Source organism: the organism of the source record quoted next, unplaced genomic scaffold, assembly GCF_019419815.1.
Source record: "Pyrus x bretschneideri cultivar Hongxiangsu unplaced genomic scaffold, Pyrus_bretschneideri_v1 Contig32, whole genome shotgun sequence".
NCBI classification, from domain to species: domain Eukaryota; kingdom Viridiplantae; phylum Streptophyta; class Magnoliopsida; order Rosales; family Rosaceae; genus Pyrus; species Pyrus x bretschneideri.
In genome coordinates, this window is record NW_025999635.1 from 421,806 (window position 1) to 493,470 (window position 71,665).

General features: G+C 35.9%; 6 protein-coding genes and 2 pseudogenes across 8 annotated transcripts; 4 read left to right on the plus strand and 4 right to left on the minus strand.

Moving 5' to 3' along the window:
- The first annotated feature begins 18,125 nt into the window (after positions 1-18,125).
- Positions 18,126-22,386, plus strand: LOC103936652 (synaptotagmin-3). The gene is given in 14 exon segments (XM_009346500.3): positions 18,126-18,452; positions 19,185-19,283; positions 19,396-19,446; positions 19,538-19,661; positions 20,133-20,251; positions 20,360-20,461; positions 20,565-20,639; positions 20,746-20,822; positions 20,901-21,150; positions 21,273-21,653; positions 21,734-21,797; positions 21,800-21,861; positions 21,981-22,029; positions 22,032-22,386. Coding segments are annotated over 14 exon segments (1,641 nt in total). The 5' UTR covers positions 18,126-18,341; the 3' UTR covers positions 22,109-22,386.
- Positions 22,387-26,868: 4,482 nt separating this feature from the next.
- On the plus strand, positions 26,869-31,537 carry LOC103936654 (synaptotagmin-3). 3 transcript variants are annotated; one of them, XM_048590432.1, is made up of 13 exons: positions 26,869-26,962; positions 27,109-27,244; positions 27,774-27,872; positions 27,977-28,027; positions 28,096-28,219; positions 28,569-28,687; positions 28,798-28,899; positions 29,023-29,097; positions 29,233-29,309; positions 29,463-29,709; positions 30,239-30,607; positions 30,846-30,971; positions 31,070-31,537. In XM_048590432.1, exons 2-13 carry the CDS (start codon positions 27,134-27,136, stop codon positions 31,196-31,198), a joined length of 1,629 nt encoding a protein of 542 aa, XP_048446389.1. In that variant the 5' UTR covers positions 26,869-26,962; positions 27,109-27,133; the 3' UTR covers positions 31,199-31,537. The 3 variants fall into 3 exon arrangements, with proteins under 3 accessions (XP_048446389.1, XP_009344777.2, XP_048446390.1); XM_009346502.3 differs by having other exon boundaries at positions 26,921-27,023; XM_048590433.1 differs by lacking the exon at positions 26,869-26,962 and having other exon boundaries at positions 27,221-27,244; positions 27,774-27,844.
- An 11,879-nt stretch (positions 31,538-43,416) lies between these two features.
- On the plus strand, positions 43,417-47,824 carry LOC103936651 (E3 ubiquitin-protein ligase WAV3). The gene is given in 3 exon segments (XM_009346499.3): positions 43,417-44,146; positions 45,480-47,384; positions 47,387-47,824. Coding segments are annotated over 3 exon segments (2,301 nt in total). The 5' UTR covers positions 43,417-43,915; the 3' UTR covers positions 47,552-47,824.
- Positions 47,825-47,900: 76 nt separating this feature from the next.
- Positions 47,901-49,762, minus strand: LOC125480187 (annotated as a pseudogene).
- A 141-nt stretch (positions 49,763-49,903) lies between these two features.
- On the minus strand, positions 49,904-50,472 carry LOC103936649. The gene is made up of 2 exons (XM_009346498.3): positions 50,188-50,472; positions 49,904-50,089 (listed from the first exon to the last, which is right to left on the minus strand). Exons 1-2 carry the CDS (start codon positions 50,470-50,472, stop codon positions 50,018-50,020), a joined length of 357 nt encoding a protein of 118 aa, XP_009344773.3. The 3' UTR covers positions 49,904-50,017.
- An 836-nt stretch (positions 50,473-51,308) lies between these two features.
- On the minus strand, positions 51,309-53,685 carry LOC103936648 (large ribosomal RNA subunit accumulation protein YCED homolog 1, chloroplastic). The gene is made up of 3 exons (XM_009346497.2): positions 53,562-53,685; positions 52,503-53,191; positions 51,309-51,834 (listed from the first exon to the last, which is right to left on the minus strand). Exons 2-3 carry the CDS (start codon positions 53,054-53,056, stop codon positions 51,426-51,428), a joined length of 963 nt encoding a protein of 320 aa, XP_009344772.2. The 5' UTR covers positions 53,057-53,191; positions 53,562-53,685; the 3' UTR covers positions 51,309-51,425.
- An 805-nt stretch (positions 53,686-54,490) lies between these two features.
- On the minus strand, positions 54,491-57,166 carry LOC125480248 (annotated as a pseudogene).
- A 3,229-nt stretch (positions 57,167-60,395) lies between these two features.
- Positions 60,396-64,689, plus strand: LOC103936646 (dolichyl-diphosphooligosaccharide--protein glycosyltransferase subunit 1B). The gene is given in 10 exon segments (XM_009346494.3): positions 60,396-60,543; positions 60,639-60,683; positions 61,454-62,085; positions 62,625-62,701; positions 62,704-62,771; positions 63,024-63,203; positions 63,333-63,401; positions 63,601-63,690; positions 64,170-64,307; positions 64,402-64,689. Coding segments are annotated over 9 exon segments (1,410 nt in total). The 5' UTR covers positions 60,396-60,423; the 3' UTR covers positions 64,299-64,307; positions 64,402-64,689.
- Positions 64,690-71,665: the final 6,976 nt, after the last annotated feature.

Sequence of the window (71,665 nt, forward strand, 5' to 3'; positions counted from 1 at the left end):
ATATTAAATAATAAAAAAAAGTACATAAAAAATAAAAAACAAACCCATTATCTTCCCTCTCCTTTCGTGTATCTCCCCCTCTCTCTTCCCCATCATCTTCCTGCAACCCAGCAACCCAGAAAAGAAGAAGGAGAAAGAAGAAGAAGAAGAAGAGAAAAAAAAAAAAAAAAAAAAAAAACAGCAGCAAACCCGTCCACTCCCACCCAACCCCACCCCCCCCCAACCTAACCCGCAGAAGAAGAAGAAGAAGAAGAAGAAGAGGGAAGCAGAAGAAGAGAGAAGAAAAAAAAAAAAAAAAAAAAAAAAAGCCCAGTTCGTCCCCCTGAAGAAGAAGAAGAAGAAGAAGAAGAAGAGAGAAAAAAAAAAAAAAGCCCAGTTCGTCCCCCTGCAGAAGAAGAAGAAGAGAGAGAAAAAAAAAAAAAAAAAAAAAAAAAAAATCCCCAGTTCATCCCGTGCAGAAGAAGAAGAAGAAGAAGAAAAAAAAAAAAAAAAAAAAAAAGTCCCCAGTTCATCCCGTGCAGAAGAAGAAGAAGAAGAAAAAAAAAAAAAAAAAAAAAAAGTCCCCAGTTCATCCCGTGCAGAAGAAGAAGGAGAAGAAAAAAAAAAAAAAAAAAAAAAAATCCCCAGTTCATCCCGTGCAGAGAAGAAGGAGAAGAAAAAAAAAAAAAAAAAAAAAAAAAAAAAACACAAACAGCAGCAACCCAGTTCGCCCCCTCACACCCACCCTCCTCTCCACACCCATTCCCCCACCCCCCCTCTCCCCCCTCCCCCCCCCCCCCCGGACCCCCGCCGCCCATTTTCTCCTCGCCCAGGAGAATGGGTTTTTTTTTTTTTTTTTTTTTTTAGGGGTTGTAGATAGTGGGTGCGAGGTTGGGGTGCGAAGGTGGGAGGTTGGGTGCGTGGGTGTGGGGAGAAGAGGGGTGAGGAGCAAGGAAAACAAATTGGTTTTTTTTTTTTTTTTTTTTCTCTTCTGTTTTTCTGGGTTGTAGTTGCAGAAAGGGGAAGAAGATGAAGATGGGAGAAGGGAGAGAGGGGGGGGAAGGGAGATTGACGTTGGTTTTTTTTTTTTTTTTTTTAAATAATTTTTTTATTATTTTAATATTTAAATAATATTAAATGATTTTTTTTGTTTTTATTAATTTTTTTATTAATTTTTAATAAAAATGGGTCCCAGATCAAGCCACGTCAGCATTTAACTGAGAATAAATGGCCAAACTAACGAAGGTATAACATTGACACAAATTCGTAAGATGAGGTATGACATTGTCAATTTTAAAAGATGAGGTATTAAAGTGTCATTTGACCCATACTTGAGGTAGTTTTTTGTAATTAACCCAAAAAAAAAATATAAACCACTTTTTGAATAATTTCTTTCCCACAAAACCAGATCCAAAATCATTAGCAGGTGCCAAAGGATAGAATGCTTGTTGTTGAGGTTATTAGGGTTAAAAACCAGAAAGTTGTGTTGAATTATTTGAACCAAGAGGAACACGACTTCTTCCACCAGTTGATGAGTCAATACCAGTAGAATTACAACTTGTCTTGCACCAATTTGATTATGAGAATCCAAGGAAGAACTTGCAGACCCTTGCATATATAGTGCAGAAAAACTAGTATTCTCCACTTCAAGATTAACAAGAAAACTAGTATTCTCCATTTACAAATTCTAACTGTAATCAATCTATGGCCATCGACCTTCACAACTTCAATCAAGATTCACAGATTTGGCAATTGGCGTTCAAACAATGGCATTTGACCTCTATCACATTTAGGGGTGGGTTCAAAAAACCGAAAACCGAAAAAAAACCGAAAATCAAACCGAACCAAGGCCGAAAAAAACCGAACCGAACCGAATTTGGTTGGTTCGGTTTCGGTTTTTGAGGTTTGGAAACCGAACCGAATTGAACCGAACCGAAAAAAAAAATCATATATAAATACTAAAAAATACATGTTGGCGTCGGGGTTTGAACCCTTTCCCTACGGGTTGGGGTTGGTTGTTGCAAGCCAACTTGACTGTAGGCTTTGTGTTGTTATAATTGTACCAGTAATTTATTTATAGGTTTCTTATGTTTAATGCTTTATAAAATTTCTTAACTTTACAAACCCTAGCTGTCTCACTCCCATTTCATTTCAGATCTCAAACACCTCTCTGTTCCGTCCGCTGCTTCCTCTTTGCCTTTGCTTCCTCTCTTTCTCTCTCTCTCTCTCCCTCCCTCTCCCTCTCCTTCCTCTCTTCCTCCAAATCACTCTCTCTCCAATCTTCTCCTGTCCTCCTCGCGGATTCCTTCTTCCAAACCATGATTTTCCCTCGCCCTTTTCGAGATCCGACAAAAAGAGGAATTGAAAGAGCTTGCGACGATCATGGCTATATCATGGTTTTATTTATTTGTCAGTTCATAGGTTTTTAATTGTATGGTTACCCATTTGAAATTTGTGTAATTTAAGGTGAAAAAGTTTGTATTTTTCTCTAAATATGTTTTGGAATTTTCTAGATCTATTGTGGACTTGACTATGAATTTGAATGTGGGCACTGGGCATGCGCTATTGAAGTCCGATTATGGTATTTAGAAGAACCCAATTGCTTTTTTTTTTTTTCGATTTGCATTGATCAGTTAATTTGTTGAGTTATTTCATGATTTTGTAATTTTAAAGTTTTTGAATTTTGAATCCTGGCGATGTACATTTCCTTGAAGAATATATGTTTATGTATTTGCTTAACTTTTGAAAATTTGAATTCGTTCTGCTTGATCACAAGTAGTTGAATTACTTGAATATATTCGGGATTTTGAGGCTCTCAATTCTCTGATATATGAGAACTGAGAGGTTGATAGGTAGGTTCCTTCCATTTACATCATTTAAAAATAAAAATAAAAAACCAAAACCGAACCGGAAAAAACCGAAACCGAAAAAAACCGAACCGAAAAAAAACCGAAAAAAAAATGAACCGAACCGAAATTTCGGTTTGGTTTCGGTTTTGGCAAAAAACTGAACCGTTTTGAACCGAACCCACCCCTAATCACATTGGCAATTTGGCATTTAATTGTTTCAATACTACTGATTAACTTTCATAGTAACATATATGTATACTGAAAATCTCATATCTTTAACAAGAAATAGTTCAAGAAATCAAGAATCAAAGGTAATATGTTGCAAGGTTTCGAACATAGAACCTGAGATTTCACCAAATTAACCTTATCAGCATACACCATCATAACCATCAGAGTAGCGAAAATAGAGGAGAGAGCAACACATAAAGCGATGCACATGATGAACACAACTAAGAATGCAACCCAGATGAAACCCTAGATGAAGAATCGAACGAAAAGCTCCCCCAAAAGAAAAATCAACTGAAAGATTCAGTAATAGAAAACCTTGAAGAATCGATGGCTATTGATAACATATTAACAGAACTGAACAATTACCGTTGGTGAACACTATGACCTCACAAAGAAAGATTGAGAGAAAGGTTTAGAGAGAGATTGAAATGAAAGAGAGAAAATGTAAAAAGTTGAAATGATTTCATTGAAAGAAGGGGGAAGGGAGAAGGCACTGGTGCAAGGGGGAAGGGAGAAGGCACTGGTGCAAGGAGGAGATAGAAGGGTTTTATTTGGAAAATTTTCATTACTATCAGTTAAAACCGACCGTAACATTTTTTAAAATAAAAACCAACATAAAATTTTCATTACTGTCGGTTATAATCGATAGAAAAAATATTGTGGCAAAATTCCCTCCCAAAATTTTAAATTCTCCCCCAAAATTTTGTTTCGATTTTAAATTCCCCCCATAAAAATATATTTAAACCATGTGTTTATTTATTTATTTTTAATCAATATAATATTTTAAAATAATAAAATAGTCAATTTCTATTGGTTATAACTGCTAGAATACTACAATAATAACCGCCAGAAACTAAAATAATAAAATAGTCAATTTATGTCGGTTATAACCACCACCATTAACTTAAAAACCGTGGGAATATGTTAAAAATATTTATAAAAAAAAAAAAAGAATTAAAAAATACTGGCGAATATAACTGACATGATTTCATTTTTATCTGACAGTAAACGAATGATGTATCAAATATCTTTTATCCGACATAATGGCTTATTAAACCGCGATCATCATCCGACACCTAAAGCTAATATTGTAGTAGTGCAAGCTACAGAAGCAGAGGCGGTTAATGTTAATGGGGTACTTCAAAATTATGCTCGTGGGTCTGGGCAAGTAGTGAATTTGGAGAAGAGCTCAGCTTTCTTTAGTTCGAGTTGTTCTCCACCTTTGAGGATCCAGTTGTCAGAAGTGCTAGGGATAAAATACCATGAGGACTTTGGTAAGTATTTGGGTATTCAGGCGGATTTTGGAGGCTCTAAGAAGAAGGTGTTCGAGGACATATGGAATAGACTGGAGGAGAGAATTAATGGGTGGGCGGAGTAGTTTTTATCAATTGCTGGGAAATAGGTCCTTTTTAAAAGTGTCGTGACTGCTTTGCCTAATTATACGATGTTGTGTTTTCAACTACCTATTCGGTTGGCTAAGAAAATTGAGCAAGTAATAGCACACTTATGGTGGACGGACCAAAAAACTCATAAGGGGGTTCACTGGATGGCTTGGAGTAAATTGGCGAAAGGTAAGACTGTGGGTGGCCTTGGGTTTAAAGAAATGATTTCTTTTAATTTAGCCATGCTTGAAAAGGTTGGGTGGCGGATTATCTGTAATCTGGATTCTATGTTGGCTAAGATTCTTAGAGCAAAGTATTACCCTCTCTTCATTTTCTTGGATGCACCGGTAGGAAGAGGGACTTCTTAGGGGTGGAAGGGTATTTTGCAGGGCCGGAGAATTCTGAAATGAGGCTTGCGATGGTTGGTTGGAGATGGACGAAGTATACGAATTTAGAAGGACTCATGGTTACCTATTCCACACACGTTTCTATCTACTTCACAGGTTCCGGAGATGCCATAAATGGTTATAGAGCTGATTACTCTTGATGGGCATTGGAAGAGGGATGTGGTTGAAAGGTGTTTCAATAATGAGGAAGCCCAGGTTATTCTTAGATTGCCGATTAGTAGGTTTAGGTGCCCGAACCGACTTATATGGCATTATACACGGAACAGAATGTATTCGATAAAATCGGGTTATAAGGTGGCCATGGAGAGAAATGGTGAGTTGGGCCGTAAGGGGAAGGGTCAATCGAGTGAGGGACATATTAAGGATCCTATTTGGTTGGATGTGTGGCAGTTGCAGGTTCCCCCAAAGCCTCGACATTTCATTTGGAAGGGTTGTAAAAATATTTTGGCAGTTTGTTCTAAACTACAACACCGAGGAGTTCGGTTGGAGACTTGTTGTCCGCATTATGGAGATGATGTGGAGACACAGGTACATCTATTCTTCAAATGTTCTTTTACTAGAATTTTTTGGTTTGGATCTCCATTACAATTGGATGTGGTTTCGGTAGAGGGTGGGGATTTCTTATAATGTTGGAAATGGATAAGTAGAAAGTATAGTGTTGAGGTGAAGGCGGATAAGCTTATGAGGTGGGTGGTGTGTGGTTTGTGGCGCATTTGGAAATGTAGGAATAATGTAGTTTTTGTGAAGACGGCAGTAAAGCCTTGAGTAGCTTTGGGTTGAAAAGCAAAGCAAATGGAGGAGGAGTTGGCTTGTTTGTAGCATAGAGCTTTGCTCTTCGTCTTCCGGGCCTTTAATAATGAATTCTGAAAAAATGCTTTGACGTCTACATCAAGCAATTGTGGAGTGCTACTGGTCGGTGCTTTCTTCTTGTATTATGGGAAAGGCGCACTTAGAACCACTCCTATCGTAGTGGTTTCCTTCTTCACTCTTGGTATATATAAGCCACTTAACGCGAGACTTATCCTGGTTAAGCAAAAAGGGCATTTCAGTTCGGTTGGTTTGGCCGGGGGCAAGCAGATCGCACAAGCAAGAACACTAGGAGCATTCTTTTTGTATATTATATCTGTATATTATAGGTGTAGTTTTCAGTCTCAGTCCCTATGCTTCGCCCCTTCTTTAAGTTAAGTTGAATGCCCTGCTGCACCTTCCTAAGTAACAGGTCTCCCGGGACTTCCTTCTTATACGTACGAAACGTATCCTGTCTCAAACGGATCTCTCTCTTAACATAACACCGTTGGCTTTATTTCTGTCTGACTCGCAGAAAGAAAGAGTACGCTAGCTAGCGCGCTAGAACTAGCATCGCCTTAAACAACCACCCCTTCCTCCTTTGGTGGCTCTGCAGCCTGTGCCTACCTCCTTAAGCTCCAAGTGCTTACAAAGCAACACCGATTGATGAGTTTGGAGCCCGCCCTTCTCCGTGACTTGTATTACCCTCCTCAACCATTGCCAACCTGTAAGGTTGCTCTCAAAAGAAGTCTCGCTTCACCTACGCACCGTCAGTGGAGTGAACTTGAGGGAGACGGGGGTGAGCATACAATTGTCCATGGACTACAGCGGCGGGAAGGGGAATCGATACAGGCAAGATGGGTGAAACCTCTATTTCAAACAATTAAGGTTAATTGTGATGGGGCTTGGTGTAAACACATGGGAATGCGTGGTTTTGGATGGGTGGCTAGAGACTTTGCAGGAATTTTTCATGGGGCTGGTGGTGAGGGTGGTGTGTGGTGTGAGTCTAATCTGATGGCGGAAGTGGAAGGGATGAGGGGGCCTTTGGTGGCTTGTGCGGAAAGAGGTTATGGAGGGTCCAAATTGAAACTGACTCGAAGGTATTTGTGGAGATGTTAAATGGCCTTTTACTGCCAGAGGCTAGGCTTGAAGGTGTGTTATGGGATATTGATCACATTAAACAGCAATTGCGTTCTGTGGATTTTCTTTTTTTTCATCGAGCTTGTAATGGAGCTGCGCATTTGATTATGAATTATGTCACGTGTATGGGGGAATCTCATTTGTGGGATTGCTTTGAACCAGAATGGTTGTTTAATACTTTGGCTATTGGTGTAAACCTTTCTATTCGTACCTAACAATATTCTTTGACCCCAAAAAAAAAAAAAAATGTCTAGCTAATAATTAGTAACTTTTGTTTTGTTTTATTTTGAGTATTATAAATAGAAGACTTTTGCTTCATGTGTATTTAATTCCGGTAAAAAAATACAATGTGCAATTAAATATCATGCATGTTCCTATTGGGGCAATTTAATATTAATCCTTTGATCAGAAGATTGAAATTCAATTAAAATCTAAGGTAAGATCAAATATTAATTATAGTCTTTGACTAGATATCCACATAAGAGCATTTCTAAAAGAGATGTCAAAATTCTCACGTAGGCATACAATAGTAAAAAATAACAGCAAACTCTCTTCAACCGAGCCTTCAATTTCTTACGTGACGCTGAGTCATTTGAAGGCAAAGCTTTTTGCTGTCAAATTTGATAGCAGATGTCAAATTCATTAAATTATTTTTTAATAGATTAATATAATATATAATAAATGTTATTATGTTTTTGAAATATTTGATTGGTTGCCTTAATCATTGGACTCCACAAAAAGATAAAAAATTTATTAAATGACATTATTATCTAACATATCGGATGGAGCAAAATATTGTACAAACTGTCAAATTGGCACATAAGCTATCAATTATCATTTTGATGTTTAAAATTTATCATCTTCTTTAGAGATGCTTTAAGCATTTATATTTAAATTCATAATTAACTGTTATTAGATACTTAAATTCGTTTTTTTCATTCCTAAAATGCCCATATTAAATATTTGACTTTTTTTTGTCAAACTAAAATTTTGATTTATTTGATCCAGATTTTTTGCCATACCTAAATATGTGTTCCAAAGTATGTGCACCGAAGTATGTGCACCGAAGTATATGTACCGAAGTATATAAATATATCGAAATATAGTACCTAAACATGTGTACTAAATATATATACATATAAATATACCGAAATATAGTACCTAAACATGTGTACTAAATATATATACCAAAACATGTGTACCGAAATATATGTACCGAAACATATGTACCGAAATATTGTACAAAGTATATGTACCAAAATGTATGTACCTGTATAGTTCTCAAAAGTATAATGTAGCTATATGAAAAAAGGCTTCTTGTTGAGATCATTATTGTTGTGAAAAAAGGAAAAAAAGGCTTCATATATTTAGGTGAGTAAATTGTAACAATGGTCCCTCAACTTTACTTAAATTGGAGCAACGGTCCCTCAACTAAAAATCCATTACCATTGGTCCCTCAACTCATCAAAATATGTAGCTATGGTCATTTTCCACAACTTCATTAGGATTTTGTCAAAATAAGTTATGTTGGATGGACCATTGCTACAATTGGGGTCCCTCAACTCATCAAAACGTGTAGTTATGATCATTTTCGTCAACTTCGTTAGAATTTTGTCAAAATGAGTTATGTTGTAAGGACCATTGCTACAATTGAGTTAAAGTTGAGGGACCATTTCTTCAGTTGGATTAAAGTTGAGGGACCAATGTTAATGGATTTTTAATTGAGGAGCCATAATTGCACATTTTGATGAGTTGAGGGACCAATGTTAATGGATTTTTAGTTGAGGGACTATTGCTCAAATTGAGTTAAAGTTAAGGGATCATTGCTACAATTTACTCTATTTAGGTATAACAATCACTAAATGGAAAGTTCCATTCAGATTAATAGAATTTTTTGAGGCAATTCAAACTAGAAGATGCAAAATCAAAATTCATGAAGTCCCATATTTTATTTCGGAGACTGAAAAGGAGTTTATGGAGATAATGTGAGCCTTTGGCCTACGCCATGGAGAGGAGTGGTGGTCACCGACTCACCGTGGAGCAGTATGGGTGGCTGTCTTGTAGGAGGGAGGGAGGGAGAGAGTGAGAGAGAAATCGAGAGCGAGAGCGAGAGAGAGAGGGGATCATCACCTTATATCTATTAGTAATAATTTCTACAAAATTTCTCAAATGATTAATAAATTAAATGCAAATATTTGAATTTCAAATGAGTAATAAATTTTGCAACATCTCTCATAAAAATAATTATTGTTCACGGGGATAGAATTGGAAGAAAGAAAATCATAAAATCAATGTAAAATGGGTAAATATGACGTGGAATATGCATAATGACATGTAAAGCGGATGAAAGGACTAATTCAATTCTTAATCTTATATCAAGTATTAATCAAAAGTTGATCTTATTCAAGGATTAGACTCTAATTTCCTAAAAAAAATCTCTTTATCAATTTGGAGAGTCTGAAACACCTTTTTCATGTATGATAATTGGTTGGGCATGCCTTTGATTTTCTATCTTGAAATCCCCGATGCTCTTGCTCAAACGGTCAGAGCCCCAGTGAGACTTTATATACTCTTCTCGTTACGTATTGCAAAAACCGGATTTCATTATTATTTTCCTGAAGCTGCTACTTTAATTACATCTACTCATCTTCCGTCGTAGCCATTTTCACTCCTTATGTTTTCATCTGGCTCTCTCTGGTATTCTTACAGTTCAAAAGGCTTATTCTCACTTGCTTTAACTTTGATATTAAAGCACCTTAGGGGAAAATTATTTGGTCTCATCGTATTCAACCAAAGAAAAGGCTAACTATTTGGAAAGTATTATAGGGTGGTCTCCTCACTGATACGGTTCTTCAATATATGAGAGTTCTAATGGTTTCTCATTGCTTATTTTGTAATTCAACTGTAGAGTCTCTCTCACTTTTTTTGTAATATTCTTGAATTGTGGGTTTTTGGTCTTCACTAGTACAAAAAAACTCCTCGCGCGACGAAACACACATCGTCGCCCAAAGTCACTTTGCGCTACGAAACTCTAAACTTTGTCGCGCAAAGTCTTGCGCGACAAAACAACATTGTCGCACAAAGTCACTTTGTGCTACGAAATTCTAAACTTTGTTGCTCAAAGTCTTGCGCGAAGAAAAACACTTCGTCATGCAAAGTCTTTACAAAAATAAATAAAATAAAAAAATTATTATTTTTTAAATCTTTGTGCGACGTAATTCAATTATTTCGTTGCCTAAACCACTTTAGTTTCATTTTTTATTTTGTAAGTATAACACTTAAGAAATTGAACGATATATATATATATATATATATATATATTTATTAAGTAGCTTTAAATTTATTGTTGTTGTTCATATCGGGTTTTTGTTAAAAAAATATATTATTGTAGTTTGGATCGGATTTTTGTTAGAAAAATATACTTTAAATTGATGATCAAATTAGTTCATTATATTCATATAGGGTCAAGGAGTGTAGCTGTAAAAAAATCATCAAAATCGGAGTTGAAATAACCGTTAAATCGTGATTTTTCATTTATAACCATCGAAAACTTTTGTCCCGTTACTTGATCTCTGAATGTTTGTTTTTTGCGATTTTTGGTGTATGAGATCTTGAAGTATATACAAATAAGTTTGACGATTGGATCATTGAAACTAGTTTCGTAGAATACGTATCCCATCAAAACAATAGATTCACTAACACTTATAGTTTATTTATACTTTCATTAAGTATAATGTATCCACTAACGTAAATATTTTAAATTAAAGATCAAATTCATTCATTGAATTCATATAGAGTCAAGAAGTATGGCTTTAAAAAATCATCAAAATTGGAGTTAAAATAACCGTTAAATCGTGATTTTTCGTTTATAACCGTCGAAAAATTTTGTCTCGTTACTTGATCTCTGAATGTTTGTTTTTTGCGATTTTGACGTATGCGATCTCGAAGTATATACAAACAAGTTTGAAGGTTGGATCATTGAAACTAGTTTCGTAAAATGCGTATCCCATCAAACCAATAGATTCACTAACACTTAGAGTTTATTTATACTTTCATTAAGTATAACATAAGATTTTGTGGTATCCATTAGTGTAAATATTTTAAATTGAAGATCGAATTCATTCATTGTATTCATATAGGGTCAAGGAGTGTAGCTGTACAAAATCATCAAAATCGGAGTTAAAATAAATGTTCGTTTCTTCATACAAATGTAGTTGTATACATGTTATAAATTTTAAAATATAGTTGTTTTCATAAGTTTTTATTATTTTTAAAAAATTGCTATGACGAATGTTAATATTTCGTCTCCTAACCATTATTTACTTATTTTTTATTTCTTTTTATATTTTATATTTAAATTGTTAAACTAAATTTTTTTTTATTTTCTTTGCGCTACGAATACACATTTGGTCGCCTAAACCTTATTTATTTTAATTTATTTATATTTTAGATTATAAAATAAAATTATTTTCTTTTTTATTATTTATAAAAAAATTTATAAATTTTGCGTGATGAACCAATATTTCGTCGCGCATAATCCTTAAATTTGGACAGGAGTCAAAAATGGGACACGGAATTTTTTTTTTTTTTTTTTAAGACTTTTCATGACCAACACTTCGTCGCGCAAAGCTCTAAAATTTTGGGCGGGCACCAAAAATGGGAAGTGGGATTTTTTTTTAATTATAATTTTTTAAAGACTTTTCGCGACCAATTTTTCGTCGCGCAAAACTTTAGAAATTTGGGCGGGCACAAAAAATGGGACGCGGGAAATTTTTTTTAAAGACTTTGCGCGACCAATTTTTCGTCGTGTAAAACTCTGCGCGACCAACACTTTGTTGCGCAAAGCTTTAAAAATTTGGGCGGGCACCAAAAATATGACACGGGAATTTTTTTTTTTTATATAAATTTTTTTAAGACTTTGCTTGACCAATATTTCATCGCGCAAAGTGATACGGCTTTTAAAACCAAAATAACTCCCACACTAGGGGTGGGCATAAAAACCGCCAAACCGCAAAACCGCATCGAACCGTAAGAAAAAAAACCGAAAAAAACCGTGTTGACCGGAAAAGTCAACTTTGAGTGAAAAACCGAACTGAACCGTTCAAACCGGTTCCGGTTCCGGTTTCGAATAACCAAGAACCGGCCGAACCGAACCGAACCGTTTTATTAATAATAAATAAATAAATTATATATACACACACATGTCATGATATAATAGGTTGAAAAATTGTGTACAGGAGCTGCTGCTTCTTGCTTGCTCTCTGAAGTCTGAAAATCTGCAATTTGCTTCATCATTTTTTTGTTTGTTGACTGATTGACCAGTGCATATGTATTTTAGTTGTCTATTTTTGTTGACTTGGTGCCACTAACAAAGACATTTGCATTAAAAAAGATGTGTTGTATGCAACTTTATGTAATCAGTTTTAGAATATGTATTTGAATGCATAATGATTTGGTGTTCAAATAATTTATTATTAGGAACCGTAAACCGGCAAGAACCGAATCGGAACCGGTGTAGACCGAACCGTAATGTTCTAGTAATAAATTTAAGTGGAACCGCACCGAATCGAACCGTTAATATATTTTGGTTTCAGTTCCAATTTAAGAGTGGAACCACACCGAACCGCACCGTGCCCACCCCTATCCCACACCATTTTCTCAATGTCTTTCTCTAATCTTACCTCTCCTCTCTCTTTCCCTCTCCTCAAATCCGATCCTCTCTTTCACACTCACTCCTCACACTTAATCTCTCCTCTCTCTCTCTCTTCACTATCACTCTCACTCACTCTCTCATCTCTCTCTCACTATCTCCTCTAATTCTCTCACACTCACTCCTCCCTCTCATTCTCACTCACTCTCAATCTTGCCAAAAGGTATATTCTCCTCAAATTTTAATTTTTTTTGCATTAATATGTGTATTTGGAGTTAGTTTTGAGTTTGGTGCGAGGTTTGGGGTCGATATAGGATGAAGAGTGGAGTTTGGGGTCGGATTTGGGGTATATCAAATTTAGGGGAGATTATGCCAATTTTTTGTTATTTTTCTGTTATTTGACCATATTTTTTTTTGTAGGGAATCATCGAGACTTTGATGGCTAAAGTTGAGGATTAGGACGCTATTGACACATATCCCCTGCGACTACCACCACAATAGACTTGTATTAGGATTTTATTATTGTACTTCGTTAATTTATGTGTACATTTTGAATATATATATATATATATATATTGGATAATTTGATCACTATTTTTCATATGTAATTTTATTTTGAATATGTCAATTTAAATTAAAGTAATTAAAAAAAATAAAATCATATAATTAAAAAAAGTAAAAATTTGAAAAATTTTGTGCTACCAAATATTTTGTTGCGTAAACAATTAATATAACTAAATAAATATAAGAGAAATAATATAATAAAAAGTCAAAAACCTTGCGCGATGAAAATTAATTTTCGTCACGCAAACTCTATCGTCACTAGCTTTGTGAGACGAACCATGCGCAACCAAACTTTCGACACGCAAGGTTTTGCGCAACAAACTTATTTCGTCGTGCAAAGTGTTTTTTGTAGTAGTGCTTGGTTGTTGAAGTTTTTTTGTCCTCCCTCTCTAGTGGTTCATTTAGTGTTACAAGTTATTTCTAAAACTTTTCTTACAACGTTTTCTAGTTCTACTTGAAAACTTTGGATTATAGTGGCTTATACTTTTATATGGGGCATTTGGTTTCTTCGCAATCAAATTCAGCATGAGGGAAAGTTTGCCTACCTTGATTATGCGATATGCTAGCAAGTAGCTCAATTTTGTGACTCAACTTTTGTGTGTTTTTCAAGTATAGCCACTCCTTTTCAATGTTGCATATTTTTTTAATAATGAGTTCAAATTCACCTTTGGCGAGAATCGAACCTAAGGCCATTGCCAAAGAGTGTACATATCTCACACACAATTATTGTCAAAAAGTTAATCTTGCCTAATTTTTCTTTATTTGAAAAAATAAATATTTGTTTAGTTTATAGATAATTACAGTGTCTGATTAGTGCACCTTTAAGAATTTTGGTAGACCGTGAGGTCAAAGTCGAGGTCAAGCTAGTTTAATATGGTAAGGTATTAAGAAAAGAGCTTATATAGTATTTGGTACCCATGTGTAGGAACTAGGAAATTTGTACTCGGTAACACTGTGGAAGAGCTATTAACTATGAAGATCAACACCAAACTGAATAAAAGATTTCTTCTTAGGGTAATTAATGTGTATACACATATATGTATATATAATTTGTGTACCTATACATATGCACTTATGTATATGTTTCCTATATATATTTAGTGTATTATTTATTGCGTCTGCACAATAGTTTTATTTGTCTGATTTTGTGATTGTTTCTCCAAATTTTTATGTACTTTTATTTCTCATTAACCAAATGTTTTTACAAATCTTCCATTTTAAATTGCTAAATTTGATTTTTTTAGAAATTAATTCCTACTTTTAAGGCTTAATTGATGATTAAATTAGGAATTTTAGAAAGAAAATTCAAAAATAATAAAAGTGGGTAGGGGTATTTAACATGACGTTATAATGAATTTTAAATTTTGGACTGAAATTAGATTTATAAAACCATTCAAATTATAATAAAAATTGATCTTATTTAGGCCTTTAAATATAAATGCCCCATTTAAAAATATAGCACCCTGGAAATTGGCTTTTCCTAGAAGTAACAACTGAGCTTAAAATTGTTAGAAGCAAATGTTAATTGTTATTTGATATTTGTTTAGTTTCTAAACAATTTTCAATTTCTGATTAGCGCACCTTCAACAACTTCGGTAGACCTTGAGGTCAAAGTCGAGGTCGAGCTAGTCTAACATGGTAAAGTAGTAAGAAAAGAGCTCATATAGTATTTGAAACCGACAAACATGTGTAGCAACAGGGAAATTTGTACTCGGTAACAACACACAGTGTAGCACAGCAGAAGCTGTAGCCTCTTTGACGTTGTCTGCAGACTGCAAGGTGGTGGGAGCAGCACTATGACCTAATTTTTTCTTGGTCTCAGATGGCCTGATCAAAATCACCTATAAATGTTTTGGTGCTTTTCGTCTCACGTCAACTTTCATGAATCACAAAGTGTAAAGCAGGTTGTTTTTATGTGACAATTTCAGCCTCTTATTTTCTTTGCATGTAAACACAATTTGTGTCGTGTGGCATTGAACTTGATAGAGCTGGGAAAGTAGGAAGGAAATTATTGGGTTGTTTACTACTGCAGCAGCTTTGTGTGTTAGGTTTCCAGCCGCACAGGGGAGAAAGATCAGAGTAAAGAAAAATGCAGAGAAAGCTAAAAGGTTTAATTCATTTCATAAAAACTCCAAGGACTACCAAGGGGACATATATATCCACAAGCCACAAGATAAAAGGTTTGGTGCTGAGTCACCATATATAACTAATGCAACTACAATTCAAAGGGAACAGCTTGGAGACATTGAGTTATGGTAAGGGCCCATCATGGCACCCCCCTTATAAAGGGCATGTCCTCAGGCCACAAACTCAGGGAAATGGTCCAATATAGAATCAGCATCCTCCCATGTGGCAGCATGCTCTGGAAGACCTTCCCATTTGATTAACCAACGAGTGACTGCTCAATTGGCACGCTTGAACATACCATGTTGAAGGATTTCTTTCAGGGGACCTTATGAAAACACCATCACAAGAGATTGGAGGCAAGGTAGGAGAAGCTACCTGATGATCACCAATTTTGGGAGTCCCTCAATAAAATCCCTCGCAATGTCTGTCCAAACTTGGGTGGGAATGGGAAGGGGCTACAATGGTCCATGGGATTTCATTGTCTCATAGTTGATCCGTTGGCAAGTGTCATAAGCTGCCACAAAAGTTTTCGCCTCCTTTTTCATGCCCGACCAATTGAAATTGTTGGTCACTCTAATAATAGAAATGTTATGTGAGCCCTAGTATAAAACCAAGAAAATAGAAGAAATTGACGCCTTCTCTCATCCCTGCCAATTTTGACAACATGCATCAAAAGGTCAATCCATGTAGGATTAAACAGCTTCGGTTGGAGATATTTCATACATTTATTTTTTTTCTTCTAATTTGTTACTGCCACCTGGAATTAGACATCTCTTTTGGAGATGCTCTTAGGAACTTCTTTCTCCCTCCCTATATTTAGAAACTTCTAGGAGAGCGAGAGGGTAGGCTTAGCCTCACAATGAGCTAGCAATAATATGGTTCAAACTGAGCCCAAGACCTCTCACTTATAGATGTAGATGAATACCACTAGATTGTAGTACCAAATGTCAGATTTCTTTTATATCAAAGTTCAAAATTTTTTATTAAAAATCCAAGCTCTTCATAGAATAGCTCTTGGAAGTGCTTCTTAAAAATGCAAATAACGTTTGTCTCTCATGCTATGTGCTTCTTCAGAGAGCACTCCTATTACCCAAAAATGCTTTCAAGTTTTTTTTGTCAAATATAGTCCAAAACGTTTTTGGTTATCAAAAATCATTTTAACCCTTTTAAAAGCAGGACAAACATACCCTAAAAAAACTTTTGAAGTCGTCATCTTTTTTTTTTGTCATTAAAAAATAGTCACAACACTTATAAGAGAACAAACACTTATAAGGGTTTCCAGACGCTCATATTTATAAACATAGTTTATCAAATAGGTAATTGTTTTACCTTACAACTGATTACTCTTTCATCACATCACAGAAAAAGAATTTTTTTAAAAGGCACAATAATATCTAAGTGGCCTTAAGTCCCATCCAATTGGCGAATAGCATCCACAGTGTATGTAGCCTAATCACCATGGCTAATACAAGGTTGGGCAGACCCTGTAGATCTTCAAGTGTGAGTTTTATCTAAAACAAAAAACAAAAAATAAAAAAAAGGTGTATACGCAATGTAAAGCCCATTTAGAGATATAACTGGCTGATGTCCAAATGATTTTAGTGGCCTATTGAAGTTGTAGCTAGGTTTGGAGTAGGCCTAAATTCTATTTCTAATTGATATTGGTTGGTTAATACATGTTTTTAATACTTTTCCAAATTTACCTTCAATCATGAGTCATGAACATACTTCGAAGTCTATTCAACTAATTGTCGAAATATGATAAATGCTAAGTAGATTTTCTTGAAAGTGTGACTTTTTATAGATTATTTGCTTCTTGTATTTTTGGTACAATGTTTTATAATATTGATATAAAAATTAATGTTAAACTAAAAGGTGGCAGAAAATTGATGGAGTAAAAAGTCCTATTTTTGAGAAAATCTTCTTAGCATTCCTCGAGTGGAATATATAGTTGGCCGCACCAAAAAGCTGGCTGGGGTGGTGAGACTTTTCGATATTTGCGAGCGAATTAAGAAGGTTGTAAGTTTGGATTACCCATTTCTTCAAACCAATAAATAGAACACTTTTAATCTAACAAGAAAACATTATTTGCAAGGTCTCACTGTAGTTTTTACGTATGTTAGATGAACAGATTCAAAGCCGGATGCCCCCATAAACAAGGAAATAGTGTCTTCAGGGATGAACAGAAAAGAAAGAAACAATCAAACTGAATTAATAATCGAGGTGTTTTGACATACATGTCTTGTTTTTTGAATGCCATAAAATAAACATCTCTTCCATTTGAAAATTTAATTAACATTTTCCCTACAATTGCAGCGATCAATTTCATTTCATTTTATTTGAGGGAATTTTTACCACCTAGACCATTATTAAAATAAACTTCTAATAGAATAAGTGAACTACTAGACCGTACTACTAAACCGTTGTATTAAGATTACCACTACTACCACTATACCGTAGTATTAAGTGACTGAATTTACTTAAATTAATTATTACTTTTATTGGAAAAGTCATTAAAAGAGTAGGAATTCAAGGGATTGGGGAAATTAAATTTCCTAGATTGTCGGCAATTCATGTGATTTAAAAAATAATAATTTTAAAATGCTCATGTGGGAATTGGTCAAAGCACATCAATTTTTTTTTTAATAAATGATATTATCTACCCTAAAGCGTGTTAATTAAATCTTAAAAAGAAAAAAAAACTAAAATTTGATCTAAAAAGAATCGAAAAAAATGTAGGAGATTCTAATTTCTTCAATTGTGATTTCTACATAAATCTAAAAGACTACAACCAATAGAAATTTTTGACAAAAAAAAAAATAGAATATTCGACAGCCTGAAAACAGCCCACAAACCCCTATAATAATTGCTAGAAAAGAAAAGGAAAATTTAGATCATCCATACGTACACTGTGAGGGTTTACGTGGCCTTCAAGCTGTAACATATACAAAATATAACAAACACGACATTGGATAATTAGGTCATTTCATAATCTATTTGGAGGAAGCAGTTTTGTTACAACAGTGGATGTTTTGAACTAGTTCAGAAGTTTCTTCTGTTTTGGCGGTTTGAGTTGTGGAGTTTATTAGAAACGCTTCTGATCAGCGCATTCTGCCCTTAGAATCCATCGCTGGAGCCAGTTTTGTTTGCTGGCAAAGTTTCCGGTGGCTTAGGTGCCAATTGTCGTTAATGCATGTCGGTTCTCTGAGTTTTTGGGAGGTTTTAGAAGATGGGATTTGTGAGCAGTTTATTGGGAATTCTTGGTTTTGGAATTGGAATTCCTCTTGGACTCTTGGTGGGGTTTTTCCTTTTTGTTTATTCAAATCCCAAAGAAGTTGAGGTAAATCCATTTCCTTATTGTTCTTTTTTTGATCATTCATGTATTGATAATTGCAAAGATTTATGCTTGATAAATTATTTACGTCTCTTGGATAATTTACTTTCTTTTCAAATTGATTTTTAGCTGGTTTCCAGCCAGATTTTGATTTTTCCAGATTGGCAATGCAAATTGTATATTCTTGATCATGCTTCTATTTTCCATGGGAAAATTCAAATGAAAAGCAAAGATGTTTAATCGTTTCTTTTTATACAAGCAATATCAGGGGAGGTGCAATCAAACTTAGGAACTCGAATGCCGGGGTGAATGCTCGTAACCAACAGAGATACAAGGCCCTTGTAGATGTCTAATTGTTTTTTTCTTTATTCCACCAGCTTAGTCTTAATTTAGAATGTTGTGAAGCTCTCATCCTGGGTTTATTTTCACTCAGTTTTTCAATTTATATTATCATCTGATGTGAGAATGTAATGGAATTAATGATTCATTTGAAAGTTGAGACAAGCTGCTAAACTCATGTCAAAGACTATGCAAAAGATGGGAGGATTGTTTCACTAAATATGAGTGATTGTTTCACTAGCAATTATCAAATTCTTAAACATCGGTTTCTCAGTAAACACTTCAAAGAATCCAATTAAATTAAATTCTGATGTGTAATACTAAGATTATAAACTGAAGAAAGTTAAATTATGCCAACCATGTCTGCATTTGCTTATAGTAACTTGACATACTATGCAGGATCCAGTTTGCAGGCCACTTCATGATTTAGATGAATTGGCCTTGCAAGATCTTCTTCCTGAAATTCCACTGTGGGTGAAGAACCCTAATTATCATAGAGTTAGTATCCCCTTCCAATCTCCTCCGTATCAAAATTCTAGTATCGTTTCTCTTGCTTCTCCTAAGCTATATCTTTATTCATTATGTATTGGTTATGTTCACAACTTTGCAGGTAGACTGGTTGAATAAATTTATTGCAGATTTATGGCCTTACCTTGAGAAGGTGATATTCTAATCTTTGCTCATTTTGAATCCCTTTCAATTGTTGTTAATAATGTTGTAATTTTGATATATGATTTTAACATTATTGATAGGAAATTGCGGGAACAATAAGAAGCGTGGCTCAACCTATATTTGATGAGTACATTGGAAAGTTTCAGATTGAATCAATTGAGTTTGAGAGAATAGATATGGGAACTCTTCCTCCTATTCTTAACGGTGAGTTTGGTCACAGCAATTTCTAATTCGGTTTACTGCATATTGGTGTGCACAAATAGTTTTCAGTTTTATAGATCAGCACTTTCTGTTCTCTTCTGAAGTCCTGCATATATTTTCAGTCTTGAAGAACCTCCATTGAACAATAACTTCAAATCCAGAAATAGTTATGCATACTCGCAGTAAAAATCATCGTAATTTTTTAGAGGAGGGATGAATATTCAATCAGTCTATGTTAGACCTGCTGATTACTTAAGTCTCAGTATTTGGCTACATAACTTAATGCTTCCAACAAGAAAGAAAGAAAGACACGATATATATTATTGAAGAAAGTTTGACCAAAGCTTATGACCAAGAAAACATATTGATGCATAAATGTATACATCACGAGGAAAAGTACAGTTCTAGTAGCAAACAAACATCATTTGCTTGTCCATCTGGTGTTATAATTTATTTTTATTTATAACGTTTCAGGTTTAGAGGTCTTTGAGACGAACGAGAAGGAATTAGTCATGGAACCATCAATAAAATGGGCTGGAAACCCCAACATAATTTTGGTGTTAAAAGTTCTGTCTTTACGAATTACAATGCAGGTAAGAAGAGCCTAAGGAAACATTTTTTGACAGAGGAACAAGACTTTTGTAATTCGTTTTCTCAATGTGGATGAATTTGTTCAGAAACTTGACCAAAATTCATTTCAGTTAGTAGATTTACAAGTATATTTAGCGCCAAGGATAGCTTTCAAACCGCTTGTGCCTTCCTTTCCATGTTTTGCAAACATTGTGGTGTCTTTGATGGAGAAGGTGAGCAGAAGACACCAGTTAATGCATATTTCTTTTCGTGCCTTAAAAAGGTTGGATAAATAAGATCTGTTTTGTATGCTAAGTTTCTCTTAACTATCTGCAGCCTCATCTAGATTTTGGAATGAATATATTGGGAGCCGATATCATGTCTATACCCGGCCTCTATCGTTTTGTTCAGGTGCTGCACTGGTAATACTTTCGTGTTGAAGTTGGGATTTTATCTAATTGTCTGACATTTAAATGTTTGGTTGGATTTGAATCAACTATGACATAATTTCCTGCAGGAGACTATTAAAAAGCAAGTTGCAAGCCTCTACCTCTGGCCTCGGACGCTTGAAATACCTATCCTTGACGTTTCAACGTAAGTTAATTTGAGATAATGCAGATTTCTGCTTTAGTCACTTTGTCAGCATTTTATGATTTTTTTTCATTTATACAGAGCGGCTGTAAAGAAGCCGGTGGGAATACTGCGCGTGAATGTTGTTCATGCGGTTAAACTCTTGAAGAAGGATATCTTAGGATCATCCGATCCTTATGTCAAGCTCAGCCTGACTGGAGATGGGCTACCAGCAAAGAAAACAACTGTCAAGAAGAAAAACCTGAACCCTGAGTGGAACGAGAAGTTCAAGCTTCTTGTGAAGGATCCAAAGACCCAACTTCTTCGGTTACAAGTCTTTGACTGGGACAAGGTTTCCTCTCTTACCTACTTACACTTTTTTCAAAATATAGGATTACTGGAAGCAAAAAAATCTCGTAGTTATATTTTAGACGTATGGTTGTCTCTAATCATTCAAATTTGCTCTTCCTGCAGGTTGGTGGGCATGATAGGATAGGAATGCAGGTAGTTCCTCTCAAACAACTTACACCCCATGAGACGAAAGAATTTACACTTGATTTGCTCAAGGACACGAATATTAGCAATAGTTCACACAAGAAGCAAAGAGGGCAGCTTGTGGTGGAGCTAACTTTTGTGCCTTTCAAAGAAGACAAAAGCAGATCTAGTGGACCTATTGATGCAGCACATAGGAGAAATGAAAGCGGAATTGATATGTCAATGTCATCACATGGGGGAAGCCTAGTCGGGGCAGGTTTACTATCAGTTATTATTCAAGGAGCCGAAAATGTGGAAGGGAAGTGCCACAACAATCCTTATGCCATCCTCCTATTTAGAGGAGAACAGAAGAAAACACATGTAAGTTTTGGTTTTAGTCTCTGGTTAGCAGCAATGTAACAATCTTTCTGGTAACAGTTGATACAATTTGGTTTCTTCAGATGCTTCGAAAAACTCGTGATCCACGTTGGAACGAGGAATTCCCTTTCATGCTAGATGAGCCACCTTGAATGAGAAACTTCATATTGAGGTTGTGAGCAAGAGGACCGGCATTAGTTTCCGAATGAAGGTGTGAAATAGTTCAACCATTATACTTTCGTTTACACAACTAGTACTAGTAAACAAGTAATCTCTGCTCATAGTTGACAACGTTTTAACTTATGATTTTCTTTCGATTGTTATCATTAGGAATCGTTGGGACATGTAGAAATCAATCTAAGAGACGTTGTGCACAACGGCGGATCAACCACAAATACCACTTAATCAATTCAAAAAATGGAGTGATACATGTTGAAATTAGCTGGAAGATGATTTGAGGAATGGAAAATTCAACGCTACAGTAATCTTGAGTGAAAGCGCAAGTCGAACTCTTCGATCATCTATGACTTGCTACTTTGCAGGATGGACCATTGGAAATTTCATGGGTGAGGTAAAAGTTCAAGTCCTGCACAATAATAGGGAGTCTAAACTTTTATGGTGATTTATCCTACGAACTCCTTATCTTTGAATGCAAAGCTCAGAAATAGAGAGGGTAAGGTGGATTTGCTTGCTCGTACTAAGCGGAGTGTATTCAATTGAGATTTTAAAATAATTAATTATTTTAATGAATTTAGGGGTATTCAATCAGGATTTTCAGTGATTCTTTAAAATTCAATGTGTATTCAATTAGAATTTTAAGATAGTTTATTAAAATCTTTAGAAATCCGGGTGTATTCAATTAGGATTTTAAAGAAGTTTGTAACATTCCAAGTGTATTTAATTAGAAATTGATTTTAAAGAATTTGAGAAAGTTTAGGAATTAGAAGGAATTGGAGAGATTTCGTAGTGTATTTTAAGCATCCACAAATCTCACATTTTCCCATGAGATTTCGAGGGAATTAAATCAAAATTTATGGGGTGTATTCAATTGAGAATTTGAGAGATTCTAATGGATTTATAAATTCATGGATTTTTATGGAGTTTAATTGATTTGTAGAGATTCCATGAGAATTTGAGAGACTCTAATGGATTTATAAATTCATGGATTTTTATGGAGTTTAATTGATTTGTAGATATTCCATGTTAAATTTTGATTCAATTCCCTCAAAATCTCATGGGAAAATGTGAGATTTGTGGATGCTTAAAGTACACTACGAAATCTCTCCGATTCCTTCTAATTCCTCAAGTTTCTTAAATTCTTTAAAATCAATTTCTAATTGAATATACTTGAAATGTTATAAACTTCTTTAAAATCCTAATTAAATACACCCGGATTTCTAAGGATTTTAATAAATTATCTTAAAATTCTAATTGAATACATATTAAATTTTAGAGAATCATTGAAAATCCTGATTGAATAGTCCTAGATTCATTAAAATAATTAAATTCAATTAGGATTTTCAGTGATTCTCTAAAATTTAATATGTATTCAATTAGAATTTTAAGATAATTTATTAAAATCCTTAGAAATCCGGGTGTATTCAATTAGGATTTTAAAAAAGTTTGTAACATTCCAAGTGTATTCAATTAGAAATTGATTTTAAAGAATTTGAGAAAGTTGAGGAATTAGAAGGAATTGGTGAGATTTCGTAGTGTATTTTAAGCATCCACAAATCTCACCTCTTCCCATGAGATTTCGAAGGAATTGAATCAAAATTTAGGGGGTGTATTCAATTGAGAATTTGAGATACTCTAATGGATTTATAAATTCATGGATTTTTATAGAGTTTAATTGATTTGTAGAGATTCCATATTAAATTTTGATTCAATTCCCTCAAAATCTCATGGGCAGAGGTGAGATTTGTGGATGCTTAAAATACACTACGAAATCTCTCCAATTCCTTCTAATTCCTCAATTTTCTCAAATTCTTTAAAATCAATTTCTAATTGAATACACTTGGAATTTTATAAACTTCTTTAAAATCCTAATTGAATACACCCGGATTTCTAAGGATTTTAATAAACTATCTTAAAATTCTAATTGAATACACCTTGAATTTTAGAAAATTACCGAAAATCCTGATTGAATACCCCTAGATTCATTAAAATAATTAAATTCTCTTAAAATCCCAATTGAATACACCCCGCTTAATATAGAATCTCTACAAATCAATTAAACTCCATAAAAATCATGAATTTATAAATCTATTAGTCTCTCAAATTCTCAATTGAATACACCCCCTAATGCTAAAGCTGTGAATTTAGAACAGTGTTAATATAAAAAAAAATGTGTGCGAATTTAAAAAAAAAATCCTGCTGTTTTAATAAATAATGCAACAATTTTCGTTTTTTTTTTTGTACAGGAAAATATTTTTATTAATTGTTAATATACAAATATATATGTATTTCACCATTAAGTCTTATTTTTTGGCTGGCTAGGTTGCATCTGCAGATCCGAGTTGCAGCAAACAAGACATTGGAAAAGCCGGTGTGAACACATTTTTATATCTAGGATCTAGCAATTCTAATATTTATTTAATATAGAAAACTGTGTTAAGTGTGTTAATCATCTTTGACTTGGGTACTGATGAGAAATTTTTTAATGTGTCGGAAATACAATTCAGTACGTTAAATGTAATGTAATACACTTAATATTGCGGATCATGTTTTCAACACACTTAAAAATCTCTTTGGTACTTAGTGCATTACAATTTATATAAGAGAAGCTTATTCATCAAAGCCATTATTTAAGAAAAAAGGATGACGAAGAAGCTTAAAAAAAAGGAGAAGAAAACCAGATGTTAGGTTTCCCCTGATATAATAGAATAGTACAGTCTTCCAAACTTTGACCCTTTTCTTCTTCCTACGTATTAATATTTTTTATCATATTTAGTGTGCACTGGCAAACCAATCTCCACGTGCCAAGTTAGCTTCGTGGTTATAGAAGTGATTTAAGAATGAGGATTTCGAGCACAGAATTTAACATATTTGGAGCATCATTCGACAATAACATGCTTGAGTTGTAATATAACTGCTTGAAAAAGTACTTACGTCAACGCTAATGTTTCAACTTGTAAAATACGCGTAACACCAATAAAAATTATATTAATTTTTTATAGAAATAATAAAACAAAAAGTAATAGGAATATAAAATGTTGACGTGGCTTAATCGTGACCACACAAATAGAAAGCATGAGAAGAGTAGGGAAATGGGAGAGCAGACCATCCACGTCTGTATTTAAAACTAAAAGATTCCTTCAGTTTGTACTCACAGACATATTCTATTAATTTTTCTGAAAGTTTAATGTTTTGCCAACCCATCAAGCAACATTGTAAACAGGATATGTTAAAACGATTAAGTAATATTCTTTTTTTGTTGGAAAATAATCAAAATGCATGTAATATTCCAAAACCCGTAATATTCGAGCACTTGCAAAGAATCTCCAACTATTAAACTTTGTGTTTTATTATTAAGTTTTTTAGTCAAAATGGTTATTGGTATAACTCCTCACGTTAATTCATGAGATTTAAAATCGATAGAGGTAGTTGTTTACCATTAATCATTTTGGTCATTCGATGAAAATTTCTGTTAAAAAGGAACCAAAATTTACAAAAATACCCTCAACATTTTTACAATCATTTCGGCCCATTGTTTATTAAATTGAGGGTGTTTTTATCATTTTAGTCTCTATTTAACACAGATTTTTCATAGAAGAACAAAAATAATTGATAGTGGACAAACTCAAGGATCACTTCTATTGATTTACAATCTCAGAACCCAAAGTAATGAGTTATACCACTCTCAGAAACCATTATTTAGCTGAAAACCAAATGGAAATCCTTGTCCTACCTTTTCTTTGTTGGTTTTTCTTGGTGTTGTATGTATTCACTTACATTAGGAATTTTTTTATTTCTCCAAAGATATATCAAGGTTTACTTGTACTTAATCCATAGCATTTCAAGTAAAGCAAATGACCATATGGTCCCAAAACACTTGTATTTAATGGTTTTTATATACTCAATAAATACATACATATTATATCATTTTTATGACGATATATTTATCTATTTTCCTTTGAAGTATGAAAAATATCCTTTTAAGCTATTCAGCAAATAATATACACCTTCCTATTACACATAAAATTGGGTCTTTTTTGGGTGACAAGCTTTCATCATCAGGAGGACAAGTTGTTTAGTTAGGTAGGTTGATAGAATACCGGATATTTTAATCATGCCTAATTAATAAGGATAGCTCATCCCACTTAAAATTATCTCCCACATTAAGTATTAACCCCAATAATTTGATCTAATGGAAAATGAGCCAATGAGTTGATCTAATGGAAACTGACTTCTAACCTGAGTTCAAATTCTCACTAATGCATTTCTTGGGATCATTAGATCTACTTGGCGGTGATTTACTTTAGCGTATCTTTGCTCTACGATAGAGACAACCTTTTGTATAATTACCAACTTTGTGGTGCCCAAAAATGCATCTGTGAGAGTTCGAATTCAAACTCAGGTTAGGAGTTCTAGACCTGCTTTGCACTTTACAAATTATGAATTGGCAAGCGTGGGCACAATGTCATTTCCCACATGAGTAATATTATTCATACTATGTTTTTATACCACATTTTCATATCATCTTAGATGACATTTGATATGAACAACCACATTATTTGAATTAATTAGATTTTTAAATTTAGTTCATTATTTAATAAACTAATAATTAAGAAAAACTAGTTAATTAAATGATGATTACGATATACAATGAGTCTTTCTCCTTCCTTTCGTTGGATTTTGCAAATTTTTCAAATGATGTGGCAGTCCACATTAGATGCCACCTAAGATGATATATAAATGTCATATAAAAACATGGTATGAATAACTATTACTCTTTCCACATTGAGAACGTAAAAACCAGTAATCATGTTAGGAGTTACATGTACACTTAGTGACTACTGAGAGGCGCTGGTGATCAGGCAATGGAGAGACTTTTCAGTGTGATTGACACACGAGGTGGTATATCACAGTGTCATTATAGAAATTGTGGGATTTGTGTTAAAAAGTTACTAACTTAAAAATTAAAATTTTTCACTACTTACATAAAAACACGTGGTGTACCAACCATATTTCCGTTACAATAAAAATTTTCATCAGGCAAAGGGCCGTTTCCGTTTCCTTCGAGGCAAAGAAAAGAAACAAAACAAATTCAAAGTTTCAAACTCTGAAGAAGAAAGCCATAGTAATTGAAGGTGAAACAACACCGCGTGTGACTCTCTGTTTCTTTTGGCGCTCTTCTCACTCTCAGACACTGTATTTTTCACTTAAAAGACAACCTATCGCTTTTAAATCTTATTGGATATTAAAATGGATTAGAGTTCTTCTTTTGGTTCTACAGCTTCCTGAAGTAGCAGAGGAAAAAGATGGGAGTTTTAAGCACTTTCTTGGGATTCATCGGCTTTGGCATTGGAAGTTTGGTGGGACTCTTGGTGGGTTTCTATCTTTTCATCTATTCAGAGCCTGAGGAAGTGAAGGTAAAATCTTTTACTATTTGAAGCTTTTGATTTCTGGGTTTTTTTGGTTGCTCATGGTGTTCGCTTAATTAATTGATCTTTTTGTGTTTTGAGATTTTGGATCAAACAAATGGTTTAATTTTCCAGTCTTGCATGGATTTGATTGCATTCAGTATCACCTGCATCTCTTATGAATTTCTGAGTTTCAGAAGAAACTGGGAAATCTTCAATTCCAATTTTTATGTTATTTTTGAATTTTGAGCTTATGTCTTCAATTATTTGAGAGAGAGTTTATGCTGATTCAAAAGAAAACCAATTGGTAAGTTTACCCTTTTGTTCTTTCTTCTGCAACCAATAAGCCATCAAGTGAACCTTTCATCCTTCATGTAACCAAAATTAACTTCACCTCGCCTGCTTTCCCCTCTTGAATCTTTGATTGTGACTAAGAGGTTGGTGTATGACTTTTGAGTCGATGAACATCGAACACTGCTAAACAAAAGTACTGTGAAGTGTTAAACGTTTATAGTGCTCAACATACTTAATGTTGCAGGATCCAATTATCAGGCCGCTGCACGAATTAGATTCTAGTACTTTGCAAGGTCTTCTACCTGAAATACCAATGTGGGTTAAATTTTCCGACTATGAACGAGTTAGTATCTCCTCTCAGTCTTATTACATTGAGCCTTTGCCCTTTCTTTCTCTCACTCCTGCTAACACCTCACCTCAATGTTGATTATACGCATCACTGTGCAGGTTGACTGGTTAAACAAGTTTCTCGTTGACATGTGGCCTTACCTTCACAAGGTGATAATCTGGTTAACAGTTGTATTTTTTTGCACGGCTTTTTAAGAGACTGGTTATTTATTGTGCAGGCAATTTGTTCTACAATAAGAAGCATGGCAAAACCTATATTCGCTGAGTATATAGGGAAGTATCACATTGAGGATATTGAATTTGACAAGTTGAGTCTTGGAAATCTGCCACCCATAATTTATGGTTAGCCTACTCACTTTGATAGCTTAATCATAAATGCTTAATATTTTCTGAGTGCAAAAGGCATTTTGATTTTCTTATCTAGCACTTTCTAATGCTCTTTGTTAAATTTGAAATGCGATGACGATGAGTCTACAGAAGTTTAGGGCCCCACTCCCATTGATTCATAAGTGACAGTTCTTCCTTGTTTTGTATGCATATTTCTGTTTATCTCACATCCGTCAACGTGGAACTAAAAGGATATTCGCATAACGTGTGCAAATCATGGTTAAAATTCAAAACAATATTTGGTTTATGCATTAACCCTTCGAGATTTATTATGATATATTTTGGTTACTTTTGAATCTTACAGGTCTAAAAGTTTATGAGACTAATGAGAATGAATTAGTCATGGAACCGGCATTTAGATGGGCTGGCAACCCTAACATAGTTCTGGTGTTGAAGTTGTTGTCTCTAAGAATTACAGTTCAGGTAACAAATCAAAGCAAAATCCTTTAGGAGAAGAATATGTATATTTTATTATTTATACGATGCTATGCTTGATGCATTGTTTTCAGAATACTGATTATTGTTATTCTCAGTTAGTGGATTTGCAAGTATTTGCAGCACCACGGGTAACTCTGAAACCTCTAGTGCCGACTTTTCCATGTTTTGCAAGCATTGTGGTGTCTTTATTGGAGAAGGTCTCAAAAGAGCTAACTTTTCTTTTATTTTTTTCACTTTTTATTTTGGATTGCATTTTTTTCTGACTGGTTTAGTTGGTTTGCATTGATAAGATGATTTTTTTTTCTTCAATTTATTTGCAGCCACATGTCGATTTTGGAATCAAGGTATTGGGAGGGGACATCATGGCCATACCAGGCCTTTATTGGTTTGTTCAGGTGCTTCACCAGTAATTCATTTCTGGATAGGATTGTGATTATACATTAGATGAGTTTTGGATAGCTGTGTAGATGATTTATGCATGTGCAGATGTTGGTTTGATTTGATTTAACTAACCATTTACGTGTTTACAGGAGACCATCAAAAAACAAGTCGCAGGCCTCTATCTATGGCCTCAAACACTGGAAATACCTGTTCTTGACGCTTCAACGTGAGTAACTATGAGATGGTGCAGCTGGCCTTGGCACATCTAGCTCATTCTTTTCACCTAAAATTGATTGATTGTATATTTTGTTTTACTTATATCTATTTCAAATATCTTTTTGTTTCACAAAAATGATTTTCCCTTTAAATATTTCAACAGAGTTGCCAAGAAGCCTGTGGGGATCCTTCATGTAAAGGTTATTCGAGCGCTGAAGCTTTTGAAGATGGACATCTTGGGAAGTTCCGATCCTTACGTCAAACTAACCCTCACTGAAGATAGGTTGCCAGCAAAGCAAACCAGTATCAAAATGAATAAGTTGAATCCTGAGTGGAATGAGAAGTTCAAGCTTCTTGTGAAGGACCCTCAAACTCAAGCTCTTGAGTTACAACTCTATGACTGGGACAAGGTTTTCCCCTCAGCTGTTTCTTTTGGCTCAATACTAATTTATTAAATTTTAATATTAATCCGTTTGATTTTGTTATTTCTTGCAATTCTTCTGCAATAGTGTGTGAACCCTCATTAGCGTTGATCTCTGCTTAATGCTAACTGCTAAGGAATATGAAGTTTGTTAATGATGTTGCCATGTCCTTTGATAAAAGGGAATCAGAAGGGATGTCTTGTGTTTTTCAGTATTGGTTCTCAAGCTCTTTGGTCTCAAATGTGTGTTTGAAAGCATATTCATGGAACAATAGTTTCCCAATATCATCATAGTTCATTATACTACTAGTTCTTGCTAAATGGTCGTTAATAAGCTTCTACGAACTTCTACTGAATAAGACTAAAATCAATAACTTTTCTCCGTTCGTATTGGTCATTAGTGTGTCTCCATAATTTATTCTTAAATCTGCTCTGAGTCTGAGGTGAGGTTTAGACGAAAGATTCTGTTCGTTAGTTTCTGAATTTGTGAACAACGTTATCGTCTTTTGTGTTCACAGGTTGGCAGACATGACAAATTGGGAATGCAGTTAGTTCCTTTAAAAGTACTAACACCCGGTGTGACAAAGGAATTTGTGCTAGATTTGGTCAAGAACACAAATATCAATGATCCTCAAAACAAGAAGCATAGGGGGCAAATCGTGGTGGAGCTTGCTTTTGTTCCTTTCAAATCAGAAAGCAGTAAACTTAATGGATCTAGTAATGGTTTTGGGAAAAGCGAAAGTGGAAGGTCATCGGAGAGTGATGAGTCCCTTAGTGGAGCTGGTGTACTATCCGTTTTGATCCAGGGAGCTGAGGACGTAGAAGGGGAGCATCACAACAATCCTTATGCTTTGCTTTGCTTTAGAGGAGAAGAAAAGAAAACTAAGGTAAACCTCACTTTGATAACTGTCAACTCCTTTTTATTGTCAACAACATTTTGTGAACATAGGCATGAACCACAAATTCAATGAAAAAATCTCGTAATCAGTCTCGTGGCTTCATTTACCTATTTATTTAACTTTAATCATGTTCTACACAATCCTTTGTGACAGTAAAATCTTGTAAGCATTCTCATGGTTTTGTTCACGTGTTTTCTTAAGTTTTTTTTTTCTATTTCGTTGGCAGATTATTAAGAAATCTCGTAATCCACTTTGGAACGAAGATTTTCAATTTATGCTCGATGAGCCTCCTTTGAATGACAAGATTCTTATCGAGGTCAAGAGCAAAAGCAGAGCCCTAATCCGAGCCAAGGTATGAAAAACACCATGGTTCCCTTATTTTTTTCCATGCTCTACTCTTCTCCACATGCTTTACAGTGCTCAGATTCTGTATCATCTCATCATGTGTAGGAATCACTGGGATACGTGGAAATTAATCTTGCCGATGTGGTACACAATGGCCGTATCAACCATAAGTACCATTTGATTGATTCCCAAAATGGAAGGATACATGTAGAGCTAAGTTGGACAAAGGCTTGAAGACATGGGATTAGAAAACAATGAGTTGCAAGTGATCTCAAGTCTCAACTGTCATTTCCAACTGTTCCGACCGATGATTTACGCGTTTGAATGGGAGGAAGAGAAGAGGAGACGGAGAGAGATTCTTGGATCTCATACATTGTTTTGATTTTTCAATTTTTAGAGTAGTCATTCATAGGGATAGGGCAAATTGGTTTAACATTCTTTTTACATCCCAACAATTTTGAAGTAGATTATGGTGAATTAGTATCTTATCAACCAATCTTGTACAGTTGACAATTATGAAGCAACCTTAAAGCTAAAGGGTAGTGCTATTCATGTATCCTTTTTTACGTCCCACATACTCTTGTTAATTTTTATCACTAATCATTTTCAATTCATTAGATCTGACAACCGAAAATTGAGAGCGGTGTGCGAGAAGTAAAAATAAGCGTGGATAACACCAACCAAGCTAAAGCAAAGTTTTCATCAGTAAAGTGCAAAGCAATCCCCTACTGATTTGGAATTGGATGATTTTGTTGATTTTACTTTGGGTTAGAGCTGGGCTGGAAGCTTACTCTTTTTCAAATCAAAATCCAATTTCAATTGTGCTAGCTAGACCAGGCCAGTTGGTAAGGGATTGAGCTTGGGTTAGACACCTCTGCAAGCTTTAGACCAGATCAAGCCCAAGTCACATTTTCTTTTATTAAAAAGTGGGGATGAAGCTGGAATGGGGGAAGCCTGCCCAACTCGATGCCAAGGCCCCCCCACTCCCGAAAGTTTTATGGTGTAAAATTTTAAACAATGTTTAATATTGATTTTTCTTTTGTTTAGTCCACGTCATGCCTTCAAATTAGAGTTGTGGGATCCACACGTGTGCTACATCAGTACATAACATAAATTTTGTTGAATTTGGACAGCAGGGGTGTGGGATAAATGTGGATGACACCATCAATATATTTTCAAAGTAAGAAACCAAACTAATGAGTTTTGAAAACGTTAGAATCATGTGATAAAATACCACTTCTACTGAATATACGATATGACAAAAACATGTTAACAAATCAAAGGACAAAGAAGATGAAGAAAAATTGATTACAAAGTTTGATTCTTAAATTTGTTTAAACCCATATTACCTCTCTCTACGCCTAACTTACCCTCTATATATATCGTTTCCAAAATGTAACAAATACGTCTGCGCCTCAAATTGTGGTGGAAGGCAGTAGGAAAACCTTAGAAGGGGAATTAGGATCAGTTGAAGTAGAAACAGCTAAATTTAAACGGCATTAATAGGGTTATAGGATTTGGGTAAATATTTAAAATATTCATTAAAAATATTCAACGGGATTCCTAGTTGTAGATCATAATTAAAGATTTGTACCTGATCCCATAGTCCCTGGTATGGTATTAGGGTTACCATGGGAATGGTCATCGAAGTCGACTTGATTGTTCCATTCCCAACTCAAATGCCACACTTGGGATGGGAACAATCCGGGCCATCGCGTCAAAAAATCAGAGGAACACAAGGCAACTGATTTGAAGCCATGAACTGGAATGTGGTGGATGTCTTGTTGTCAAAGTTAGGCAAAGATTTTCAAACACGATTGGCATTTTTCAGTTTGAACTCATATATATAGGAGAGCTCTCAAACTTCAAATCACCATCTATTCGTGAAAAAAGGGTCTGTTTTTCTGTTTGAAAGCGAATTAGGGTTTGGTTATTATAGGAGGAGTGGAAGAATAAGGGTTTTAGCCATAGTAAAATGTAGGAGAAAAAGTTGTGTGATTGTGAGTGTTTGATTATTGGTGTGGATTTATAAATAAATTTTGAATTTAGTTTTAATTGCATCTTGTCCTTAACGATAACTATAAAAATGACGACTTGATTCTTTTACATCCTCTCAAACTTGATTCTTCTACTAAGTTACAAGATGCAATAGTAAACTCTAGTAAATAATAGGAAATCAAACCATAATACTTATCCTACTAAAAAAGCTCTTCAGATGTAAAGTACTAAAAATACCCCCAACATAAAAATGAAAATAAAAAACCAAATTACTAAGCTCTAACTTTTCCGACAAAAGTTTCCCTACAATTGAGGAAGGTATTATAAAGCTAAGCATCCGTTATCATATAAGAAAGTTAAAAGATATAATAATACATGATAGGTTTGGATTATTGATCGCCATTGAGAATTCACTAAGTAAAGCTCAAGTTGAGCATGTAAGTTTGCATGTCTTGTGGCAAACCTTGTACAGGTTGGTGCCTTTTTATTTCTGAGCTAAACAAAATATTGTTTATGTAATTTCATAATTGATACGAAACAAGCCACCTTTTGGTGATGAAATCAAACTATTGATTTGCTAATTCTTTAACCGCTTCTTTCCCATTTGTATAGCACAAGTGAAATAATGTTCGCTGAAGAGGTTGATCGAACAAGTAATTGCAGCTGCAGCACGTCAAGAGAGGCAACGCCTCCATTTTCTCATTAGCCTTATTTAGGGTTTTGTTCATAGTGTTAATTTCAGTACGTTGAAAGGCCTAAGGTGTTGCAGCACCTCTTCCTCTTGAATCAACAAGATTATTATTTTATAACCTTTATATTTCTTTTGGGATGTCGATTATTGAGTGCATAATAAAACAAGAAATTTCTTGCAATTGAAACATATGGTAAGATCAAAATTTCAAGTCAATCACACTGCAGACATATAACATTACAAATACAAATAAATTATATCCTATTTATATGTATATGATACATGCACATAAGCACGGCAACATACATGAATATGCTTCAAAAAAATAAAAGCAAACAGTGAAAAAGTTAGAAAGCGACTTGCACGAACTCAAATTAAGCATGATCATATAAACATAAGGACCCCAGTGGATGCATGGATTAGGTTTGACTTGCTGATGATCAAATGCATGTGACGTCATAATTAAGGAAAGCTGCTTGACAACTTGTTCCCCTGTAGTCGATATGCATGGTTAAGACTCCATCTAAATTATCTTAATTAAAGAGAGTATAAATTAAAATAACACCCGAATCAAAGTTATCTTAATTTTGGGGTGATGGCTTCCCACGGGGATGAGACAGTGGCGCCGGTGGTTTGAGTTCTGCAGGGATTTTGGTTGTTGTTTGTTTTGCAACTTACATATCAGGAAGTACCTGCTTGTGGAACCTCGATATCCACGGGTTTATTAGCTAAATGGCAATTGGCACATACAATACGGCCAGTCACTTCTCGTGGATTTTCATAACCTTGCTGTGCAAAAATGGGACATGCATTTGAAAGGGATGCCTGGGTTAGTATATATATCATGAGCAATACGGAAATTGATTGAGTAATCTCTTTCTTTATCCAAGAAGAGGTATTTTTAGTTTGCCTGGTCCAATCGTTGATCCCGAAAATTTCTACAATAAAATTAGGTAGGTCGCTAGTATAGTTCCCTGTCTATAATTTTGCTATTTACTTAAATATTAAATATAAATAATTTTACTTATAAGTCTGTGTGTAAGCTTCCCATAGTATTTTGAGTTGTATTTTTTCTTTGGCTTGAGTTTTTTTACTCTCATCTCTCTCTTTGTTTATTTAGTGTTTTGTGTTTTGTTTGAACTTATTCAATTGATCACAAATTGTAATTTTCCCTAATCTTTAACGAAGTTTACTTTCTGACCCAAAAAAAAAAAAAGAGAGAGAGTATAGAAGAAAAGCAAGCATGTGCAATAATTAATGTTCCAATCTACCAAGTAAAAAAAATTTCGACTTTGCATATTATGATTTTGTTACATAATCTCTGTCTCCCCACTAAAGTAAACGTAGCATATAATATAAATATTCTCTAAATTCTTTAATTGACATAATAAGTTTGGTGTGTATGCCCTCTATGAAAAATGAGAATGAAGAACCATTATGCGTTTAGAAATTTGATCTTTCAATAGGTTTAATATGCCAAAATATTCGTGGATGACTGAGAACCATCGATCAAGTTGATCAAACGGTAAATTCAACTTAATCAATATTAATTTACACAATAAGAGAGAGATTATTAGTTATTTAAGCAATGGATGCATGATTATATGAGAATTTTCAAATGCAAGACATCGAATACCCTTAATCACTTTCACTACCCAAGTGGGGAGCACCATAAGAGGAGGGATTATTATTCCCCTTGGATATTAAAAAAGGTCAGCTTTCTCGTTGACTTGCCCCAGAAAGTCTGGCGAATTTTAGAGATATAGTAAAGGGAATCCTATACCCTCCCCACAAAGGGTTTTTATGAGGATTCTTTCTTTGTTATAATGCATCTCCACTCACTGCTATAGGAAGCCCTTCATTGCCCTCCCTCCCTCTCTCTCTCTCTCTCTCTCTCTCTCTCTCTCTCTCTCTCTGGTTCTCACTCAGTAGCTAGGGCAAGTTTGTAGTGTGAGGCATGCATGTGTGTCCTCAAAAGGAGGTGTGAAATGAAAAGGGGTCACTTTCCTGGTTCTTTGTTGATGTTCGTTTGTGGGGGAGAGGAATAACTTTTGCAATTCTAAAAAGCTACAGCATTTTAATTTTCTTTTAAAAGGTATATTATCTTGTGATATATAAAGTGGGGGGAATAGGGAACTCCACTCACCTCATTATATGATGGTTAAGTCTTTTGATTATTTGGATTTAGTGTTTGGTGCTTGGATGCCTTAATTGGGTCCCTACTGTGTGCACTCTCAATTTCAGAAGCTGATCTATGAGGTGTCATGTCGTTAAGGTTCTTGTGATTGAGATAGAGCGAGATCTTGAGAGTGTAAATCTCATGTCGGAAAGTTAACAGACCTTGCATGTACTTATAAGGAGTTAAACTACTTTCTATATTTTCAATTTTTTTTTTATGACAGTACCTCTGCTTTCTGAGTAAGTGAGAACAACTGGACAAATGAAGATTCTTGATGCCTCAGCAGACCATTACCAAATGCTTGAAATAATGGGGAGAATGGCAGATACAAATTCTCTGAGCACTCAGCTCTCCAACTCACATTTTCAAACTTCCAATAATCCCACCTCCCAATTTACTCTTAGAGAGATAGAGATGGAAGATTGTATTTGCATAGAGAGAACAAAGTTGTGTATGTGACTGTACTATACAACTATACTATTCCAAACATAATGTGAAGGGGAATATTTTGACCTAATTTCAGTTTTCAACCAAGGCCACATCCACTGGTAAACCTCATAAGGATTTAATGGTATATTTGAGGAATAAATAAATCCTCAAGAATCATACTTTCTTCCCCCCAAAATTATTCTACTACAACACCACCAACATAATTTATCTTCACTTGTAAGTGAGAGGTCTTATATTCGATTCTCACAGTGAATTTGAATTACATTATTGCTAGTCTATTGAACTCGAAGTGAGACGGCGCCGTCTTATCCAACGCAACGATATGGCCCTCTATTATCTTCTATCTGGTAGACTTGGAAAAGGGGCCCCAACTTTTTTCCAGAATTAGAGTTTGACCGTAGCTGCCCCCTTTTTTTTCCGCACCAATCCTTATTTTTTACTATATATTTTGGGGGTGTATAGCTCAGTTGGTAGAGCAAGGTTTAATCCACTTTCCCACCCTCTTAGTATAGATAATATTATTTGTTCAAAAAATAAATAAATAAATAAACACCACCAACATATTGCATATGTAACGTAATAAATAAATAAATTATTTTCCCTTTTTAAAACAATTATGCTCAACCAAAAGGCGTCTTAAGAAAATTTTACAACAGTATTTGTTTTTCTAATATAAACGATAGGAAAATGGCTTTCACACTATTTTCCCCTTCAATTTGAAACGATTATATGAAGTGAAAGAGAATTAAACATAGGTATGCCAAAATAAACTTGTGAGCATGAATCATTTCCCCAAACGATATTACGAGAGAAGAATCAATCAATACAAGGCCCCACTGCATGAATAGATGTTAAACGAATGTATATCATTTTAACACAAAAGGAAAATGCTAAGGGAACTCTTTTAAAATTAGGACTTCCTATGGAATATCTGTCAACTCATATTTTTTGTACTATGTTTTATAAATGAGAATTGACATTAAATTGAGAGATGACAGAATCCATAAAGAGTCTTATTTTCGAAAAAGTCCCCTTAACATTTCCCTAAGACAAATTACTCAGTCAACTCAGTACGTTGTCTTCCAAGAAGAGTATTTTCCAAGCACGAGTTTTCTCGAAGAAACCATTCATGATGGTTGCCCATTGCCTACTATATTCTCGTGGATTCATTAACTAATGGTGGTTATAGCTATAGACTAATATATTTCCAACTGCCAGTTTTTGACCATTGAATCGGGATGCCAATTCTAGAGGTTGATGATTTGCATGGTTCGTCGACCCGATGTTTTGTATGTTCTGAAACGCATATGATTATAAAAAACAGAAACAAGAACACCAAGATTATTAAGGTTTAAAACGACATATATCATCGTCATCACAAGTATATATATTACAAGTCTTGGACCTTTAGGGTTTAGAGACTTTGAATACATCGTTTTATGTGGGAAATTTGTTTTGGAACTTTAGGGTTCAGTATTAATATTACAAGTTTTGGAACTTTGAATGCGTCGTTTTAGGTGGGAAATTTGTTTAAACAATTTATTTACTGCTCTGGGAATGTTAAACATGCATAGTTTACTAATTTTTTATTTTGCATTTTTATTTTAAGAAATCGACAGTCCAAGTTGATTGTCTAGACATACCTAAACCTACTTTGGATCAGGATCCTCTCCTAATCTAAGGATGAGGATCCTCATGATCAAGGGATGTAGAACGTTGGATGAAAATCCAACGGTTATAATTATTATAACTTTAAAGGGACCCCCTGTTTGTAACCGTTGGATTTTCATCCAACGGTCCACATCTCTTGATCATGAAAATCCTCATCCTTAGATTAGGAGAGGATACTGGTCCACCTACTTTGTCCTGAAAAGTTTCTTTCTATTTCTTTCTTTTCGTCATCTTGTTATAATAAGAAGACAACATATAATTAAAAGATATGTTGAGCGGACACTTTAGGAACTCTCTGCCACTTCACAATTTAAATTAATTTTTATGTCAACATTATAAAATATTATGCAAATAATATGAAATGACAAAGAGTCTATAAAGAGTCTCACTTATAAATGATTTCCATTAGCATTTCTCTTAAAAAATTATGGGGAGAAAGAAAAGAGAATGTAGTGGCAAATCAAGAATTTTTGCTCCTGGAGGCAAGGTGATGTTCACACACCATTATTTTGGCTGGTTGTTCTTGGCTACCTACCGTACCTAGTTCTCTTTGAGGCTTTTTTTTTTTTTTTTTTTTTTCCATATTTGGCCCCATGGTGCTTAAGGAAAACATGAAAGGAACATTAAATAATTTCATGTATAGCAAATGGTGGAGAGTTAGTGCAATTGTACACGCTTATGACATATTATATCATGCGTCTATTAACTTTTAAAACAGTAAATATCATTCTTATACATAAAAAAGTAAGTAAACATTCTTTCTCTTTATGTAAAAATTACGAGTATTTAAAGCCCATTTGGTTGTAGAAATAATCTACAGAAAAATTAAACAATTTCTTTTTAAGCGAGGAAAATGAAACGATTTGGGAATATAACAGATTTCATTTGGGGAATATTTCAGAAATTTGTATGTAATATTCTTCCAATTTATATGATGTCTTTCTTTTAGTTAAATTTCATTCATAATTTGCTATTAAAGTCAAAGAGAAAAAAGCAAAATAAAAAGGAAAAGTAATGGAAAATACAGAAAAGAGAAATCCAACTCATGTGATGATAAGATCTAAGTCGTAATGTCAACAGGGTTGACATAGGAACCCACAAAACGACTGCTGTGATGATGTGCACGTGTGGCAAACTTATCATGATCATCATCTCATGTGGGAGGAAAATAAAAAAAAAAAAGAATTTTCAAAAATTAAATTAAAAATTGAAATTGCATGATTAAAAAAATGGCACCATTTGACTCCATGGCCAATAATGATTCATCATGATGGTGCATAATAAGCTAGCATGGGGGCCATGGCCCCCAAACCCCATTATTCATGATACAAATTGATTCATACATTTTGTAATGGGGGTATTCTTTTTGTCATTAAATTATGATCCACCCAACATTTTAGTGTTATTTTATCACCCAAAGTAAAAGATATGTTTCAAGAGACCATGGAGAAAAAGAGGGATTTGACAACCAGCCACTATCCCTAAATATTGCTGCATATTTGCATAGTATTGTCATTCCTTTATGCTTATATATAATATAGGTAGAATGAAAGTTCTGATCATTAATTTTATTCGGTTAAGATACGTTATACAAATAAGGGAATATGTGTAGCTCTCACTTTGGGGATGCAAAAATTATCTATTAAATATGATAATATCTGCTAAATACTAACACAGTAATACATAGTATAAATATCAAGATTCTAAAATGCGTTAAACACTAGTTTGTCGACCGACAAGAGTCTAGTGCCTAAGTGTCTAAGTGGCGAACTAGGCGGTTATTTTAATTTTAATTAAATTTATTATATAATGTATAGATAAAGGTCTACCTATTAAAAAAATACATAATTGTATTGCATTACATAAATTGCAAAATAGAATAACATATAAATTACAAAGTACTAAAACATATTCAAAACATGGGGAACAAGTATACAATGACTGTTTATCTAAGTATGCAACAAGTCTCTTATACTTTATTAAAAAAAATACAAAATGAGAGTTATATTTTTCTAGCTAAGTGATAGTCGCAATCTTGGGGGTGCCTAGGCAGTTCTAGGCAAGCTAGGAGGGTGCTTCGACAGGTCAAGACACCCTTTCTAATTTAAAAACGCCTAGAGATTAATCGTGGTAGTGGCCAACCACCTAATGCTTAAGAAGAGTCTTCTAGAACACTGATAAATACCATCAAAATGCATTAATATATTTTTGTTCCAATAACTCTTTAAATTTCTTCTAATTGGCCACGAATACTATATTACCAACCAAAGCTGCTTGAATTGACAATGCAAGATAGAAGTGGGATTGGCAAGTTAGTGTAGTGTAGCCTGGAAAAGGAATGATCATGAGTACATGCAAGAATCATGGAGGACGGCTTTTTTGCTTTATTTGTCTACATACATGGAAACATATGTTAGATAACATTCCAAATCTACCGCACTTGAATTTGCTAAAGGGTTTTTATTACAAATAGTCCTTAAAATTGACCATCACCATTTAGATAGTTTTTAAAATTGAAAATTAATTCATGTAGTGTCTGAAAATAGATGTTGCAAATCAATATAGTTTTTCCGTCACAATTCTAGTAAAAAAATTCGTTAAATGTTGATGTAGCATATAAATGGGTCCCATAAAATTTACGGGTTTTTATCACAAATGGTCCCTGAATTTGACTCACACCATCAGATGGTTCCTGAAATTGACCTACACCATCAAGATGATCCCTAAAATTGAAAATCATTGAATGGAGTCCTTGAAAATATGTGTCGCAAATTAATATGATTATTTCGCCACAATTCTGTAAAAAAAAAAAAATTTATTTGCTGATGTGGGTTTAATAATTAATTTAAAAAGTTATCTAAATACCTTTTTGCACAATGAATTTTATTTATTTATTTATTTTCATTTTTTTATAATAGAACCTACTCCGAAAAGAGTTCCCTTCCATGAATCCTCAAAAGTACAAGGCTTAACCAAGGCCTAAGAGAGGGTTTGGAAATAGTTTTCAACCAACAATTGACGCACCTTGGTTATAACCTCATTATCTCAAGGTAGACATCGCCGTTCTTTGAGTCACCAAACCATATTAGGAAATCGCCGAACAAGCTCTCCAAGATTAAGGTTGTGAGGATGTTGATCTACTAAATGTTGACGGTGATGTCCCAGAAGTCGTTGCCAATCAGCAAAGCCGTCATCAAAGATGATTTTGATTTTGGTTCAATTCGGTGAAGGGTGTCAAAGTGTATAAAGATGGATGTGTTGAGATTTATTTTAGAGAATAGACAACGAAGAAGGTAGAGGAACGTGGAGTGGGATCAGAGGTGATTGTAGATTGGGTTTTTGGGTTCACAACTTTTTATTAACTATTAAATTATTAAACCTATTTGTAATTTTTTTAAATTTAATTAAACTTGTGTGATCCATTTATGTGTCACATAAGCACATAACAAAATTTTTGACAGAATTGTGACAAAATGACCAACGTTGCTTTGGGACACTTACTTGCGGGACTAATTTGATCAATTTTCAATTTCAGGGACCACTTTGATGTTACAGGTCAATTTCATGGACCATTTTGATGCCGCAGATCAATTTCAATGACCATTTGTGAGAAAAAAAATGATTATGATATCCATTTATGTGCCAAATCAGCACTTAACATAATTTTTTACAGAATTGTGACGGAATGACCACATTGATTTGCGACACCTATTTTCAGAGACTACATTGATTGATTTTTAATTTCAGGGACCATATTGATGGTGAGGGTGAATTCTAGAGACCATTTGTGATAAAAACCTTTGCTAAATAAGGTAACACGATAGTTTTAGGACTTAGGCATCGAGAATTTTGTGTGTGTGTGTGTGTGTGTGTTGAAAACACAATTCAAACAAAAGATGTCACTTAATACTATGGTCTAGTGGTATTTCTCTTCACTTGTAAGCGAAAGGTTTTAGGTTCGATTCTCGCCAAAAACGAATTTGAACCACATTATTGCTAACTCATTGTGAGGCTAAGCTCACCTTCTACCCTTAATGTAGATAATATCGATTGTTCAAAAAAAAAAAAAAATTCAAACAAAACACAAAGATATAAAAACATATTTATAAATGTTGAGAAAGAAAAAAAAAACATGGTTATGGTGGGTAGACAATTTTTTTTTTTTTTTTTTTTTGGGGCTAGTCATGAAATTAGTTAGAGTTTTCAGGTTTCAAAGGTTATTCTATATAAAGACGTATAAGTTAATTCTTTTACTAAATATAAGAGGCAATTTTTTACCGTGAAATATATTTCTCTTTTTCAGGAACCATCATTTTATTTTACCCCAAAAAAAATAAAAATGAATTCTTTGTTTTTAATAAAAGACAAAGTTTGTGAATGAAAATTTGAGATTACTAAGGAATTTCAAAATGACAGAAATAGAAATGATAGAATTTTATTTTCTACAATTTGTGAATTTTATTGTTTGGTTAACCTAAAGAACAATTAAATTTGAATACATAACTTATTGTGTGTATAGAGTCATTAATTAAATATAAATCAAAGATAATAGTTATGAAATGTGGTAGCTAGTAGTGGCGGCGACAGCATGGATGATGGTGGGTGGTGGTGGCGGCAGTGATGGCAGTGGGTGGAGGTGGTGGCAACTGCAGGGGCCACAACGACATGTGGTGATGGTGGCAGCCGTTGTGGTGGTGTTAGGTGGTGGCCACTCATGGTCGAGTTTTTTTTTTATTATTTATTATTATTTTTTTAACTTTCACTTATAGAAATTTGAAAATTACACATATTTACAAAGAATTTAAATTTGGGAATTTGAGATCCCAAATTCCAAATTTTTTTTTTTTCACGCGAAAATTCTAAATTTCTTTGTTTATGAATCCAAACACGAAAATTAATGCATGTAAATCTATAAATTCTTACTTTTGTCCAAATTTCAAGTTTATTTTCCTCCTCCTAACATAATATTAAAGTTGACTAAAGATGCAACATTTAATTTTCCAAGTTACCCTTCTAGTCAAGTAAAAACATACGTTAGGACTTTTAAGCTAGAGAAATGCTAAAATGGAATCTATTAAATTGGGAATCTCTATGGATTCCTTGTCATCTCACACTTTAAAGTTAATTTTCATGTCAATGTTATAAAATATTGTGTTAAAAATATGAGATGATAAATTTTTTATAGAAAGTCCCCTTTTTTTTCTTGTTATGCAGTGGAAAATAGAAGACATGGTTGTAAATGAGAAAAAAGAAAAGGAAAAAAAAGAGAAAAAGAAAAGTTGTGGTTCAATAAATGATAATTCGATGAAAAATAAAGTGAGAGATAATACAAAAGCGCACCCAACTTTGCTCTATTCAATCAAAACGTGCTTTTACAATTAAGCGCTTTTAACTCCTATGCCTTTTACCGTTCTCTACAGCTTAAGCTTATTTACTACTTCAACCCACCAAAGTACCAAACCAAGGTCAACATCTTCTCAATAAACCCACACACCAAGAGCAAGCACAATCACTCTCTCTCTCTCTCTCTCTCATGGCGGCCACGGACACCAACAAGAAGAAGACTAGTACAAATAAGACTCAGTTGCTCTGTTTTGACATTTAGCTTCACTTTTCTGCAAATATAATTCAACCCCAACTTTCCTTTTCTTCTAGTTTTCCCTCTAAACACCTCCATTAAACCTACCTCTCTCTCTCTCTCTCTAGTCTCTCTCTCGGTTTTCGTGTTCCATTTCAACTTTTGTTAAAGCCCACTACCTCTCTCTCATTCCAAGAACTCTCTCCCAGCTGGAGAAAAGACCAAAAAAGCAGCTTAATTTAAGCACTTTGAGATCTGGGGTTTGTGAGTTTTGCTTAAATTTTCAGTCTTTTTTGTGCTATCTCTTAAATATCTTTGAGCCTCAGCTCAAAGCACAGATTTTTGGTTCTGGGTTTTAATCTTTGAAACATTTCAAGTTAAAAAATGGGGAGCAAATGGAGGAAAGCAAAGCTTGCACTGGGGCTGAATCTGTGTGTGTATCTTCCCAAAACACTAGAGGATTCATCTCCCTCCTCTGTGGACTCGGCTGAGAGACTGTCTGATGCAGCCCTGCTTTCACCTGCCAATTGGGCCAATGGCTCCTCCAGGCCCACCACTCCAACCCCATCCTCTCATGGTTTGAAGCTCTCCAGAAGTGGAAGCAAATCCTCAAAGGTTTGTCTTTGATTTTCCTCCTTTGTTTGAGTTTATAACTGGTGGGTTCTTATCAGTTTTAGTTTATTCTGTTTGGATGCTGAGGAAAATGAAGTTTCTGTGGATTCTTTGTGTTTGGTTTAGAAATTTTAGCTCAGCTAACCAAAATGGTTAATAATTTTGCTATGGTAGTTTAACATACTATATGGTGCTTAATTAACTCTTTTTTTGTTACTTTAATATATTTTTCTGTGTTAATTTTGCTTAATTGACTTTTGTGCTGTGACTTGAAATTTAATTTATAGTTTGGTCCTAAACTAATGTTTGATATATATTACTTACTACATGAGCATTCACAGATCAGGTCTCAATTCTCTTGGCCTCAAAAGACATCAGGTCTTTGAGAAGAACACATTTAGCAGATTTTGAGGAGACAAATAAATTATTGAATGTGAATTTTAATGTTATGTTGTTTTCCTGTGTTTGAGGATGTGGGGTTAAATTTTAATGCACAAGTCACTTTCAGGACCATTCAGGACCATTCTTGTTTGCCTAAATGGTAAAAACCTTTCCTTTTCCTCCTTCCCATGGAGGGTAAAAAATAAAAGGAAAACATTTGCTGCCCTTATCTGTTGACTCATCATCTGCAAGCTTTCTGGCAGTAAATTTCATCAAGCAAGTTAAAAAAAGAGAGGGGAAAGTAGTCCCATAAAGCATCTTATAATTTCCCTTTTGTTGGTTTCTCTGGCTCCTTTCAGAGCTTTGGTTTGATCCAACGGTTAAAAACCCCGAAATATAGGATACTCCGGAGCACCGTAAAAAATAGAGCAAATTTTGAGGTTTAGTTATCTTTACATTGGGTTCCATGATAGATTTTTTATCCTTTTCCTAATATGCCCCTTGCATGTAGATCTAAGCTTGGATACCTAACCTTGACTTTTATCATCTTACCAGTAGATCTATCACTCTCTTTTATTTGTCTGTTTGTGATAATTCTACTCGCTTTGCCTCCCCTATGTTTAAAGGCATCTCGCTTTGCCTACCCTATGTTTAAAGGCATCTCTTACCACACAGATGCCTACCCTATGTTTTAAAGGCATCTCTTACCACACAAAAATTCCTCCTTCCTTTTGTTGGCATGACTACTTTTAGTATCACAGTTGTTTTTGTACTTAGCACGTTGCTGTTGAATTGCTCAATGGATTAGAATCGTCACGCTGTGTTGATATATGATATTTTCTTTGAGATTGTTTAAAAGTTTTAATTTCCATGATGCCTGTGTGCGATAATGTGTATCGTTGGATGGATATGGCTTATTTATGCTTTCTTTCTTACACTTGTTTTATGTTTTCAGCAAACGTGTTCGATATGCTTAACCAAGATGAAACAAGGAGGTGGCCATGCTCTTTTCACTGCAGAATGCTCACATTCTTTTCATTTTCATTGCATCACATCGAACGTGAAACATGGCAATCAAATTTGCCCAGTTTGTAGGGCCAAGTGGAAAGAAATCCCAGTACAGGGTCCTAGTCTGGATCCTCCTCCTGGAAGGGCAGCTATTGGTCCGGTAGGTTGGCCCCAGAATGATGCTTTGATGACTGTGGTTCGCCGACTACCTCCTCCTCGAAGAGACTTGAGCCGACGGCACATCGTGCCACTGTATCAGGCACACGAGCCGGGTGTATTTAATGATGATGAAACCTTAGATCACCAACCTGTGTTTGATGAGAGAAGCTCTTGCAATAAAAATGGTGGAGACGACAATTTTGTTAGGACGGTAGAGATCAAAACATTCCCAGAGGTGACAGCTGTTTCAAAATCCAATTCTCACGACAATTTTACTGTTTTGGTGCATCTGAAAGCTGCTACTTCAGTTACAAGGCAAAATCCTAGCATAAATCTTTCCAGTTTGCCTCAGTTTTCACACAATCATCGTGCTCCAGTAGACCTAGTCACAGTGCTTGACACCAGTGGTAGCATGGCAGGAACCAAGCTTGCATTACTAAAACGGGCTATGGGGTTTGTAATACAGAATCTTGGCTCCAACGACAGACTTTCAGTTATTGCATTCTCTTCAACAGCACGTCGCCTCTTTCCCCTCCGCCGAATGACTGACACTGGACGCCAGCAGGCACTGCAAGCTGTTAACTCTCTGGTTGCAAATGGTGGGACCAACATTGCTGAGGGCTTAAGAAAAGGTGGCAAGGTATTGGAAGATCGAAGGGGAAAGAATCCTGTTGCCAGTATAATACTGTTGTCGGATGGGCAGGACACTTATACTGTCAGTGGCTCTGGGCCTAACCAATCTCAGCCAAATTATCAGTTGCTCCTCCCTTTGTCTATTCATCCTAGTGACAATACAGGCTTCCAGATTCCAGTGCATGCATTTGGATTCGGTGCAGATCATGATGCATCATCGATGCACTCGATTTCAGAGATATCTGGGGGAACATTTTCTTTCATTGAGACAGAAGCTGTAATCCAGGATGCATTTGCACAATGCATTGGTGGGCTTTTGAGTGTCGTGGTGCAAGAGCTGCAGGTGGTAGTTGAGTGTGTAAACACAAGTCTCCGCCTTGGTTCAGTAAAAGCAGGAAGCTACCCAAGTCGTGTGATGGGTGATGGACGGAAGGGGGTTATTGATGTTGGAGATATGTATGCCGATGAAGAGAGGGATTTTCTGGTTTCAGTTAATGTCCCAACAGAGTCTTGTAGCAATCTCACATCGTTGATAAAGGTGAGATGCATTTACAAGGATCCCTTGAATAAAGAAACGGCAACAATAGAAAGTGAAGAAGTTAGAATTGAGAGACCTGATGTAGCTCAGCAAGCAGTAGTGTCAATAGAAGTGGACAGGCAACGTAATAGGCTCCAGGCAGCCGAGGCAATGGCTCTAGCACGAGGAGCGGCTGAGCTGGGAGACTTAACCGGTGCAGTTTCAACCCTTGAAAATTGTCGAAGGGTATTGTCAGAGACCGTGTCAGCAAAATCCCAGGACCGCCTGTGTGTAGCATTGGATGCTGAGCTCAAGGAAATGCAAGAGAGGATGGCAAGCAGGCATGTGTACGAGGCATCTGGCAGAGCATACATCCTTTCAGGATTGAGCTCACACTCATGGCAACGAGCGACAGCAAGAGGTGACTCCACCGATGGTTCAAGTCTTGTTCAGGCCTATCAAACCCCATCAATGGTTGAGATGCTTACTCGATCTCAAGCTATGTTGTTGGGCAGTCCATCAGCCCAGCGGCTTGTCCGACCATTTTATTCACAACCAAAGCCAAGGTAATCATAGAAGGTTGCTGTGTGCTCATCCTTTTGTCATTCAATTTTTATTGGGGAGAGGGAGATAAATTGAAGATACAAGGAGAGGTTTTTTTGGATGTGATTTGGCCTCCCGCGGCCTGCCTTCTATATGTAAATCAATAAAAAACGGAAAAAGAAAAACGAGGAGATGGTGAAAAAGGTATAATTGGGAAGGAAAGAAGAGAAGGGAGACTGGAAGAGTAGGGTTTAGGGTTTATAAGATCATGTATTTCTTGTGTTTTTTGTTGGGTGGTGTACATAAAGCAAATGGTTTTCTTCTCTATGAGAGATGGGGCAAAAAGTATGTAATTGTCAAAAATGGTATGTAATTACCCTCCTCTCAATTCATTTGACAAAGTTTTGTTCAATGCATGAGTAATTTTGTTTTGTGTTTTCGATCTACGTATTTACTTGACGATAGAATGTGAGATGTTCATCAACATAACGCCACATCCACGGAAAATTGGTTGTATGAGAGAATAAATTAGTATTGAACTCATCAATTGCCATTCACAAGATTCGAACTACAGACACTTTCAAGCGAATGAAGTTACAAGGGCTTTCTTGGTTATCAATACTTCTTTCGAGTAAACAATGTTAACCCTCTTGATTCTCGACATTTACAGTGTTTTAATGACTTTGGGCAATTTATGTCCATCTTAGCTTCTCCAGTTGGGGCAGAATAATGGCGTGCGTAGATGCCGTCTGTTCCGCCTTTGTAGCCGTCAGCTTCCGACTGGAAGAAAGCACCTTTGTGGTAATATTTCTGCATGAACATCCACTTCTGCTTTGGTTGTGGTGCAGGTTTCAGGTTCGTCCTCTCCCACTCGCTCCCCTCTTCTTCCGTCATGTTTCTGACCTTTTCAGTCTCCTCCTCCTCGTTCAACATCGCTTCCCGGTCCTCCCTGTCACTCTTGATCCGGACAATCTCTCTTGCCTTCCAAGCTTCATACTCCTCTGCCTCATTTACTTCATCATCACTATCAATACCAGCAACAATGTTTACTTCCTGATCCAAACCTTTATCCTTCCAGATCTCCTCAACCACAATCTGCTTTGTCTTTCTCTTCCTTTCCTCCAATTTCTTCTTCCTTGGCTCCTCAAGGGCCCATTCTTCGGCTTCAAGTTGCACACGCTCAGCAATAGTACGTCTCCCCAACTTGGGAACAAACAACGGCTTCAGCATCAACATGACACTAAGCTCTTCTTCCGATTCAGTATCATACTCAGATTTCTCCTCCTCTTCCTCGTCTTCTGACGGAAGCAGTGGAGCTTCATCTTCTTGCTCCCTTTGAAGCGACATCTTCTCCTTAATCCTTTGTCTTCGTTCCTCCTTGGCATCTGCATCCTTTTTCTACGCTTCCAACCTTGGTGCGTCATGGCTTCCTCTTCAGTTGTCGCAACAATCTCAGCTTGCCGGAAACGCCTATGGTCAGCTCTAACATCCTCACGGTTATCTGTCCTGCTTTCAACCCAACGACGCAGCCTACAATCATCTTTCCTAACATTGTAAGAATGAGAACCCTGAGTGGGAGATTCTGCTGCCTTGAACATCCTAATATCCCCATCTTAGTCGGCAGCATCTGCCCACTCGGGAGCTTTTCCAGGCCAATACCTTGTAACTTTCTTTGCCCAATTTTACCTCTGAGCTTATCCCTTACTGCAATCACAGTATCACTAACACCTGCTGTCACAGACATTCTATATTCTTCACTCTTTCAACTCCTACCAAGCAATGTTGGAGCCGAATTTCTTAATCCCGCACGAAAACAAGACAATTATAACCCGAAACAGGTAACAAAAATTCGTAAACCAGACAGAATAACAATCTCTGCAGAATATCTAGAGAGAGCAAAAAGAGAACAATCTATGGACAAAATTAAAATTCAGATGGAAATAGAGTAAAGCAAACAATTACGCGATGGATCGATGTTTGAATAAACGGAAGAGAAGAAAAAGAAGAAATCCGGAATTGAAACCGAAAGCAATGCTTAAGAGAAGGATGTTTACAATTTATATATACGACCTAGAGTAATACAAATCCTTAACAACAATTAAAACCCTACATCCAGAGGGAATTAAAAACAGAAGGGAAAGACAGAGTGTGAAGCTTGGAACGCAAGGCAATAGTGTTTCTGCTGTTTTTCTTTCTTTCAAGCGGAACCACGATACCAGTCCAACCTACAGACACAACCCCATCCCACCGGACACAAGACCGCCAGCTCGACCGCCTCGTGCGTTTGGTTTACTGAGGATAGATATATAATTTGCTTCATATCTCCGTGGGTGATTAGCCAGTTGGGTAGCAAAATATTACTTTCAGGCTATGGTACCGCGCCGGAGAGGATGTACCACTTGAAAAGTTTTATGGAAAAATCATAAAATATTCAATTTGGCGTGCAAATGGCTAAACGAGGAGTCCGAATACCAAAGAAAGAAAGATGCAGTGCAGTTGAGAGAATGAAGCATCAAACATGGTGTTAAACTGTTAATTGCTTATTGATTTAGCGGAAAAACTTGAACAAATTCCTTCCAAGCACATAAACAAAACAAAACCACAAGTTAATACATTGCATTGAGGCCGAGGTATCATTTGCCTTCACTTGGGCGAGGAATCGGCTTGTAATCGTACTTGTTAATGTCCACCTTCTGCTGCAAAACCTGCAAAATCGAATTGGGTAAGTGCCAAAATCAGTCAAAAAGCTCCCAAAAGCACTTTCTAACTGCTTATGGCTTTTGGCTTGTTGCAAAGCTTGTACCTTGAGCTCTTCCTCGAGCGATGTCTTCTTCGGCTTGTAGGCGTCGACGGGCCCCGTTCTGGAAAGTGCTTTTCGGGTCTCGATGATCTCCCACTCCTGATCGTCCTTCACCTTCGCGATGTCCTTGCTTCCTTGTATCATGTGACCAAGCCCCACCGCGCCGCACACGGTGAGCGAGATCATCGGAAGGCCGTATCGGATAAATGGATGTCTCCGCCCCCATCGCTTGTACGTCGATGATTTAATCGCAGCCGCGCCGGCTTTTGTTCTGCTGACGCTTGTCATCGCCGTGTTCATCTGGCCCCAAACCACTGCTAATTGAATTGGAAACGAACTGAATCGAATTTGGGAATTTAGGGTTTTGTTCTCTCTCTAGTCGGATGAGGAGGGGAAGAAAGTAGTCAAGCCAAAAGAGAAAGAAAGAGATAAAGAGAAGGATATTTTCCGGCGACAAGGAGTGCAATGGCCGCCCACAGTTGTGGGGTGGCTGAGGTATGGATCGCTGAGTGGCTGAGGGGAGGTTGAGTAACGGGCCTGCGGGAAGGCTTCGATTGCTGCTCGGTGCTAAGTAACCTTAGCACTTTTTTTTGCTTTACCTTAACACCGTTAAAGCAAAACACCGCAGGCTGTTCCGCTTTGCTAGAAACGGAACCTTAACACTTTCATAACGGTGTTTTGCTTTTAAGTTTTTTTCCACTTTTTTTTTTATTGCATTGAACCTTAACACCGTTATGTAGGAGTTAAGTAAGAGACAGATATCGAAACCTATCACTTGTATAAAAACTTACATGAACGAGCTTATCAATATTTGTGTCCTGGCCTAATAATACAACGTTATGTGGAGAGAAACTTACACATGACATTATATTATTAGATTAGGACATCACGATGATGCTCAACTCATTTCATATAAACCTTTCTCGTCGCAATGAGTTTCTATTTTCCCACGTTGTAACAAATGTTCGATTTTTGATATTTACACGTCGGCATTTCATATCTCATCTCTACCATTTTTTCATGCCAATTTTGCGCTCATCTCATGAACGATGTTGCAATGACTTGTAGGTCAAGTGGTCAAGCACATTGTAGTATTTTAGATTATGGATTGATTAACTACGTGATGAGCCCTAATTTTGTAGTAATTCTCAGTTTTAAGAAACAAAGTATTCACGATGTGCTTGAACTAAAAACATTTAGCTGCATTTTCACAAATCAATTTATATATATATATATATATGTCATTTTTGCTGCATTTGCTTCTTTAAGTTTCCAAGAGGTCCAAGACCCTTCTTTACCTCCTTTTTACTGCAAGTACAACTGCTAGTGTTCAAATTCCTACCACAACCGAGACACAAACCCTTGCAACTCGGATCACATACTGCCGCGATTGTAATCTCCAGATGCACGGCGTCTCTTATGTGCTTTGAAATGTCTATTTCTTTTTCATCGGGGCGAAAATACAGCTGATCCTCGAAGTCAATTGCGGCTTCGTCATCTTCCTCCTCTTGGTCACCAAATTCGGTGTAAGTTTTGGAATTGTCCCCATACATCACTCCCAGATTGATGATATCAGGTTCTTCAATGGGTTCATCAGTTAGGAGAAGGGCGAAGTTGGAGAAAATGCACTCAGCCGCTGGCTCTCCACACCTTCAACATAATGAACAAATCTTAACTCATGAGAAAATAGCATATTATACAGAAAAAATTGTATGAAACGTTATCAATGTTTCCATCAGCCGACTTAAGAGCAATAATACATAGAACCAGTCCGAACTTTAAGAATCTAGAACAATATTCATTGCCAAGAGAGGTGAATGCAAAGATAGAAGTTCAACAGGATCTCTTGGTAGTTCCTGGTTTATCTTAAGTTTCCCCTTTTCGGGATTCATCGAAAGCTTGGAGGCTTCCCACCTAGGAAAATGGCAGGTTCCCAACTGTGGAATGTCTCCTTACTATTCACATCTTGCACCTACCCATATGTCTAGAGCTGATCTTGCGGACTAGAGGGGTAAGCGGTCCAACATAACTTGTATTTTCAGACGGACACGTTTCCTAGTCTCTAAGGCCAGCTAAGCTAATTCAATGCACAAACATCAAATGAAGACTCATGCATAATTAATCCTAATTTTATATAACACATAAAAGTGGCAGGAAACAGCAACAATAACAGTGAAATTGCAAACTCGAACACTTACACATTTCAAAAGTGAAAATAATATGAATGCATGTCAACACAATATAATAAGAGAAGTAAAGTGTGTCGATTATCGGCATCACAGGATGACAGGAATCAATCAAATGAGAAATTAAAATACCTGCTGCAAGTCAGCGTGATAACAGTTTTAATGATCCCATCAAGCCTCAGTTTTTGCTTCTTCCTAGTTATGTCAACGGAGATCTGAACTGGTGTGCCCTGTGGATAATCCTTCACAGCTTTGGTGACCCGTAATCCCATAACTGAAGCCCTAGATTTCGAGACCTCTGTTGAAAGGTTCTCCAATCCAAGCCTCTCCAACGTTGTGCAATACTCAACATGTGATATCGAAGCGTTTCTCTTGTAAATTACTGCCCCTTCCCAGGGCGACTCTGTGTCTTCATTATCCCCCAAGTCAAGAAAAACCGCGTCTTCTCCAGCAAAAGACTGATAATCAGGCTTTGTGCAGCTCATTACAGTAGACCTCAAAATGCCATTTGGGTTTCTTGTAGAAGTTGTACGCATATTTTCTGTAATGCAAAATGGGCTTTTGCAATGAACAAACGGAACACATGAATGTTTCGTAGTATTCTCACAGGATTTTAATTTAGAAACGCTATGGCGGTTAAAGTATGAGGAGGTGGCAATGGAGGATGAGGTGACTACAAATGACATTATAGCTTCACAATCTAACAAAGCTTCTAACAACTACAAAAGGGTTTGAAGCATAATGCGAAATGCTAGATATTAAGAATCTTTTGTAAATTTAAGACGAAACCAGAAACCCAACAAGTGAATAAGAAACCATATCTGCAAGAAAGATAGAAATAGTTCAGACCAGAAGAAAAATTAGATATATCAGATTGCAAAGTTTAGCATAAACCCACGAAACATTAAACCCACTTAGCATATACTGAAAACAATACAATGAAAATAGTTTAGTTAGCAAAATCGCAACATGTAAAAAGAACGCACTGAAAATTTCAGCTGGGCATTTCAACAAACACCTTATGTTCATTGCTCAAGAAACTCAATCTTGTTACACATTTTCCAAAAATTAAAACAGACAAAATTTGATATATAAAGCACAAGAAGCACATGAAATAAAAATATAAAAATAAAAATAAAAACCAAAAAATTATGTAAATATTTAAACTTTATTGCGGGTGAGGGTGCTTACAGTGACGAACGACGTTGAACAGAGGTGGAGGATGTAAGCTTTGCTTCTTTGCAGAGAGCGATTGCCTCCTTTATCTATTCAGATTCTAAAAATGGGCCCTATTTGTTCTCGGCCCACAACTCTTGTTTTGGGTTGCAGCTTGGTTTGACTAGGCCCCGAAACGACCAACCTCCATTCTTTTATACATCCCATGTTAAATTAGCGAAATCGAATTTAAAATCTCGAGCATAATTTTTTTTTTATATACCTTTTCTTAAGTGTTTTTCTTAGAAAAATGAAAAATTGAGAGATCAACACAAATTTCTATCAAAAGAATTTTCTCATATTTTGGATAAAATAAATTTTTTTTTTTTAAGTACTCTTGATCCAAATAAAAGAAGATTTGAACTTAAATTTGATAAGTTACGCGCACGCCGCTTTAACCAATTGGTCAAATCCAAGTAAAATAAAATTCCAACTTAAAAATGTAATAGACTGGGAATACTAGTAATGCTCATCTAAGGTCATCATTTTGAGGACCTGTGAGGTCCTCTTTTCTTTAAACCCTTAAATTAATCTGATGATGCATTAATCAATGATTCTTGTTACACACTAAGTTCCTAACAAAATAATAATCTCGATTAAAAAAGAGGTTCACACGTGAAGCTCTTCCGTTTTCTTCCCCCCCCCCAAAAAAAAAATCCCTCTCTCTCCGCCTCCCTCTCCGTCTGAGCTTTTTGCACGGGCAGTAGTGCAGATATTAGTAGATTAAGATTAAGAATAATATTGGCCAATCAAGAAAATATTCCTGTGTTGACTAATAAAAGATCCACTTTCTACAACATCGAAAGGAAAGATGACCTCATTAATCTTAGCAACTTGCACTGCTGCTCACGCAAAAAGCTTAGACGGAGAGGGAGAGGAGGGGGAGAGAGGGATGGAGGGGGAGAGAGACGGGTAGGGGAAGAAAACGGAGAAGTTTCACGCATGAACTTTCTTTTCAATCAAGATTATTATTTTGTTAGGGTGTAATAGGGATAATATAAGGTTATTGATTAATCCATAGTCCGTTTATATAATCTAAGGGTTAAATGAAAGATGACCACTGTTGTGAACACACTATTGTGACCAACCAACCAGTCCAACTCACATCTACGGAAATTCAATCTTTTAGTTATTCCTTTTTGGTCGGTACAACTGGTACGGTACCAGGATTTGCACACGAACGGGATGAAAAGGAGGAGCGACTCCGGTCCGACTCGCATGAACACTCGAGCCAAACAGTTATTTTCCATGTCCTCCCACCTGCGGTTAAGGTTTCCTTTAAAAAAAAAAAAAAAAAAAAAAAAAAAAAATATTGCTGCTGGGTGCTAAGATAAACTAATTATTAATTAACTAGAGAAAAAATTAGAAGAGAAAAATGAATAGAAAATTATCCCAAAAAAACACAAAAAACAAGTTCCATTAAAATTCGTGTTTTAAAAATCTCAATCTCTTAATCGATTATATTCATAATTTTGTTTGCAGGGTTTGGGTGCTTTTTTTGCATTAGATTTTGACTTGAGCCTCAAGCCAAACCTCTTCAAGAACGTGTTCCAACTCCCCTTTGTCTTCACCAGCTTCCCAATCTCTTGCTTCATGCTCAAGCACTCTTTCTCGAGCTCCGAAACTCGTTCTCTCATGTCAACTGTTGCAACATGATCACGCGTAGTGCCAGCTCGAGTAGGTGCCTCAGTTCGAGCAAGCGCAAGGTTTCCGCTTTGGGTTTGTGAGTTGTCGAGGTTGTCAGATGCAAAGAACCAGCCGCCAATTGATGTGCGCAGGCGAAGCTGTTCGAAGAATAGAACTTGGACAATGACGCGAAGTGGTAGCCTCTCATTTTGCGCTGCGTGCGTGCTGGCTTCCAATGAGAGCTTCTGGCAGTTCATAAGCCGGCAGATTTGTTCCTTCTCGGAGTCTGTCAGCCAAGGATGGGCCTGAACTTGAGAAAAATGTAAGCATTGGAATGCTAAGTCAGAGAAGGTTATCAAACAGTCATTAAATATATGTTGAAGAAGTAATGAAATATGAACATTTTAGCGGATGCAATATTCAAAAGCAAAAGCATGTTTTCGAGTCCCTGTAGTATCGCAAAGTTTCCACTTTCGTTCCTGTACTTTTCAATAGCAAAATTACAGGAACCAAAAGCTCGTTTTAGCGCTCTTTAAATTATGAAATAATCTGAGTATGAACAGAATTTAGAGGACCTTTACCTTGAGGTATACATCGATAGCACGATAAATTCCATCATCTAATGGTCTGGCATATTCCGGGATAGCAGCAGCCAGTGACTGAAATTTCTGCAGTTTCAAGTTAACATCAGGTGCAACTTCAGCAAGATATCCATCCACCAGGTTAGCCACCGAGGTTATTGCAGTCAGCGGTTGAGAAGCGCCGATCAGCTGGCCCTCATCAACAATAGAGCTAGAAGTATAATTAATTGAATCGCGGTCCATGAGCATGAAGTGGTCAAGAATCCGCTGAATGCAGTCAATATCATATAGGGTCTCCACTGAGTACCCCATGTTTGGTATCAGAAGATCTTCAAGAGCTGCTTGTTCCAATTGAGCACCAACTCGTTTCTCTAAGCTCTCGAGACATGATGCACTAGCTTGCAAAATCATAGATGTTCGGAGAAGCCTAAGCAGGAAGTTGGTTGGCGTAACGCCCTTCTGATCAGGAAGTAATCCCACAATCTCCTCAAGGAGAGTCCTTTGGTCTCCATCAGATGCAGCAGGAACAGTTGATAACGGGGCAACACGATTTCCATTATGGAAACTTGATTGCCTGCCCAACAAGGAAAGATGCCTCTTTGCATAGTGCATTATTGAGCCAGCCTTCCTCTCTGGCTTCATGCCTCCTATTTCAACCTGCTCGAATCAGCCTCTTGAAAAATGGATACTTCAGGAATGAGACATCTTCATACCACCAATCTTCGCTGACCAGGTGTGGCTTTGCTGTTGTGCATATTCCATTCCAAAACGCCACACCCTCTGAGCTCTGCACGGCATCCTTTCCGGCACAGGCCAACTGAATAAACCTGGATCAGCACTCGCTTTCATTGCCAATGAATTGATGCATCTCGAAACAAGATGAAGCTCTTCTGCATGAGGCAAGACCTCTTCGCAGGTTTCGAGTGCTTTAATTGAGTCGCTCCAATTGCTGAAGATTTCGTTTAGAAAATCTTCCGCTAGTGTGATGAGGTTTCCCTCACTGAATTCTTCACTCATACGAAGATACTCAGCAGGCGCACCTCACACTTACTACATTCAATGCGTTGAGTTCTATTCTTACACCGTAACAAAATTTGGCTACCAGCAAGAAAATTTTGGCTCCACCTGGAATGTCATGCAGTTGCACTATGCCTTTTTGCTCATCCTCGCTAGAAAGTTCTCCAATAATGTTGTCTAGTAATCCGCTTCTGGACAGCAACGGAAACTGGTGGACATATCGAACAAAGGTAGAAAAATTACAGCTCATGAGCACAGGCGTGAAAGAAAACACAGAACTGCATATATAAACATTTGATAAAATCTGCAAAAGTTTTGAGATGCAAGGCCTATAGGCTTTTGATTTCCGAAACAAAATCGTAGTACTAATACATTATGTAGAGTTCATAACGAGAAACGAAAGAAGAACATAATTGTAAGCTTGACCATAGTAAAGTTCACCTTGTGGAGATGGAAAGACGTTTCTCCAACTTCAACTACGACGTCACTAGCGAGTCCAGTTGAGCAAAGCCTGCCAAAGAGAATACTTATTCTCCAGTAAAGAAGACAAGGACATAGAGGTCGAATTGATTAACAAAGGCATAACTGGTACATATTACTAGTTAGGTTTTCTTTTTTAAACTGAGGAGATTGTACATCAATCGCACCATTCAACCCAACTGCTATCTGAAACTTATCTTTTATCTTCAAAAAAAATCCGTTGAGGGATCCGACAGAAAATGACGACTAGGATGTGCAGATGTACATATAACAATCACTTCATGAAGCGAAAAGCGGCCAACAGGTTGCAACCAGGCCAGTGACCCCAAAGGATCAAGGACAAAGGAGTTTTAACAGCAGAGGGCACAAAAGAATTACAAAAGTTCAACTTCAGTCCAAAACCACATAAAAACCGTTGGCGAGAAAGCATTGGCAAAAAACTAGCAAGGTTAAGTCATACACTTTCTGATATTACTTAAGTCAACAATTTTCAGAGAAGATTGAAACAGATGAAAGTAAGTACATAAAGCATTTCTTGTAAAAAGACAGTTCCCGGTCACAATGATAGAAGTTTCGATGTGGAAATTTATACAGTTCTGCGCGGTTCATAAGACCGATTCCATGCTTTGCTTTTCTCCCAAACACCAACAATTTATAAGGCAAAAAATTTACGCTTCTAAATCTCTCTATGAACTGAATTAATGCATCTTCTCTCCTAATTCTTGTATCATTAAAGTTGTGCAATATGCATAAACCATATCAATTCACCCTGTAACGACTGGTAAATCTTCTAACATTTTCACATGAAAACAAGTTTTTGCAGATCCCGGATTACATATGACAGATCCCTTGAGTGACTTGACAGAAAAATAACAATGCACAAAGGAGTGAAGTTTTTTGACAATGCTGGGAAAAGATTAGGGAAGGAAGGTGCATTACTACAAGAAAGCTCAAAAATGAAGACATTCTTATGATTAATCATAGGTAAATGCATCAGAACACACAATTTACGCGTACAATGTGTGCAGAGTCACACACACACACTGATGCTCACAGTCCACAGTCCACAGTCTGGGATCGATGAAACATTAAAAAACACGTACCTTAGCAAATCAAGAGTATTGCTAAACGAAATTAACCATTAACTAATCATCCTCAGTATTAGCATAAGTCAGAAATTCAACTCATAACGTTTGATTAATTCATAAATCATTGACAAAAAGAAACAAAGCCCAATTGATCATTTCTCTACAAGAAACTAACAGGAATGAGAAATCCCAAAAACCATAAATTGAAATATTTTCAGTGGTATGTATGAATATATGAAAAACCCAAACCCAGCAGTCTGAAATCACCATGTTAAAAGAAATGTGGTAGCAATATACAGAAACAAACGAAAACCCTGAAGGACCAGAAAAGAACGTACCAAGTTTTGCCATCGAGGAAGAAGACTTCAGATTTGGATCCCAGCTTCACGCACGCCATGTCTGATTCAGTAATCCCTCTCTTCTCTCTCTAATATCACTCAAAACAGTCCGACATACCAAACGAGGCGGCTCATACAAAAATGTGATAACAATGATGACAACGTCAGTGACTCTCTCTCTCTCTCTCTCTCTCTCTCTCTAAAATCTTATTTTTCTGAGCTTTTAGGGGGAAGGGCACGCTGCAGATGGTCCCGAGTCCAAAGGGGAGGATCTAATCTAAGAGAGAGAGAGAGTTCAGTTCAGTTGCTGCTGTTACGGGAAAAGGGCAGTGTTTGGTGCATCACTCGCAAGAACACATCACCCTTTTTTTATATATTTTTTCGTAACTTCCAACGTTGGAGGAACAGTGGTATATAGGAATGTACGACTTTATTGAAGTCATTAAATGTTGTCTAAACTGCTTCAAATTCTCTTGTGTGCATACACTGTACTGTGTTCATCAAATAATAAATAAAAATTATTTTCCCTTGTGTACTGTTTTATAAAAGGTTACGGTTGTTATCCATTTTTAGAACTCTAAATAAGATTTAGAGTGAGCAAGTTAGCATATAACAAGAATTTAAGTTTTGATTTCGGTGTAAATTTTAGCAAAAAATAAAAATAAATTAAATATAAAAGATTGGAAGTGTGGTAAATATGGATGGTCATGTGTCTTCCATCTGTTATTTAGTTTGAGTGGACGACCCATGCATTTATAAAATTGTTAGAGAAAGTGTAACTTGAAGGACACTTTGCCTATAAAACAATCATTTAAGCAAGAGAGGAGAAAACATTGCAAGAGAAGAGGAAAGAAAGACGGAAGGGAATGCTGAAGAAAAATCTCAATGAGAGTTATTTTGTACTCTTATTATTTCAGATAATGGAATAAGGTAATACTGCTACCCCAAAGATTGGAAGTGTTATAAATTGATTAAGGATAAGATTGGAAGTGTTGTAATTTAAGTTATCACGTGATATATGATAATATAAATAAATACACAGTTTGTCATTACTCATAAATATAAGCAATCATATATCATGTGATATATATTGACGAAAATGTACACATAATTATGTAACAGATTATCGTCCTTTGTATACAGATAATAGTTTTGTGTGACATATGATGATAAAAGAATTAAGAAACGTTGTTCAATACAAACCGATTATGTTCTCTTCATACTTGGAATCTTATTCGTCTCAATCAAAGTACTCAAATAAATAAGATGTGTCACTCGACTACTACTTAATATCAATGTTTAAATCTCATAGATTACAAGAGTTCGATACTTATCTATTCTCTCATATTTTTATATAAACTTCATAATTGTATAAAAAAAATAAAGAAAACTAATGAAAATGACTTGAAAACTTTGAGTTTTAACGAAAAAGGTAAAAAAGTGTTGTAAGTGAATAGTACCAAGGTTGATTTTTTAGAATAAAAATATAATTTTTTAGTAAAATGAACAATACCGAAATTTTTCGTTAAAATTCTCAAAAAAAAATATATTAAAAAATGAGCCAGCCGAAAGAAGGTCCTTTTAAGCCCAAAACCCATGAAGCACAAAGGTCAGAGCTTGAATACCATGGAATAGCCCAGCTAAAGCCTTTTCCCAGATCAGTCGTCGCAGGAGGTCAAGCTAAGCTACCACTCTTTCACCGGAAGCCATGGAAGCTCTGCGAAGCTTAGGTCAACTAGTCCTAGCCTTGTCGATCTTCTCCCATCTCTCCCTGCTCGCGTATTCATCTTCCACTCAGGATCTCCAGATCATCAGCGCAGAGCGCAGAGTAAGCCTCTTCCTTCCATTTCCTATTCATCAATACTCAAATTTGATTTGGTTATATCTAATTACGTTTGATCTGATTAATTTATTGTGTTGCAGATTGACTTGACCTCTCATATTGTGAAGGTTTTCTTGACGTTAAAGGTATGGATTTTTCTGTTTTGTTGGATTTTCTGTGTAGTAAAATGAACCCAGTTTTGTAAAAATTTCAAAACCTTGGTGGGTTGCGAATAAATTTTAAATCTTTATCACGGTTTGAGATTTCATACACGTCTTTCGTTTATCATTTTCGGCATGAATGTGGATACTTGAGGTTAGGTTCAGTCTTTGATTTGAGTTTTCATGCTACACCGTATCGTTTTCGGCCCAAATCTGGCATAATGTGGATCAATGAACTACTTTTTATGTTGAATACTGGAAATACGGGTTGTCATATTTACAAATTGGCACGCTACACTTGTTACGATGATCGACATCATGGTACAATAGACAATCGTACTTTGTTAGTAATATAGCAATGGCATTAGTCATTTGAAAGTTGAGCTTAGGTTCAGTTTTTGATGTAGTGGCTTTATAAACCATGGTCTTAGGAAGCTTCGTTTTCCTGACAAATTAAGGTTTGATTTAAGTTGTCATGCTCCACTCCATCGTTTTTGGCCCAAATCTGGCATAATGTGGATAATAGAATCACAATATCAGAGATTTTTGAAATTTTAGTTTTTATAAATTGGCATTGCGACCTGCAAGTTGGCTGTGCCAAAGGCGGGACACTATGCTTGAAACGATGACCAACATGACACTGTAGACAAGCATACTTTATGATCAAGCAAGACTAGTCATTTTCAAAGTACTATTTCTCATTCTACTCTACTGGGATGTTTATTGTTTATTAAATTGATGGAGTTGTCTTTCAGGTCGAAAACACTGGTACCTCTCCTGTTTCGGAAGTACTCCTTGCTTTTCCACCCACACAGTTTGATCACCTAGCATCACTCAAAGCAGCTATCACAGTTGGAAAAAAGAAAAAGAAAAGTTATGTGCCTCTGGAAGTCAATCCCACTGAGCTACCTGATGCACCAAATGGGGCTAAATCGTTTTCTATCTCGTTGCTCAACCCACTAAATACTGGTGAAACTGCAACACTAGAGGTGCTTTACATATTGACACATTCTCTGGAGCCTTTCCCAGCGGAGATAAGCCAATCAGAGTCTCAGTTGGTCTACTACCGTGATAGTGCAATCATATTGTCTCCGTACTATATCAAGCAGCAGATAACTTTTATAAGAACGCCTAGTACTAGGGTGGAATCGTTTACAAGAGTAGAGTCCACTAACCGTGCTGGTTCTGAAATAAAGTATGGGCCATACAAGGATCGCTCAAGATACTCTTATTCTCCAATAATTGTTCATTTTGAGAATAATAATCCCTTTGCTGTTGTTGAGGAGCTTGTACGCGAAGTCGAAGTATCTCACTGGGGCAATCTTCAGATCACAGAGCATTACAAGTTGGCACATGCTGGTGCTCGACACAAAGGAATATTTTCGAGGTAACCTCTGCTGCTGGTATTATCTTGTGTATTTAAAGTAAAAGGTTGTAGGAAAAGAGTTTGATACAATAAAATTGAATGCAGTAAAACTTTTGAGGATAAATTGATCATAAAATGTTTATATTTCTTCATAATATGATGATGTCGCAAAGCCTGGTCTTTGCAAGTATATGCATCTATATATAACGTTGCTATAGATAAATACAAACACCCTACTTAAAAGAAAACCGAGTCTCCAATGTACGGTCAAGGTTGATCTTGAGCTTTTTGGGGCATAAGACAAGCCGAAATGGGCCTCTTACTAGATAACCAGTTTCATACTAGAAAATCATCCTCGTTTAATTGCTGGAAGACATAACACTATGGGAATGGTTTTAAAGTTATGAATAAGCTACTTAAAAGGTGAACTTTAAAGACTTATCATTGCACAGCTGAGTTGGATGAATGCAAAGATATCAATTACTTTGTGTAATGCTTGACCAAGGTTAAGACAGCTTCATTCTTAATATTAATCTTCCAAGGCTTCCTAATTTTGGCAGGGTAGAATATCAATCTAGGCCACATGCTGGTGGTGTCTCTTCATTCAAACATCTTCTAGCCAGACTACCTCCTAGGGTCATTCTGTCTACTACCGGGATGAAATTGGGAACATCTCATCATCGCATTTACGTACAGATTATCTAAGGGTAACTTTTCTCCCTGGCAATTTAACATTTATATATTTGAGGAAGTTATCCTTGTACGTATGTTTTGCTTGCTTGTTGCCATCTTCGTAGAATCTCTCTTTATTAGTGCATTGGAAACACAATAACAAGATTATAGCAAATAGACGGGGAAGTTCACTTGGAAAAACAATGCAGAATAATATCCATTTTGTGCATAGGCAACTCTGATTTTGGTTCTATTAATCATGACTTTTTCAATACTTTTTTTTTCAGTCGGATCTTGAAATTGAACCACGCTATCCTTTATTTGGAGGTTGGAAAGCTACATTTGTGATTGGGTATGGGTTACCATTGGAAGATTTCCTTTTTGAGTCACCTGATGGCAGGCGATACCTCAATTTCACTTTTGGTTGTCCTCTCGCTGAGACGGTGGTAGACAAGTTAACTGTAAAAGTGGGTTTAGTACTATGTTTTTGCTTCAATATTTCTATATTTTTCAGTTCCAGTCAGCTCTTTCTTCATTTTGTTTGCCCCTAGACATGGGAATATTAATTTACTGATTCAGGCACTGTTATATTTCAGGTTGTGCTACCAGAGGGATCAAAAGATCCTTCTGCTGTGGTTCCTTTTTCTGTTGAGCAACATCTAGAGGTAAACTTAATGTAGCACTTTATTCATATGGACAAACACCTTTGTATGATAATTCTCAACATTCTCTATACATATGATTAATTGTAAAGTGCATAGAAGCAATCTTAACTCTATTTTTCATTGCCAAGAATATTTTATATATATATATATATATATATATAATGGTATTGTGCATATATTTTCATTGTTGTACCTGCAGACCAAATATTCATACCTTGATGTTGCTGGAAGGACAGTGGTGGTTCTTGAAAAGAGGAACGTAGTTCCAGAGCACAACTCTCATTTCCAGGTGACTAATCTATCACTAACATTGATTGGATTTTACCCTACTCTGAACCCCACAGTTAAGATTTTTGTTCCCACATGTTGCCTATGAGAGTTGATGAGGTTTATCTTACCACTTGGAGAACTTATGCTTCTTTTAAATTCTGTGTCATTTGTGGGAGCATATCTAGGATCAGTTATGCTCACCTAATAGTATCCCATGACAGAAAAATGCCTCAAAGATTAGCATGTATTTTAGTTTCGCATTGCAAGGTTATGGAATAGGTCCTAGCATATATATGTTCACTTGTGAAATGTTCATACAATGATACTATCGGTTGATCAACTAAGTATTGAAGTACTGTCTTGTGACGGAATTGAATTTCCTAGGTTCGTATTCTTATGTTTTGTCCCCATACATGATACACGTATCCTGTGCACAACCTTCAAATAATATGTATATTAGTAGCTGAACCTGTCTCTCTCCTTTGCTTTATTTGGCAGGTTTACTACACCTTCAACCCAATCTTTATGTTGGCAGAACCACTGATGTTGGTGTCTACGTTTTTCTTCGTTTTCATGGCTAGTGTAGCTTACCTACACATAGATTTTTCCATATGCAAATCATCTTGATTCACAAAGGTACGTTTCTACAACCTGGAATTACATACTTGTTGAAAATAATGTATTCAAAGCCATGTTTTGTAGCTTATCTGGTGAAACTGTTGACTTGTAGATCGTTAAGTGGAGAGAGGAGCCAGGACTGTTGAGCGTGAACGTCGCCAGCGCCACTTTGGGTTCTAAAATTTAAAACTACCTTATATAATGTAGGTTACCATGAGGATTATTTTGTTGCGCGTTGACCCTCTCACTTTATATAGCTGGATGTAAGCTTCCCTCTCCCAAAGTCGGGGTTATATCAATGACGTAGTTTTAGATACACAAGGATTCATATGTGCTTCGTTGGCGAAAATACTTTGTTATATATCCTTTTTAGATAACTTGACAGAAGACTTGAAGCTCATCCTGATAGCCTAGAATGTGGATACATGGAACTACCAAGCTGCAGTCTCTCGCGTGCTTTCGTTACAGAGCACATTGAGAAGGAGAGCAACTTATGCAGAACTGTCAATGAAACGACGTCATGTGTCATGTAGAAATAAACTTATGCATATGTCGTGTAATTGACACAAAACGTGATAGAATCTCTTTCCTCTCAAGTGTTTTCCCCCTCCGAAATGATCGACGGCCGGGCAACCTTCAATCTTCCTTGAGGGAAAAAGAGAAATGTCTCGTGGCTTTAAATGAGAGATTTTTTCATGGCCGTAACTGCCAATCCTAGGCGAAGTATGATTGTCTAAGGATCAAGATGGGTTTCTGAAAATGTTTGAATTAATTGGTCTTTGGATAAGGCATGAATTCATCACATGATGCCACCAAATTCAGAATCTTAGTTCAAATCGAAGAAAGGAAGCCTTGCCAATGAGAGAGTTTCGATGGGAGAATCGGTGAGGATAATTCCAATTATATCCAGATAATGCGAAGAAATGTAGTATTATCAGAACTCTATTACCTGAGCATAAAAAAAAAAAAATTGTCCCTACAAATACAAGATTTGCAACGTATCCTTTTCAACTCAACACACAAATCAATACTTTATGTGAAACCTCTCACACTTTTTATGAAAACTAAATGCTTCACTAACCCTCAGCACAATTTCTGATTGGATAAAGGGCCAGATTTGTAGAATTTTCCTTAGGAGTTTTGCACGATTGGATACGGGGATTCTCCCAAAAATGTGACTGACTATTTATCAAGTCTTATCCGACGAAAAATCTTTGATTCTTTCGTCGAAAGAGATCCCTTCATCAACATTCTCGGCAAAGTGAAATGTTTTATGATAGTATAATCTCAAGTCAATTTAGAGTTCGACACGCATAAGACCAGACTATTTTTACGATAAAAACACTTACTTCCTTAGAGTATCTTTGTCCTTATAGTTGATACCGATTAAGCGGATCCATGTTCTCACCAATATGGTCAATCTTGTCGAACATGGTGCACAAGATCCAGAACTTCATAGTGATTTGCATAACCTTGTCTTTAGGTTATAGAACCCAAGGCTGAAAGTGCTCCTTCATCAGCCAATGTCACGTGATCTAGAAGTTAACAACGTTTTCCACCACATTCAAGCCACTAAAGGACGTGGTTAGCGCCTAATTACTTCAGCATGCGTGCCGTGTAGGTTTTGCTACTTCTAGGACAACATTTTGGCTCGCTTAATGAAACCAAGTATTAAAACTGTGAAGTTCATGACAATCAAAGCACGTTCTGTTAGTAAGAAGAAATCAACGATGGGAAAGACACCAACAAATCAAGTAGCATTGACATCTGGCGTAGAGCCGGCACAGGATCCCCTGTTGCCGTCACGCCAGACAATGATGCACCGCGAGAGGTCGAGATAAATCTTGGATGTTAGAAACTAACAGCGATGGCTATTTCAATGACTACCAAGCCCACCGACAACAGACCCTAAGAGGGAACGGTCGAATAACAAGACTACAAAGACAACGAGGTCGCGTCCTACTTAACGTGCTATCTAAATCCATTTTCTTCTTTGTCTCTCCCTCCTTCCTTCTCATTGTCTCTTTCTGTTATAAACACTCACACTCAGGTCCTGTGAGAGCAGAAATTACCAAACCTGAAAAATACGTTGTAAAGGCTCTTCTAAAATCTTTCATACCACAAAAAAATTGGAAGCACACCAAAAATCCAAGAACAAGATAATGCACCAATTTCTCATTTCTGTGTTGTAATTCGACGCCAATACTTTTGCCAAAAAGTTGATTTGATTTAAGTTTATCCGGTTTTTGGAGGTGAGTTTTTTTCCGAGTATGTGAGTGTATAGCAACGAAATTTATCATTGACGGTTCTTGAGAAAGGACGAGTTGTGCTGATGGCCATCATATCAACGCGATGACCATCAAAATATGATGAGTGTTAGTGTTGACGATTCTTGAGAGAGGATAGGATGTGCTTGTATAGGAGGTCATCTTAATTTACAATGTTAATATATGAGTTTGATCATAGTACGTAGCTAGCAACACTTAATATATTCAAGGTGATGGCCATCAGGATATGATGAATATCAACGTCTAAGAGTATTGCGAGGGCCAATGAGGTGCTAATATAAGAGGCTTCCTTTGTTTAAAATGCTAAAAATATAAGTTTGATAGTATGTAGATACATACATTGGCCACACTGAAGCGGTTGAGATTTCTTGTGCATAGCTTTCTGCTGTAATGCCATTTTCTTTATGGTTGTGAAGGTTCTAGACTTCTAGTACATGAATTGCAAAGCATTTCTCTAGTTTTGGTGATTCTGGTATGGCAGATTTTATAAACACTCAGACCACTGTTTTAGCATTTATAACAAGGGGTGGAGGAGAAAGAGACGATGGAGAGAGCAAGCGAGAAGAAAAAGGTTGGGAGAGTTTGTTAACAACAACATAGCGAGTAGACATAAGGCATGCATGGTTACTTTTTCACCAAGAACTTGAAATATGTCAACATTGGTCTTAATAAGCCTTATTTGTTATTTTAAGTCCAAATTTTATGTGCAAGCTCCAAAATATATATTGCACTTGTACGGAAGGAAGTGAGAGAGAGAATACAATGCAAGTGAAGGCATTTCTACATGCTTCCAGGTTCCTCGGGTAGTTGAGACCAGTGTTTAAAATATCAGTTTCAGTGGAAATAATGATTGTAAATTTGTAGAACTCAATGGATATATCGATATCTGATTGCTTTTAATGGAAATGATGAAAATTTAAAATGAAACTTTACACTCTGTTTGTATGAGGAAATTTAAGATTAATAAATAATTTCAAAATGATGAAATTGAAATGACAAAATTTTAATATCTAGAATTTGTGAATTTTTCTGTTTGGTTAACCTAAAAGAACAATAGAATTTTAATATAGAATTTGTTAGTTTTAAATTCTTACTCATAAAAATTTGAAATGACACCGTAATTATATAGAAATTTAAACTTGCGAATTAAAGAGTCTCACATCCCAAGTTTTTTTTTTTTTTTTTATGTCACGCAGAAATTCTAAATTTCTATGGCTATAAATTCAAACAAGGGAATTGGTACATGTCAAATTATAAATTCTAGCTTTTTTTCAAAATTCCAGATTTATTTCCCTCATCCAAACATAGTGTTAGGGAATGTCAAATACTAGTTTACGGACTAGGAATAAACTAGTAACGAATAAGTTTCTCCGAAATGTCGAAAATATCGATGAAATATGTCTATTTTAGCCGAAATTTTAAGAATTTCTCCAACATGTAGTAAAATTTAGACTTCACCCCCATTTCTATATTTTTTTCCTGATCCATGTATTTTTCACCCACCAAAAATATATTCCTTTTTTGAAGCTTGTTGTTGCAACACGAGATCCATGTATTTTTGGCCCACCAAAAATATACCATGTATTTCAAACACATTTTTTTTCTTATCGGATCGCCCATTATTTCTTTGAACTTAGCATGAATGTTTACATGACACGTCAAAATTCGTGCTAAGCATATAATAGAGATGCAGAAAAATAAAACAAAAATAAACATATCAAATATATACTGAACAATTAATAATGCTCAATGGAAAAAAATATGGCCAAAAATCTTTAAAAACCTTCAAAGGACAAAATAAGTAATAACAAGAACACAAGCAGCTTTTTACAACTCAAGAAGATTTGGCGACATCCAGATTGGTGGCTGCTCGGCATTCTTTATAAGACTCTCAGCAAATTTTCCATACGGCTTTAAAAGCCTTTTTGTTTTGACGTTGTACACACCATAATCAACAGGCCCAGCAGTTCCAACACTAGTAAATGTATGAACATTATCATAGGTGTAATATATGTAATCTGGTTCACATCCTCGAAATGCAGAAGCTTGTACAAACATTGAAGATTTATCACCCACAAAAAGAACAACATCGCCTAACATGTTTTTCTCAATCCACTTGCGATTCTCGAAATCCAATTTGAAAACTTAAACTTTGTTGTAGGATAGAGATCACATGTCCCAAAATGTCTTACAACCATAAGAAATTCTCTCTCATTTAAAGCCTACGAGATATTTTTTTACCAAATGGTCGGGTCGTTTCATCGGGTCCGCAACTACGTTAACACTGGACGAAGTAGCAGCATCGATATATAAAGTCTGCTCCAATCATCAACCGCAAAAAGTATGTCTTCAACAAAAACAACTTCTTCGATCAAGATATACCTTTGGTCAACATAATTCCATGTTTTGTCTTTACCAAGTCTAAACCTTAAAAATACTATATTCACATTCGCTTGCTGTTGTGTTCTCGCCTGTCCAACCTTTGATGGATATGGGAGGAAGGTGAGCAATTGAATTTTCCATCATTCTCTTCCCTTTGATCACGCAGAATGGATTTATTAGGGTTATTCTGAAATCACTTTCCACGACTATTAACCATCCTTTTGAAGACCCACAAAGTCGCTTGTTCCGCAATTTAGTTCGCAAGTGAAAAACTCTGTCATTCATGGCGTTGTATAACCTCCAGTTGGAATTAAGAGCATCGGTGGTGAACAATGACAATTCTCAAGTTGTTTTTTGTTATGCTTTGCTCCACGATGCCATGTCTCACAAACAGGACTAGCTCGCAAATAGTCTAATGGCGACATTATTCTCTCAAATACTAAATCCAAAAGACGATTTGGCAGTCTTGCCCAATCTAGATAAAAAAAAGAAGAAGCATAAAATAAAATATTTAAAGAGATAATAGTGAAGAAGGAGATATGTCCCCGTTTCTAAACATAGTTTTATGAAATAAGAAATTGATCCTAATCCCCCTATACACACACACACACACATAGAATCGCTCCGTTACTAACCAAAAAATTGAAACCCTAATATTATCTTTCCCTGAAGATCGAATTTTAAGTAGAACCCAAAAACGTACCCAAACTCATAAATTTATGCAGAACCCTAGCTATTTTGTATCTTCAACATATGCAAACGTAAGAAAAGAAGAAAAACATGTAAGAACTAAAGCTAGCACAAAACAAACGTACCTGGAGTCATAATTATCTTTTTCCCTGAGAGAAAGATTGAAGGTTGGGCGGCCGTTAATCACTTTGGAGGAGGTAATTATTGACTAAGCAATAATATTTATATACACAACTAATTCTCGCATGTCAATGTTTGTAAAGGATTAATTAGGGAAATTTGTTTCCTTCAAGAATTAGGTTTACATGGTAGTATCATAGCAGGATACATCTTCTAGTTCTTTAGAAATCCAAACCCTACATAATCTTAGACAAATTAATTACAATAAAAATGTATATTTTGTAAAACGTCAAATATGGTACTTTCTAAACGTTTGAGTTTTTTTATTTTTTATTTTTATTTTTTATATTTTTTTCTGGGTAAATACCTTGTACAATGTTCTGGAATTTGGGGTTTCAAAGTTGATTTAAGGTGATTGGCACCATCGTTGTATATGTCATACAGCAGTTTTTGTATTTAATAACATTTAGCATGGTAAAAACTATGGACTCTGAATATATATGAATATCTTACTTGGAGTCCATTCTCAAATATCCAGACACCAACTTTGGAGAAAAGATTATCTACAAGAACAGTCCGCAACAACAAACAATCTGACACTTCTGTTCCATTCTCAAATATCCAGGACAAAAGATAAACAAACAAAATCGCTGGTTCGCTGCTGAGAAAAAGTGGGAAAATGCTGAGAAAACGCAACAGTTCCTCATATGAAAAATCAATGGGCTGCATGAAAGTATATAGTTCCGCCTTGGTCCATTTGTCTGAAACATGAAATTGTGGCCCGTGGGAGGTTGTAATTGACCGTTTTTATGATTTTAATTATTTATTGTCCTGGTTTCATGTACATGCACAAGAAATGCGAATGTGTTTTTGATGGTGAAAAAGGTACTGTCTTATAATCCTTGTAGATAATATGGCAGAAAACTAGAATCTCTTTGTGATGAAGTACGTTCGTCACTGTAAGAGTATGAATGAATGGGGTTGCCGTTACTCGAGAGAGGGTGCTGAAGCATATCTTTCTAGAAATTTGTGTGAAATTTCATTGAAAATTTTGATAAAGTTTGGGTGAAATTTCAGTGCAATGTCGATCTTAAGGTGTCTTACACACTCCTACACGACAACGATCTTCTTCATCAAACTGGGACATGATGGAATGCGACACCAATTTAAGGCTGTCTAGATAAGAAGAACAAACCCATTGACAAAAAGGAAGAGGAAAACAGAAAAGTAGAGCTCATATTCTATACCTATTAACATGTAAACACGTAATTAAGATAGGAAAGTGTTGAAAAAGTTTAGAAAATGGTTGGGTCACTGTAGCATAAGAAGAAAATGAATAAATATATTTTTGGTTGACTCTTTGAGAATGAGATATGAATGGCTAGTAGTAATGACTGCTTCTGGTTCAGTGTTCCTTGAAAACTACATATATATATATATATATATATATAGTGTTCCTTGAATACTATACGTGTGTGCGCGCGGGTGTGAGCATGTATGCATGCAGAAAAAACGATTTAGTATGATCTGGAAAATGGAAAATCATAGTGCTCTGGTATAAAAATTTAAAGCCTCCATCACACTTTGTCGCTTTGTATATCTGCCTTGTTGTTTCAACCTTAGATCTCAGTAGGCAGCAGCACAAACACTGAAAAGAAGAAAAAAAAATCTCAAATCATGCATTCAATATAGGGTTTGCATTTTGCAACCATATTCCACCACACAGCCATATCCCACCAAGAAAAATCAATGTGTTTTTCTTTCCCATTCCGCACCAGCACAGTTATATTTCTTCCCCATACCTTTCCTTTAGGATTCCCATAACGCAACCCATGCATGCATTAAGACAAGGGCTGGGCCAATTATAACAACACGTTTCTCTTTATCCAATTTTTC

Bases quoted from the DNA above. Each gene is read 5' to 3' on its own strand.
- LOC103936649 (XM_009346498.3), bottom strand. From the start codon at position 50,472: ATGACAAGCGTCAGCAGAACAAAAGCCGGCGCGGCTGCGATTAAATCA. The intron at 50,090-50,187 runs GTACAAGCTTTG...TCGATTTTGCAG, and splicing joins CGCTCGAGGAAGAGCTCAAG to GTTTTGCAGCAGAAGGTGGA.
- LOC103936648 (XM_009346497.2), bottom strand. From the start codon at position 53,056: ATGTCATTTGTAGTCACCTCATCCTCCATTGCCACCTCCTCATACTTT. The intron at 51,835-52,502 runs GTATTTTAATTT...ATTATGTTGAAG, and splicing joins ATCACGCTGACTTGCAGCAG to GTGTGGAGAGCCAGCGGCTG.
- LOC103936654 (XM_048590432.1), top strand. From the start codon at position 27,134: ATGGGAGTTTTAAGCACTTTCTTGGGATTCATCGGCTTTGGCATTGGA. The intron at 28,688-28,797 runs GTAACAAATCAA...TGTTATTCTCAG, and splicing joins CTCTAAGAATTACAGTTCAG to TTAGTGGATTTGCAAGTATT. The intron at 30,972-31,069 runs GTATGAAAAACA...CATCATGTGTAG, and splicing joins GAGCCCTAATCCGAGCCAAG to GAATCACTGGGATACGTGGA.